Source organism: Octopus bimaculoides, chromosome 23, assembly GCF_046866305.1.
Source record: "Octopus bimaculoides isolate indiv1 chromosome 23, ASM4686630v1, whole genome shotgun sequence".
Taxonomy (NCBI): Eukaryota; Metazoa; Mollusca; class Cephalopoda; order Octopoda; family Octopodidae; genus Octopus; species Octopus bimaculoides.
Window position 1 is genome coordinate 19,394,427 of NC_142950.1, and position 72,089 is coordinate 19,466,515.

Below are 72,089 nucleotides of genomic sequence, written 5' to 3' on the forward strand. Positions count from 1 at the left end.
TGAAGAGAAAGAGTAGATGTTTATTCCATTCCTTTACAACTATTTCATAATCTTGCTAGTTATATAATGTTACATATAAAACAAACATATACAAATATATGTGCATGTGTGCACCCATATATTGAAGGCCACTGATATGAGAACCAACAGACTAACCTTCAAAATGATACATGGTGGTTGAAAAACACCGACTATCACTCGTACAGAGAAGAAGCTGATACTGCATACATCCACAAGCAATAGATATCCTCAATATGTTGCCATTTATGATTTACTCTAAGAGTAACAATATTAATAGAATAGTAATTCAAATGAAGAAACTGTATAATACCGCAAAGTTAAATACAAAAATCAAAGAAAGATGCTGACCTCAGTGGGAATTAAACTGGTGATCCTGGAAAAACATTAGTCAAAGTAGACTTCAGCAAGATTTGAACTCAGAACATGAAGTGTTTCATCCAATATTGAAACTACTCTGCCAATTTATCTCCAGTTGATGCCTCATGTCTAATATTTACTCATTTTTAAACTATTGACAAACGAATTCCTAAAGCTGCCAAGATTATCTATTTTTTCTGACAAGGTTATTTTTTAATGGCTGGATTGGTAAAGAAAGGTGTCCATGAGAAGAGACAGATTTATCACTCGTTGGTGTATTGGAGATATAAACTGAATATTTAAAACAGGGTGGGTGATACATTAGATGGGCAATGGAGCACGAATGGTTTCTCATCTCTTCTACAGGCTTCCACACAGTTTCTGACAAGGGATTTTCACTCACAAGGCTTTGACCAACCCTATGCAGCAGTGGAAAACAGTCGCTAAGGCGTCATGCGGTTGGATTGAACCCAAAACTGGAGTTGCAAAGTAAACTTTTAACCACCACACATCCAATACCTCATCACATTTTTAGATACGAACCTCTTTCTGTCTTACATTGAAGAGGTAGGACAGCAGGCTGACAGAATTGTTAGCAAAATTCTTAGCAGCACTTCTTCCAACTCCATGTTCTGAATTTAAATATCACCAAGGTCAACTTTGTCTTTTATCCTTTCATGGTTAATCAGTCAAGTACTGAAGTCAATGTAATTGACTGGTCCTCCCTCCAGCTAAAGTTGCTGGCCTTGTGCCAGCAACTTAGAAGTTATTGTCACCTTCTAAGGCAGTGAGCTGGCAGAATTGTTGGCATGTTGAATAAAATGTTTAGTGACATTTCTTCTGGATTTTTACATTCTGAGTTCAAATCCTGCTAAGGTCAACTTTGCCTTTTATTCTTCTGGAGTTAAAACAAAGTACCAGTCAAGTACTAAGGTTGGTGCGATTGACCTGCCCCTCTCCTTTCAAATTGCTTACCTTGAGTCAAAATTAGAAAGTATTTCAAGTTTTGATACAAGGACAATAAGTTCAGGGTTGGGGTAAGTTGATTACATCAACCTCAGTGCTCAACCGGTGCTTATTTTATTGGCCACAAAAGGATGAAAGGCAAAGTATGTCTCAGAACATAAAAACACATGAAATGAGCAAAGCATTTTGCCCCAGCATGCTAATGCTTCTGCCAGATCACTGCCTTAAAAGATACAGAATATTACATTGTAGCAGTGTTGTTTTAGTCATTTAAAAGAAGAAAAATTTGAAGTTTACATTTCATTTTATTTCCTGAGATTTCAAAAAGTTTCATTAGTCAACAATGACCGAGTCACTGACAAAATTTTATTGCAACTGTTGAGAAGTTAGTTAATAACCAGTTCTTATAAAACTTCTTGATTTATACATATTAACCTCGATTTCTTTAATGTCAATCAATTAATACGCACACACATTCACACACACAGTAGATTGATATAACTATAAGTTCTATTTTATTTATTTACAATTTGATTTAAATGTGTCACCATACTATTATTTTTTATTAACTGTTTCTTTTTCTTATCTCCTTTGCATGTCATGATACTCTACTCTGTATCAATAAAAGCAATTAGGTACAAGTATTTCACCTTCCAGCACAACAGTTCTTGTAGTTTTCACTGCCAAAACTGTACAACTTACAAAGCTGATTAATTTAATAGATACATCCAGTTTTCCTTGACAATTTTGAGGTTACTTTCTTGAATAATTCTAAATCTACCACCTAATTCACTATTTGGTGATGCATTTTTTTCCCATCATATAGTCAAACCTATAGCTATCATACCATGTACTGATCTTGGCAATCTTATTTCTAACAACCCCATTCCAAAATTTTTTACATTATAGAATGTATGTTCAATCGAAAGGCGAGCTCCATTATTACTTGTTTGAAAGATATATGCAGTCTATTCTAAATATAAGATATTGTCCCACTTTCTTGTGTGAATATTTACAAGTTTCCCTTCGCTCATATCACTGATGGAGTAATCTTTGTAATGTTAAAGATGTAAGATCACCAGTGACTGTGACGATGCACAACATTAGCAGTGACTGACTTTCAGAGTTTTAGTTGCATATTGTTCATATTTAAGAAGGGTGGGTACATATTTTTTTCTTCTTTTCAGTAAGCACTGGTGTGCACCATTGCAACCTACATTATACATGTGAATGTCTCATATGCAATGCTTCCACCCATTTTGTGCATGTGATATCTTATTCAACTAAAAGTTATTTCCCAATAATGAAATATGTTTTTGTAGTTTGTTTGTTTTAAGTAAAAAAGAAAGGAAAAATAGTAATTAACAGAGGATATTTGAGAAAGGTTGTTAAGGGCAGTAAGAGAGAAAGAGGTAGATGGGTGGCTGGGTGGCTGGAAGACAGAATCAGAAGAATGGCAAACTGAATGTCTTGAAGTATTTCATTTCTTTCTTGATTCAAATCTCGCCTTTTATCATGCCACTGGTCAACAAAATAAGTATCAGTTAAGTACTTCTTGTGTTGATTTAATCGACAACAGTCTGGTGAATGAAGTGACATAAATTAGTTCCAACTCTTTAATATTTTGAATGCCACAAAAGCAAGTAATTCTGAGTTGAAATTTCAGATTTAAATCCCAGAGATTAAACCTATATAATCTAGCTTATGTTGATATTTTCTGCCCTAAATCAGCCCTAACTCAGCAGATCTATGACAAAAGACCTTCCAACCATGACCATATCATGTCTAGAACTATATCGTTATCTAATGTATCATTCTATCTATTTAAATGGTAGGGTGTGGATATGAGATATTTAGGGGTGATTCTTATTCAGCCTAATCCCTCACTTCAGACATGTTCAGCTTGGTTAGACCTGCAGTACTGGGAGTCAAACTGTTGCCAGTACAGTTCTTTGGTTGGAACTTAAAAAAAAAAAATAGCAGCCAAATTTTCCTCAAATTATACCCTACCATTATAAAAGGGCAGATTGGACAATATAGTCTTGGATATACAAAATGATGGGATGGTGGCCACAGCCAGAAGACTTTTGATCACAGATCTGCTGGATCAAGTAGTTTGGAAATGGAGAAGGTAAAAGGCAGTGATCAAAGAGAAACAGTCTTGAAAATGGAAAGCTGACGCCATTTACTCAACATCAAAGTTACACTGCCTATCCTGGACACAGCAGGGGATATTTATATGTGAAAGAATAAACTTAAATGATGGAGTTGATAAAGAGAAACAAGAAAAATGATATCAGGATTTAAGGACAAATTCTAAATACTCCACTTCAATGAACTGCAAGGAAACAGGCAACAGGTGGTTGGTAAAAAACTGTTGTCTCAAACCAACGAGGAAGCTCCAAAGTGATTACTCAACTGGTTAGAAATAGCAACCGAATATCCCTCAAAATCCACCCACTATCTTAAAGAAAGTGGGGAAGAAGCGGTGAACAATATGGTTAAAGTTTAAATGCTTTTGATCATACATAAACTTGATCAGAACTGATCTAGAGCTAAAAAAAAAGAACAAAAAAAAAATCAACCACAAAAAGATGCACGAGGCAAGAAAGCCTCGACATCAGTTATGGGCAAACTGCACCTCACCTGACAATGAACCATGTCTTGTGCAGCCCACTTCTCAAAACAGGTTACCCATGCTTGCACTACATCACTGCTTGCTAGAAATAGCAACTAAATTTCCCTCAAATGATGGTCTGCCATTTTTAAAAAGAAGACATGAGATAGTCCTAAATACACAATTAAGAAAGACAATGAATTAAGATGGTCCTAAATATACAATGTTGGAGAAAGAAAAGACAGCATGGTCCCAGTTTGAACTCCTTTCATTGCATATTGCAATAACGAAGCAATGACAAGGCAACTGTGACTGTGGTTATATCTTCAGGGAAGAGAGTGAGAGAGTAGAGTATTATATTCTTTATTTATTGCAGTTCTTGTTTGTTACAAAACATTTTTATTTAGCCAGCATCGACATCTCACTCTTGCTCATCATTATCATGTGCTTCTAGGTGTGTGTTTACATGTATGTATGTATTGTATATACATGTGTGCATGCACATGTGTGTGTGTGTGGTTGTATGTGTGCCTCATGCATGTATGTATGTGCATGCATACTTGTGCATGTGTGTGTGCATGTGTATATGTACATACATGTCATTAGCTTCAAACCAGTAATTACTGAACAAAGCAGAGTGAGTTTTTAAAAATTATGAAAATTTTCTTACAAAACATGAAAATGTCACAAATTAAAAGTCTTGAGTGGATCTTGGTTTCAAATGTTTGGTAGTGAGAAAAGAAATTTTAGGGATAAAATTGAAATAACACCCAAATTTTTTAAACAAAAGATACAAAAAGTGCAAATTCAAAGGAAAAAAATCAAAATACTCATTATTATTATACAATAAAATGTGCTGAAAGAATAAATTTTAAAGTGTAAAAAAAAAAAAAGAAAAAGGAAAGTATTTGACAATTAAGTTTAAATATTGTACAAAATGCACTTGGCAAGTCCTGGTGCAATAAGCATTATATTAAAAAACTCCTGAAAATGTCCGAAGTGGTGTCAAAATATTTTCAAGTAAAAACAAATTACCTCTTCATTGTGACAATAAATTTACATAAACTAGTACGTTTTCCATTGTTTTCAATTCCAGTAATCAGAATTGATTAGTGTTGAGGATATGGCATCGAAATGTGAGCAGCAAAAATTTCAAATTTACTGGAGAAAACGTTCGAAAAAATTAAGATTTTGTAATGAAAAGTTTTCATAAATTAATCTCATGAAATTATTGGGCAGAATTCTTTTAAAGCTTCCTTCTAATCAATAACATTACTTTTGAAGAATAAGAAAACCAAGTCTCAAACTATTACTTGTCAGTTGGTGCATTTTGTATTTTTCCTCCAGATATCTTCAGTGGCAAAAAAGTCACTAATAACGAAAAGTTAAAGAAAGACAAACCATCAGATTTCTTTCATATTCTGTTGAAATCATTTTCAAAAATATAAAAAGATTATTCTGGCAACAGTATTGAAGCTTAACTGAGGAATAGTGATTCAAATACCAATCAGCTAGCTTTAATGCCCTTCCAATTTTCTAATATTGAATTCATGAAGAGAAACCCAGAAGTTTCCAATTGTTTTGGACTATGTTCTCCTTTAAACAACTGGCTCAGTGGTCGTGTTGTACAAACTGGGTAGACAGTCATATCAGACACAGATGGACTCAGGATGTTGGGAAGCTTACTCCATTCAAATATGTTAACATCAAACAAATAGACATGAAAAATATGAGGACTCAAATGGACTGATGCATACAATATTGACCCACAAACTTTAACTGAGCTACGAGGGAAGTTGTTTTGGTTTTGTAAAGGCAAGCAACTAAGTTGGGGTTTGGGTATAGTGATTCCATCGTCTGTCCATCTCTTACTTTCTAGATCATAACAAATACTTTTTGTAACATGACTTTTATAATTAGCATCATCCACTGAATTCCACTCATTTATTCCACCAAGATCATCCAAAAATTGCAGTTTTCGGTTAAAATAAATGGCCTGATTCAACTGGATATCACTCAAGTTAACAAACATATTGGAGAGTAATATATATTCCCCTTTACAAGTATCAATCTGGTATAAGTAAGAAGCAGGAAGACTAGCAGGACACTCTCCTCCATACTCATTAGAATCTGTTACTGGGTTTGTATGAACAAAGTTTTGAGTTATCTGAGCAACAACAAACACGATGTTGTTTTCTACTGGAATTGCATGCAGTTTCACAGAAAAATCTTCCTTCGAGACAACTGTTGTTTCGAAGCTAGATCCACTAAGGTTCTGTACAATATCCAATACTAGTGACCAAGATTTAATAATGTCGTAGACATACAATGAAAATACCAAACCTCTGTTTGAACGGTCCCAACAATTCATAATTACATGAAGTCGCCCTGACTGGCAAAAATAATGGGTTGCTTCTTTGGAAGGATTCACTGCACGTCCTTGTCTCATTACTGTGCGCAAAACTGATGGCATAACTTCAGCAACTTTGGTTGATAAATTTATTAAATTGATGTTATAAATATCTTTTCCAAGGGACACCAAATAGTTGCTGTCAATGATACCAAGTGGTGTCCCATTATGGTTGAGTAAATCGAATGTCCATTTCTTGGTTTCAGCACAATATATATTTGTGCCATGAGAATAATTCTCCTGCACCAAAATACCATAAAAAAGAGGTTGAAGATCAGATTTATCAACTGGTGAAGTTACTTGCTCAATAGGTTCCACAGAACGTCTCCAACTGATTTTCCCTTTGAAATCTGGAAGATATAAGCTAAGTTGTGAAGTTGGGACATTGTAAGCATTTGTCAAACTGTGGACAGAATCCAATATTACTTCTAAAGCCTGGTTGTTGAGATATTTTAACAAAAGTGACTTGGCTATGTCTTTACGAGTATCAAAGTCCCCTGCATTCATCCAGGAAACAATCAAATAACTTACATCTTCATGCCTAGCACTTTTGATCAATTCTTCATTATTTAATACTGTGGTTATACAGTTCGAGGTGAAGTCACCCAAATCAGTTTCGTCAATTATCTCACGACAGAAAATGACTGCTAGTAAGGAACTACATATGATCTCCAGTTCTTTCATTTCATATAAATAGGAAAGCTTCCATGTCCAGAGGATGTTCTGTGGTTGTAGTTGTTCAAGAAGAAACTGTGCACAGTGATGCTTCAAACTGTGAAGCATAAATAGATGGGCTGCACCGAGAACTTGTTCTAGGGTCTTTCGACGTAGCATTACTTTTCCTGTGTACATATAATCAATGACTAGTTTAAGAACAGCAACATCCTCAAAAGAGCTGGAGAAATCAATAGTTTTTGTGGAGCTCTCACGGAAACTTGACTGAAGCATCACTTCAAAATATTCACTCGCTGAACTGAGAACAATACCATGGACAGCTATAACGTCATCGTTAACTTTCAGAACAACATCTGTATAGAATCCAGTTTCGTATAAGTTATGTAATTTGTCGTTTCTTTCTCTCAGACTTGTTTCATCGCAGTACATAATATTGAGGTCGATAGACAGGGACTTGCAAATGCAATTTTGACCTGGAGAGAAAAGAATTCAAAAGCAGGAATAAAAGGTATTTTAAATAAAGCAAGTGAAAAATTACAGTAAATAAAAAGTAATTCTTTCATACAAAGATATCAAATCACATTCTGTTTGATAAAATAAACTATCAGTCTAGTTTTAAGATCAATATAATGGATTTTACCCTCATGCCCAAATTTCTTACTCTATGCTGGGAGTCACATTACTGTGCATAAACTATATCAGTCGAATTTCAGGAACTGTACAGAATACATGTTTCTTTGGGGTTGATTTATTCAACTAAAAATTCTTCAAGGCAGTACCCCAAAATGGCTGCAGTCTACCGACTGAAACAAGTAAAGGATAAAAAAAAATAGTTAAAATTTCAAAAAATATGCATAATTTATTAAAACAATTAGTCCTCCAGTACAAAAAATATGTACAAAATGAACTTGATAGGGAAAGTGTTTAGAGTAGTGGTTTAGCAGAATCATCTTGATCGTTGCCAGGGCCATGGATTGGCTCCCGTGCCGGTGGCATGTAAAAAGCACCCACTACACTTTCAGAGGGTTGGTATTAGGAAGGGCATCTAGCTGTAGAAACTTTGCCTGACCAGATTGAGCCTGGTGTAGCCTTTAGCTCACCAGTCCACAGTCAAACTGTTCAACCCATGCCATGCCCTCACCCAAAATTTCAGGTCTGAACCTATAGTAATCCGTCTTTACATTTTGAGTTCAAATACCACCGAGGTTGACTTTGCCTTTCATCTTTTCAGTGTTGATAGAAATAAGTACAAGTCAAGCACTGGGATTGATGTAATCAACTTGCCACTTCCCCTAAATTTCAGGCCCTTATGTCTTTAGTAGAAAAGAACAAATGAAATCATCATTATTATTATTATTATTATTATTATTATTATTCAAGGCAGTGAGCTGGCAGACTTGTTAGCATGCCAGACAAAATACTTAGCAGTATTTCTTCTGCCACTACATACTGAGTTCAAATTCCACCGAGGTCAACTTTGCCTTTCATCCTTTCGGGGTCAATAAACTAGGTACCAGTGAAACACTGGGGTTGGCTATTCCCCACCCCAAAATTTCATGCCTTGTGCCTATATAGAAACGATTATCATCATCATCATTATTAATCTCCAAAGCTGGAAGCATTTCTAAAGCTCTGTAAGTTAGTGCTTTGTTTTCCTTATTAGAAGTTCAATATAGTTAATTTTATTGTATCTTATTTCCAAGTTAACAAGTATCATATTCATTGTATCAACTATTTGGTCAACTTGCCCTGCAGGGCAGAAAGCTTGGAAAGAAAACTTCTTTTGAGACATAAAAAAACTTCAACATGGCATTAACTTCATCACTGAGCAAAGAAGAGAGGAAGGTAGGAGGAGACTTTGAAAGTGAAATTGTATTTCGCCATCACTTTTTCCTCAAATTTTCCAAAAGATTGTATCAATGATATCAGTAGCAACTACAATAGTAACAACAAAAACAACAACGCAACAGTGATGGCAGCAGCAAGAACAATGACATATCATGTAACGAAGCTTGAAAAATAACCAGCAACAGCAAATCGTGCAATGCAAACACCACTACTACCACACAAATCAGAAGTAATAATAGCAGTGAAAATGATAGTTCAAACAGTATCAACAGCTTTAAACATTCTACACAATGGCAAAAAAAATCACCAATGTATTTGTGTGATGTGATTAGAAAACAAGGGTGAATGTTTAAAAGAGGTAGAAAAGCATGTATACCAACATGAACAAAGAAAGGTCACACCAAATATACCATAAAATCTTTTAGACAAAACGTAAAAGGAAACTATTTTTCATGGGTGCTTGTCTGCAAGAAAGCACAACATTCCTTCCAAAAGCAAACACCCAAATATAACATACATAAAGAAACTGGCATTCTGTTAGTTATGATGATGAGGCTTCCAGTTGGTCTGATCAACAGAACAGTCAACTCATGAAATATAACGTGCAAGTGGCTGAGTGCTCCACAGACACATGTACACATAACATAGCTCTCAGGGAGATTCAGTGTGACACAGAATATGACAAGGCTGGCCCTTTGAAATGCAAGTGGTACTCATTTTTACCAGCTGAGTGAACTGGAGCAACATGAAATAAAGTGTCTTCCTTAAGGACATAACATGCTGCCAGGAATCAAACTCATGACCCTATGTTCATGATGCAAATACCCTGACCACTAAGCCACACACCTTAACTCATAACATATGTACAAAACCCTAAAAAGCAAACACCCAAAAGGAGTAGGAGATTTCTGTTCTTTTATAAATATAAGACAATACGAAGAACTGCTGGCGGAGATACCCACAGTCATCTGAAAGGATGAAACACTTTTCCTGTACAAGAATAAGGTGATACTTTTTTGCCCACTTCTCTCTTGTTGATTATGCTTGCACTCAGAATAGGCAGTGTAAATGTACATAGCCTGAGGTCAGCTTGGAAGCAGGGCCACTTGCTCAACAACCTCAAGTCACTAGATATAGATGTGGTAGCCATCAGCAAGACCAGAGTTTCTGATCCACAAGCCTCCGTGCCCATTCTCAGTGAATATGAGATTTACTTATCTCCAAGTCAACTGGGCTTGGGAGGTGAAACTGCTGTGTTAATTCAGGAAAGTCTGATCTCACAATACAAGCCATCTTCTTGGATCCAGAGGTAAACTGGTGTCCTGCATGTGACCAATAGTAAAGGAGATGCTTTTAGACTAGTAGCTATTTATGCTCCAACAGGGACAAGAAAGCTGCAGTTTTTTAGGCATCGGGTACTTTAGTGCTTGTGATTGACTGGAACACCATATTGGATGCATGTTTGAATTGTGTGGGATTAACTAATAAGAGAGTGGGTGTAGAAGCCTCACACACCTGCTCAAACAGTTTCAGCTGACAGATAATGACTGAATTTCCCAAATGTGCCAGTGTAAACATGAATGAATGGTGCCAGGACATCTAGGTCATACCTAGAAAATATAGTATTCTGTAAGTCAGTAGATAGGGATGGTATAGGTTAACTTCTTAAAATCATTGACAACAGAGACTACAAACTTGTGATCTGTACAGTTGACCTAGAAACACTTTGTAGGCAAGGACCTGGTTAATGGAAGCTGAACATATCACTTTTGATGCACCAACTTCCAGAAACTGGAGAGGTGCTGATGGGGTCAATCATCAGCAACAAATGGTGGTGCTCCCTGAAAAGGGCCATTAGAATAGAATTCATAAAGGTTTCATAAAGGGCATAACGATAGAAAAAAAGAGAATAGAGGGTAAGAAAGAAACTTGGAAGAGGCTCTTAGGGATGACACTGCAGCCAATGTGCTCGCAGCAAGATTGGCCCTCAACCAATCCTTCAATATTGTCAGAGTTGTGCCATGCACTCCAAGACATGAGGGGATGAAAGCTGCTCAATTGGCCCAATTGGCAGAGGCACAATGTGGAAACAAATCCACAATTTGGTCACTGGTAGACCATAATGGGTATATATTCTTCGACCCTAAGCATATGTGAAAGGATTTTCAGTAACACTTCACTCAGTTGTTTGGGAAAAATGGTGAGCCAGGATGCAAGATGGATTTCATTGCCTTACCTCAACAGCCAGCCGTGTCTCTCAGCAAGACAGGCAGAGTGTTGCAAAAAGCCAATAACAGCTATGGAAATACAGGAAGTGTTTTTATATGCCAGACTTGTTTGGAGACCTTTTTGCAGAAATCTATTGGAACTGGCAGCAGAATATGAGGAGTCCCAGTTTTGTGGGTCGAGGAGTGTCACTTTGACCGAACTGCAATCCTGGGTCAAGTGTAGACCAAGGCAGAGTGCTCAGCACCGAGAGTACTGTCAGACACAACTCCCTACCAATTGAGCAATGCAGTTGGTGAAAATCCCACTTTGATGATCTATAAAGGTTTGGTTGAGCAGGAATGACAATGTTTTTGAGAAGATTCTGGGCATCGATGAGAATCAATTGTCTGGTTTGTTTTGGAGAGCTTTGGGTTGAGGCTCAAGTATTATTTGCAGAAATCTCTGTGTGGGAGTGATACTGGTGAGTATTGCTGATTCAGGATAAACTCAACAGGCATGGCAATACCATCAGCTGGGACTGTCAGAGATGCGTGCAGAGCAACGAAATTGTTCTATATGCACTTCTCCATTGCTCAAGCATTGCTGCCTTGTGGGTTTATCTCAAACACCAGTTGTTGCATGTGGGACAGATCTGACTATCAACTGAATCTATTGTGAAGATTGTCCCTTCTTTTAGTTGAAGGTCAGGCAGTTTTTATATGTCTAGTGGCCTAAGCAAAAGTGGTTGCATGGTGGACCAGATCGAAACAACTAAAGTCAGACACTTTCCTCTTTGGCTAAGCCCTCATCAAACTTTTCAGGTTTCATTTGAAAAGAAAAGTGAGGGTGGAGAAGGAAGTGCTGCTTTCCAGTAAAGCTGTTGAAAGGTGGACGAATATGGCAAGGATGGTGCGAGTGAACAAGCCTGCTTCAAGCAATCAAAAGATATGGATGAAGATAGGGCACTTGTTCAAGTGGTCAGGGTAACCATGGTTCTGAGGGGGTTTCCATTAGCAGCTCTCGGAAGCCTTCCTACTCCTGGGAATTTTTTTCTTGCTTGAATTTTTATTTCATTGTTTTTGTTATTCTTTGGTTTACACTTCTCCATATAATGCCTCATCATATATCATATTGTCCTGTACCATCCTTTGTCCTTATGTAAACCCTTAGAAGTAAATAAGTTATTATCATTATTATTGCGGTGAGTTGCCAGAATCATTGGAGCTTAAATTCTTTAGTGGATCAGATCATAACTGTCATTTGTTAATTATGACACATCCTGTAGAGGTGGAGATAATTTTTAAAAAATTAGGCTGTATGACATTTGATGTATCAGTTTTTCGCCTATGCTGTAAAGACTCGTGGCTTAACAGTTAGGGCATTTGGCTCATGATTGTGAGTTCAACTCACAACAGTGTATTGTGTCATTGAGCAAGAAACTTTATGTCATGTTGCTCAAGTCCATTTAGATGGCAAAAACGAGTTGTACCTGTATTTCAAAGAGCAAGCCATGTCTCATACTGTGTCATGCTGATTCTGCCAGCGAACCACATTAAGGGTATGCATGTCTGAGGAGTACTTGACCACTTGCATATTAATTTCCTGATCAGGCTGTTCCACTGGTCAGATCTACTGACAGCCTCGTTGTCATAACTGACAGAGTGCCAGTTATGTATGTATATGTGCATGCTGTAGCTATAATTCAAAGGACTGGCCTTGTTACATTCTGTGTCACACTGAATCTCTTTGAGAACCATGTTAAGGACACATGTCATCTGTGAAGGGTTCAGCCACTTGCAATGTTAATTTCCCAAGCAGGCAGTTCTGTTGATTGGATCAACTGGAACTCTAGTCGTCATAACTGACAGAGTGTCTCAGGTTCACCCATGTTGTTCAAATACATGCTACTGGCCATTTTATTTCTCTTAGCTCATTTCTGTATGTGTTGTGAATTTAAAAACTGATCAACAACCTTATTTGATTTTCAATGGCTATTTGAGTTTCATTAGGTGTGGCTACAAACATTTAACCAATCCGAGAAACAAGCAGTGAAGTCATTCTCTTTATATACATATCAAATCTATTAGGTTCAGGGTGTGTGTATGCTTGTGCAAGTGTGTTTGCGTGTGTGTGTGCGTGCGTGCGTGCGTGTGTGTGAGTATATGTGTGTGAGTGCATGCATGTGAGTGTATGCACATGAGTGTATGCGTGAGTGCATGTGTGTGAGCATGCGTGCGTGTGTGAGCATGCATGCGTGTGTGAGCATGCGTGTCTGTGAATATGCGTACATGTGTGTGCGTGAGGGTATGCGTGCGTGTGTGCATGTGTGAGTATGCGTGCGTGTGTGTGTGTGGGCGTGTGATAGTATGCGTGCGTGTGTGTGCATGTGAGAGTATGCATGCGTGTGTGAGAGTATGCGTGCATGTGTGTGAGAGTATGCGTGCGTGTGAGATTATGCGTACGTGTGTGAGAGTATGTGTGCGTGCATGCGAGTCTGTTAAGAAGGTAGCTAATTAGTAAGGTGTTAAGAACATTGGATAGACTACCTCGCAGAATTTGTCCAACTCTCTACATTTTGAGTTCAAATCCAGCCAAAATCAGCTTTGCTTTCCAGAATCTAAAAAAATAAGTAATAATCCAGGGCCTTGGTTTGTAATTAACTCGTACATCTTGATGTCAGCCAAACAGCTTCCATCAACCCATTTTCACTGACAAGTTATAAGTAAACCCAAATGTGAAAAAAAACCCACTTCTGAAGATACCAAACAATGGAGTCAAACGCAAGTCTTTCATCTTTGTGAAGTGCATTTGATGAATTCATGTTTTTAGAATGTTGTTCATTTTTGGATCTCTAGTGAGCATAGGTAGATTTTGTACAATAGTGTTGTATGCCACATTGTTTCTAGGGTTGAGTTGATATATACAGAAGTGTTTTGAGATGAGGTGTAGTGTTACGTTTTATTGCTCTTTGCGTTTTAACGTCTAATTTCTTAGTATGCTTAATTCTATTGTCTATAAGTGAGGGTGGACATTGTCTTTCAGTTAGTGCTGTTCTAAGGTCTTGAAGATGAAGGTTTCCGAGTATTTCTATCAAACACTATTGTGCAAATCCTTTTTTGCTAAGTTAAAGGGGATATTTCTTTTGATGTGTTTCAGGTGACATGAGCTAAACAGGAGATATTGCTTTGAGTCCATCAGTTTATGATGTCAGTTGTAATTTGGTTGTTGACTTTTTTTTTTTATCATAATATCTAAGAAAGGGAGCTGTTCTTTGCTATATTCCAATGAGAATTGAAAGTTAGGGTTTATATTATTTATTATTGATTTGAATTCCAAAAGTTTATCAATTGTCTCCTTCCAAATGATAAAGCAGTCATCCAGGCATCTTTTCCAGTTCTCTCTTATATAATGATGAAATGGATATCCATATTTTTGCAGTGACACTTCATATATGGTGAATTCAAAATAATCCATTATTAGGTTTAGCAAAAACAGGGGCTGCTTTCGTTCCCATCATAATTCTGCATTTTTGATGATAGTAAGTGTCATCAAATAGGAAATAATTGTTCTGAAGTATAAATTTTAAAGATTCAATAATAAAAACCTGGTTTATACGTTCTGGAAGTAAGTCTTCTGGCACTTGGATATTTATGTATTTGCCTGGTGATTGTTGCTCTTGTGTATTTTAGGTAGGATGTAAAAAAAGGCTAGGTTTACATTTAAAGCTTGTTATATAATCTATTTCTTCTTCTGTCAGGCTTTTTCCATGTAGAAGTATTAAGGATACAAGATTTTTCAATTGTTTTTTGTTGTTTATACTTTACAATTTTTTTGTAGAAGGTATTATTTTCTAGCATGGATAATACTAGGTTTCTGTAATATTCTGTGTCCATCAGGATTACAGCACTTCCTTTGTCAGCTTCTTTAATTGTCAGTTCTTTGTTGTTTTATAGCTCAATTAGATTTTTCCACTCTAGATTGTTGAGGTTTTGAGTAATTTTGGATATGGTTGCAGAAGTCATCTTGTGCTTTATTCCTACCTTTAGGTGGAATATAATTACTTGTTTTTAACCAGTAATTCATCCTCGTCGTTATTGCCTTTAATTTCATTCTGGTTAGATCATGGGGTTCGGGTAAATTTCAATCCTTTAGCTCGTGTACTGATTTTTGTTGCCGATAAACTTATTACTTTAGGTTATATATATATATATATATATAAATATATATATGGGGGGGGGGGGGGGGGTACGTATATAGGCCACCATGAAATATATATATTATAGTGGGGTAGGCCAGTTTATGGGTTTCACACTTATGGCATATCTTCAGACCCCAAACACCGCCGGTCTGATACCTCTTTAAAATATGGAGGGGGAACAGCCTTGATTTTAAAGGTAAAACCCTAAGTGATTATCTCCCTTTGCCATTGTCCATCGATCTTCAGCTATGCTGCCATCTTGCAGTCACCAAAGCACCACGAAGGTAAATGATTGTCTCTCTCTGGCCTTGGCTATTGGTTTCCGGCTGTGGTGCTGCCATGTGGATTCCAAAAGGAATTTTCTAAAATGCAGACATGGTTTGAAAATCTCTGTCCTGAAGTTCAGGATGCCCTCTGGCACGAGTGAGTCTTTAAGGATTCTCATGCATTCAGCAATGCATAACTTGCACCGTTTCATCCCGTTTATGTAGGGGCCCGAGTTCTCAAGTATTTTCCATGCGATCAAGTATGGAATCTCTTTGTCTTGCAATTGCCAGATATGGCTGGCCAGTGATGTCATGTATCTCCTCTCTGGGACTTTGAAGGAGGACAGATGATTGGAGCTACACTGTTTGAGAGAGCCCCCAGTGCACCCCACATACTTTTGTGGGTGCGTGATGTCGGTGTGACTGTTGTTACTACTGTTGCTGCTGCGCTTGTTGCGCTTGTAGGTGCTGCTGTTGGTGATTCTGTTGTTGCTATTGCTGCTACCGTTGACGCTGATGCTGCTGGTGGTGTTGTCACTGCTGGAGTTGGAGCTGCTGCTATTGCCATAAGTGCTGGTGTTAGTGCCAGTCGTATTCTTGTCCCTGCACACGTTGCTTGTGGTGCAGTTGCTGCTGCCGCTGGTGTTGCGGGGTTAAGCAATCTGATCCCATGGGCTCCTTTGACGTATCAATGGGAACCTACGACAGTGCTGATATTTGCAACCTTATCAGGTTATATATCCCAGATGTCCATAGAAAAAGTTTCCCTTTGGCTTCTACAGGGATGACACCCTGACCATCTTTAGCGGGGCAAGCGGCCATACCCTAGACAGATTTAGGAAAGACTTGATCAGCATGCTTGAGACTTTTTAGATGTCACGCTCAACCTGGGCTCCAGTACTTGCTGGCCCTACCACAAACCAAACGAGAGGCTGTCGTACATAAACACAGCCTCCTATCACCCACTTATAATATTCAAGAACCTAGTAGAAGTCGTCAGCCAGAGGATTTCAAGCCTTTCCTCTAACCAAGAGGCCTTTGACACAGCAGCCCGCACTATAATGAGGCCTTAGCTGCCAGTGGGTTTAGAGATCGCATCTCCTACATGCCGGAACCCAACAGCCGCAGAAGGAAGCACCACGGAAATATGATTTGGTTTGCCCCCCTCCCTTAACACAATAAGATCCATAGGTAGACTTTTCCTTAAATTGATCTATAAGCATTTCACTAGCTCTCATAGGTACGGTCCCATATTCAACAGGCACAACATTTGGGCGTTGTTTACCTGTGCGTTCAAGTTTAAGAGCATTCTGGTTAGCACCCCTAAGACACAGGAAGAGGAGGTTTGTTTGTGCAAGATCTGAAACAGCTGCCCAGTAGAAGGCCACTGTGAAACCAAAGGAGCCGTATATTAAGCCGAGGTTCTAACACAACATGCCTTTAACACCAGCAGAAATAATAACAGCCGTAGACATGAGAACAGAGCCAGTAGCACAGCCACCATCGCCACAACTGCCACAATGGATGGCAGCATTGATAACACTGACAGCGGCATCACCACCACCACCCTTGCCAATAGCTTCCCTGACGTCCACAATGCCAGGCCTATTGGCCACTGTAGTAGTAGTAGCAGAGGCAACAGATCCAGTTCCATCACTGGCTATTATGGCAGCAACAGCCGAACTGGCAGTGGCGATAGCACTACCGTAATCACCACCACATCTTCCACCATCACCAGCGACAAAACCAGCAGCCCTGACTCCATCAACAACAACACTAGCGGCAGTGGCAGCAGCGACGATGACAATATCAGCAACAAGAACAACGCCAGCCCCAGCAGCAATGACTGCACCACAGGAAACGCGCACGAGGACGAGAAAATGACCAGCACCAAGACCATCCCAGGGATGCCAACACCAGTACCAACAGCAGCAGCCCCAACTCCAGCAGTGACAACACCACTGGCGACATCAGCAGCAATGGTAACAGCAACAGCAGCAGTAACAACAAGAGGTACAATGACAACAACAACAGGCACAATGGCAACAGTTGCAGCAACAACAGCACCACCATCAGCAGCACCTACACAGCAACAGGTACAACAACAGCAGCAGCAACGGGCACAATGACATCACGTGCCCACAGAAGTATGCGTGGTGCACTGGGAACTCTAACAGTGTATTTCTAATCATCTGTCCCCTTTCAGAGTCCCGGAAAGGAGATATGTGATATCGCTGGCCAGCCATATCTGGCAATTATGAAATGAAAAGGTTCCATACTCTATCGCATGGAAAATACTCGAGAACCCAGGCCCCTACATAAAACAGGACGAAATGGTGCAAGTTATGCATTGCCGAACACACGAGGACCCTTAAAGACTCGCTCATGCCAGAGGGCATCCTAAACTTCAGGATGGAGATTTTTGGACCATACCTGCATTTTAGAAAATTCCTACTGGCCTTTTGGAATCGGTATGGCAGCACCACAGCCAGAAAGCAATAGCCAAAGCTGAAGGGAGACAATCGTTTACCTTTGTGGTGCTTTGGCGATCACAAAATGGCAGCGCAGCCGAAGATCGATGGACAATGGCAAAGGAAGATAATCACCTAGGGTATTACCCTTAAAAACGAGGCTTTTCCCCCTCCATATTTTAAAGAGGTATCAGACCGGCAGTGTTTGGGGTCCGAAGATACACCATAAGGCTAAACCCCTTATGAGCAAGAAACCCAGGGTAACCCCATAAACCGGTCTACCCCACCATAATATTAACAGCTCTACATCCTAGAGTGTGCTTCTCCTCCGGATTTATGTCTTTCTATAAAGGATCGTATATATACACATATAGATGAACAGATCCGTATTTATCTAAACACTTATTTTATAGACATAAGTCTCACTCTCTCTCATATATATACATATATATTTTATTTTTTTGTCACTTGTCTGCGGCCATGCTGGCGCATCATCTTAAGGGGTTTTATTCAAACAAATTGACCCCAGGATCTATTCTTTATAAGCCTAGCACTTATTCTAGTGGTCTCTTTTGCCGAACCATTAAGTTACAGAGACAAGCACATCAACATTGGTTGTCAAATGATGGTGAGGGAGGGACAAACACACAAATATATTATATATATATATATATATATATATATATATATATATATATACACACACACACAATGGGCTTCTTTCAGTTTCCATCTACCAAATCAACTCACAAGGATTTGGTCAGCCCAAGGCTATAGTAGATGACACTTGCCCAAGGTGCCATGCAGTGGGGCTGAACCCAGAACCATGTAGTTGGGAAGCATACTTCTTACAAACACAATCATGCCTAGCTTCTTACTACACAACCAGGCATATATATATATATATATATATATATAGTATATAATAAATGCAAAAACTAATTTGTGTGTCAGTGTGTCACACTTCGACCCCTCTCTTTCACTATTCATTGACACTCCTACTATTGCTCATGTTGGGGTGATAGTAATAGTATGAGCTGTAGTTGTGATAGAGGTGTAGGCAACGGTGATGATGATGGTGGTGGTGGTGGGGAAGGCAGCAAAGTCAAAAGTACTGATGGTGGTGGAGTCAGAAGTCTGAATGGTGTGTGTATGGCAGTTGTGGTGGTGGTGGTGGTGGTTGGGAACAATCAGAAAGAGAAAAAAAAAAGAGGTTAGACAAAAAAAAAATTGTGCTAACCCCTGAATATGAAGACAAAAAATGTTGTTTACCATGCAGCTTTGCAATAAGTTCCAAGTCGACAAATCATATCATTGTTTTGGTGAAAATTATTCATTGCTTGAAAAATATTGGTCAAGTTTAATATAATTTAATATGTACTCAATCCATAAAGTATCATTGTTGGGCCCAAGGCCCACGGAAGAGCCCTCCACAGGAACTAGCTTAGAAGCCGCCCTATCGGACAGCTTGAACGAGAAGTAGACAGTAGCAGCATGGAATCGTTAAGTATATTTGCCACCTAAATGTGGCCGTCCCATAGGGGACGATGCTACTGTTGTTTATAGCCCCAGGAGGACAGAGATGTCCTCCTGGGGCTATAAACAACTGTAGCATCGTCCCCAATGGGACCACCATTTAGGTGCCAAATATATTTCATGATATATATATATACACACACTCATACGTACGTATACCTATTTATGTACATCCATGCATGGGCATACATATGCATATGTAAGTGCATGAATGTGTGTGTGCGCACGTGTATGTTTACAGTTTTTAGATCGATGAAATAATTTTATTGTATATAACGTGTGTGTGTGTGTGTGTGTGTGTGTGTGTGTGTGTGTGTGAAACTGATAAATTTTCCATAAAAAAAACTTAGTTTCATTTAAATACTGTTGGCTCCAGGTCTCTCTGCAGTTTGCCTGCAGTTAAGCCACCGAAGACTGTTACTCACTGCAATTCCCGTTTCTTATTTTACTCTTCTCTCCCTCGTGTCTTTGGAGAAAAGCCTTTAAATGTTATCTGCCTGCATTGGCATCTCACACTGCCACGGTCTCCTACTTTGTCTGTTGTTTTACTATTCTTTCCCAACAGCGTACAGCGTGATCGGCAGGTACACATTAAGCATTTTATCATATTAGAACTGTTCCCAATCTGTGATCCGCAAAGGTAGTACTGGGGGTCTGTGAACATGTTAAGTTGACAGACATTTCAATATCCTGGAGTCCGTGGGAAAACTCTTTTAACTAAAAGGGGTCCTTGGTAGTGAAAAGGTTGGGAACTGTTAGAATATGTTATGCCCGAGTATTAGAGAGATGTTATGCTTGGTCAGTTCATATGGGTTTAACAAATTTATGCAATATTCAGGATTGCCTCCCTTATATTGTTTAGCTTAAGAGTTATTTCCCTTTAGCCACAATTGCTTTCAGCTTTTGCGTGTGTGAAATTGGTTTATTTTATTAGTGAAGTGTTTGGTTAGCCCGAGTCTTTAGCAGGTGACACTTAAAGTGCCGCGCAGTGGGACCTAGCCCAAGACCACATGGTTGGGAAGCAAACATCCTACCACACAACCACGCCTCGTTAATACTTTCTCATGAAAATTTAAATGAAGGCATGTTTGACAGAAGCCTTGCAACATCAGACGAAATTTCTAAATTTCTTTTTTTTAATTATTATTGAGGGTTAAACAATTTTTTTTAGTTGAAGGAGATAACCAAAAGTACCGATATTTCTCGTAAAGTGGGTAGAGGAGATAACTCAATATTTTAATGGGGGTGAGATGACCAAAAAGTTCCGAAGCCCGTCATATATGAATGTGGTGTGTGTGTGTGTGTTTGTGCTTGCCCCACTACCACCATCACTTGACAACTGATGTTGGTGTGTTTAAATTCCCGTAACTTAGCGGTTCAGCAAAAGTACTAGGCTTACAAAGAATAAGTCTTGGGATCAATTTGTTTGACAAAAGCTGTGATCCAGCATGGCCGCAGTCAAGTGACTGAGGAGAATAAAAGAATACGTGTGTGTGTGTGTATGTCACTGCTTGACAACTGGTGTTGGTCTGTTTACATCTCTGTGACTTAGTGGTTCGGTAAAAGAGACTGATAGAATAAATCATTAAAAAAGAATACTGGGATCGATTCACTCAACTAAAAGTTCCTCAAGGCAGTGCTCCAGCATGGCCGCAGTCTAATGACAAACAATATATCACATATCTATTCTGTATATTGATTTCAAATTTGGACACAAGGCCAGCAATTTCAGGGGATGGGTTGTCACCTACAATTCAGCGCATATATGTAATTTATTATTATTTAACTAGCAGGCCCCATGCCATCCAAAATGATGGCCAATTGTAGTATTTTATATATAAATAAGGAGAAAAGATAGAATGTGGATGGTAAATCAAATTAATTCACTTGTCAATGTTATCCAGTGGTTGTCTATTGAGAGGTGACATCAATCATCATCTGTTACTGAAAGAACGCTGGTTCAAATACTTACCTTGTACACACACATGCATACACACATACTCACACAGAGTTGAAACACTGATTTTCCTTCTCAGTGTTGAATGTTCACCATCCCACTTCCATTGCACACATACATACACACACACACACACACACACACAAACATTCACATACCTCCTTTTTACACACACACACACATACTCACACGGAGTTGAAAGGGTGCTTCGATTTTTTTTTTTCACCATTGAATTTCCATCATTCCACTACCAAATTTGCCATCACCCACTTCCTTCCTTGTTCATCTATCACATTTTCTCATTCATATGTTGTGACTGTTGTGACGGAGAAAAATGACAAAATTATTATTACAGATTCTTTTTGTATTTTATATCTTTACATGTTTTTGAATAAATATCTTTTATCTATATATATATATATATATATATATATATATATATATAAATATACAGGGATTAGCAATTGAGTTGCTTCTCCAACATACTGAAAATTTAGAAATAGCAGTCAAAGAACTACTGATTCCAAACTACAAATTTTTCTCTTGGAATCAGTAGTTCTTTGGCTGCTATTTCTAAATTTTCAGTATGTTGGAGAAGCAACTCAATTGCTAATCCCTGTATATTTATGATGATAAATAGTTTTACCGATAAAGGTTTTTTTCATACTGAACTACTTGGCAAAATTGTTATTTATTAATTCTATTATTAATTGACGATTCTCTGCCCTTATTCTTGTATGTATATATATATATATATATATATATATATAAAGAATATATCTTAGCATTTTAAATTCTTTTTGTATTTTTATCTTTACATGTTTTTAAATAACACTGGCCAACAAATTCTAACTTTTTTTCTGCTGACCTAAGTTTGAGACTTGTTTTGAGGTAATTTGGGGTCACTGAGTTTTAAGATGGTAAGTTTTTTCTATCACATCTAGCCTTTTTTTTTTTTCTACAGGCTGGCCCATATTGGCCTCATCCGTAGCTCCATGTTTGAAATGTTTGAATTCCCCTGACTCTTTTTTTATATATGTACCAAGTCAAAGAATGAACATTAGTGACATTGTGAAAAGATCCTACTTGGCTTACTTAAAGATTAAAGTTGGTGATCAGGTTAAATCGTGGGCCCACACAATGTATGTAAACCTTATGTTGAAAATCTACGCCAATAGACAAGGGTACAACTAACATTTGGCATTCCTATGATATAGTGCGAGTCAAAGAACCTTGTAAATGATTGCTACTTTTGTCTCACAAAAACTTGTTATAGCAAGAGAACGTAGCAGAAAATAAGTTACCCAAATCTGGATTTAGCAATTCATTCAGTGCTTCATTCAGATGAATACCGGTACCTGTTTTCAAGGATTTACCTTCACTGCAAGGTGAAAGTGATATATGTGAAGTAAATATAAATCATGAACATGACAGTGATATAGACTTTGTAGAAACATCAATGAAAGAACGTGAAAACTTGAGCCAGGCAAAACTGAATTTAGTTAGAAACCTACGAGTGTCAAAAGAGTTATCAGAACTGTTAGCTTCTAGGCTTAAAGAGAAGAATTTTTTGCAGAAAGGAACAAATGTGACTTTTTATCAGAACAAGAGTTTGATAGGCATTTTCGACTAGCAGGTCATGCTACTCCAGACTGATGATGAGCAAAGACTCAGAAACATGTCTCTGGATGCAGGCTTAGCTGGGTGGAGGTGCTTGTCAACCCCTTTTAAACATAAGGACACAGGAAATGTGTCAAGGCCGACAGGAAGCGGTGCAGCTTCCTAGGTCTAACCAACAGTAGTATTATTCCTTTCATGGGACTGTCACATTAAGTTGACAGCATACAACTACTTGTTTGGTGCACTTCCTATTAGTCAGTCTGTGCACTTAAAAGAGAATTATGATTACGTAAAAGTTGTATTAGATTTACTTTCCTGTGTTTATGGCATAGCCAAGCGAGAGATAAAAGTTGGGAACAGAAACTCCGGCCAGTTAGAAACAATTTGACTGTTGAGGAGAAGAATATCATACACAAACCATTTGTCGAGCGAGAGAAAAATCATCTTTCCACCCCTTCATATTAAACTAGGACTAATGAAGACATTTGTCAAAGCTCTTAATGTGGAAGGTAACTGTTTCAAATTCATATGTACAGCATTTCCTGGCCTAAGTTATAAAATAACGGCTGGTGTTTTTGATGGACCACAAATCAGAAAGTTAATGAAACACCAGAATTTCTCGAGCTTGATGGCTGACATAGAAAAAGGAACATGGGATTCATTTGTGACTGTTGTTAAAGGATTTTGGTGGGAGTGAAAAGCCTGCAAACTACAAGAATTTGGTGGAAACATTGATAGCTTTCATCTTTCAGGCTGCAACATGAGCATAAAGCTTCATTCCTCAATAGCCATCTCGATGAATTTCCTGCTAATCTCAAAGACGTGAGCGATGAGCGTTTTCATCAAACAATCAAAATTATGGAGGAGAGACATCAAGGCCAATGGAACACACACATGACGGCAGACTACTGTTGTAGTATTCAAAGAGACTGTGTAGACATGAAATACTCCACATGCTCTTGCAAGCAGAAATTTGTTCCATGAATATGAAGGTGTATATATGATGGTTTGTGCTTTATCCATCATATTAGAAAATTAACAGAACGTATTTAGTAAAAGGTGATGCTATCTTACATTTCATATTCTATTGACATTTGTAACTTATGGTTTTAAGCTATAAGACTTGATAAACTATCCTGACCAAATAAATTATTTATACAGTACATCATAAAATAGGGATACGCTATAGAATGAAAACCTGATGAGGTAGGGAAAAAATGGATGCCACATTTGAAATCAGCATCTCAAAATTAACTAAATACAATCACAAAACCGAAGTCAGCAAAAAGTTTGTTGACCAGTGTAACTGCAATTTTGCCTTCTTTTTTTCCATCCCCAAAATGACTTTTACCTAAGTTCAATAAAATGCCCTGTGCTGAATTGTCTGCACCCTGAATTATCTTGTGCTGAATTGTCCCGTCACGGCTACATCGACCCCAGTGTTCAACTAGTATCTATTTCATCGACCCCGAAAGGATGAAAGGTAAAGTCAACCTCGACAGAAATTACTCAGAACGTAAAAGCGGACGAAATGCCACTAAACATTTTGCTCGGCATGCTATTCTATATATTGAAATTACAACCTGCATACATTTGCAACTGGGAGGGGAGATAAGTGGTGTTATTTACTTACACAATACATAGAAACAGTCATCTCCCTTGTGGTGCACAACACATACTGGTCAATAATTCACTGAGAAGCTGAGCCTATTATACTACGAAATACGAAACAATACGCAAATTTCTACGTGGTCATTCAATTTGTGAGATGTGGCAACTAAAACATCGTCAAATGAAGGGCACTTTCCACGAGGGACAATATTCTCTCCTTTTCAACGTGGACTAGATCGCTGTTGGAACTAGTTCAATCCACAACTCTAGAAATGCAGAAGGTGCTTGGATTGTTAGTCACAGGAGAAATAATATGAGAGAGAATGTGAGACAACAGCCAAAACATTTTCGATTTTATTTTTGACCAATGTGATCGATATTTAAGATTCCGCCTACTTTCTGTGAGTGCAAGATTTTCTTGAGATTGGGTTGACGAGGTTCTGCTTGTATCAAACATCGATGGGTTACTTAGCCAGGATGAACTCCACATCTCCATCGTCCTCAGCGTCGGAGTGGGGCAAATGAGGTGTCATTATGGTATGTCCCTAGATTTTAGCGGTCTTCAAAGAATGTCCTGTCGAATGAATACAGGTCGCTTTGATTGCCAGAACAAGATAAAACTAACCATTAAACAAACCCTGTTCAGAGGGCTATCCTGTTTGTGGGATTATCTAGAGACGATGAGAAGAGATCCGACGGATTGGCTCTTAACCCATATCGGCCGTCACCATTACACACTTTATTTTTTATTCTATCACACGTGGTAGAGGGGGTTACTACATCCGTAGCTGAACGAAATATCGTAATCAGTCCCTTAATTACATTTTTAAATCTTTGAGACGTTCAGGAGAACTGAATCACTGATAAGGAAGTTTTTCACTTCGCTGGTGTACCGTGTCATCGAAGTATTAGATGATGCTCGGGAGGGTGTTAGGTTGTTCTGCCATCTCACCTTCCCTTGTAGTAATACTGTGAGCGTTTTTTTTTTTTTTGGAGGTGGGGGATCTCAAACATTTTGTTGAAAGGGACACCAGTATAATTGAATGGAGTGTACATGCAGAGTATTTTGCTCTAGACGTGCTAGGTGATCACCTGTGACGCTAAAATCGCAGGGAGTGGCATAAACTACTTACAACCTTAATCCAATCAAAAACATGTAAAAGTTAGCAATAAAATGAAAAAATGAGGTCACTTTGGGAACAAATAAGGTTGAAGAACATGGATGGGGGAGGAAAAAAAGAGATAGGCTCATTCAGTGTTAAGACCTGCCGCATGATATTCTTTTTACTGCGACCATGTAGGAGCATCGCCTTGAAGGGTTTTAGTCGAACAAATCGACTCCAGAACATTTTTTATTAAGTCTGGCACTTATTCTACCGGTCACTTTTGCCAAACTGCTAAGTTGTAAACACTAAGAAATAAATACACCAGCCAGCATCGATTGTCAAGCGGTGGGGTGGGGACAAACACAAAGACATACGTGGGGTGGGACAGATTTTGTCCCCACTACCACCGCTGTTCGTCTGTTTATGTCCCCGTAACTTACTGGTTCGGCAAAAAGAGACCGATACAATAAGTATTAAACATAAAAGTACTAGGGTCAATTTGTTCGACTAAAACCCTTCAAGGCAGTGCCTCAGCCTGACCTTCATTCTTCCGTTTGCGCCTGTCTTAATGTAACTGTCTTTATACACCCATAACACTCCTATATCCGCTATACTAACAGCTGCTCACAACCAACAATGCTTATCAGTTTCACTTTTCCTTAAATACACACCCATGCTGCCACAATGATCACTGACACCCAGTCAAAATCCTTTTCACTTTCTTTATCTCTTACCTCCTCGCCCCCCCCCCACCTGACGTATGTTGTGCGACTTTATCTTTTTTTTTATTATTTCCTATTAGAATTATTGGTAAAATTCTAGTTTAACCACTCCTATAACCCTTCATAACATTTTTTATTTGGAATTTTCAAAAAAAAAAAAAAATGTTTGCGAATTTGTGTTCTACACGTGGCAATTCATACGATTATACAAAAGATGATTTTGTGCTGTGTGGTTTAAGGGTGATTTAGCTGTTATTTTTAGCAAATCTTACGATCACCTGATACCTTCCTCGTTTCTTTGTCACTGACATATCTTTTTCAGTATTTTTCTCCCCATAAACATATTTAATGGAACGATGCACTCGAGAGTGGTCCACTGCTGGGATTTAAGCAAAAAGAAAATTGCCAATCAACAGACAGCATGGCATTAGCAGCTTGTTACCATGACAACCACACGCTGTGTTGTGGTTCACGGTTGTTTTTGTTGTTGTTGTCTATGTTGATTTATCACAATTCTTCACACGAGATTCATTTCACCCGCGTATTTTGTTTTAACTTTTCTGTGTGTTAGTATTTTACATATTTTTCTGCGCTTCTGTATTTTAGTACTTTTTGGTTATCTCACCCCATTAAAAAAAAAAGTCCATTAAAAAATGGGGTTATTTCCCCACTAAAAAATTGGGTTATCTTCCATATATAGAAAAACCTCACTTTTTTCAAATGTCAACGGTCATTTTATGAGTTTTTCAGTTGGAAGTCAAAATAGATGGCGGTGTAGAATCGTGGATGCAGACAAGAACAAGGAGTGAGAAAATTGGTTTGCTAATTCACGTTTATCTTTATGTAAAGCAACACTTCATATATTGCTGGGTACACATGGCAAGTTTCAAATTTTGTAAACGTGAGCTTGAAATGAAAGCCAATTGCGTTGTTGACTGGAATAACAGAGAAATTTGTGTTGCACATATTTTGGTTAAGCCAAGAATGATAGGAGGATCCAACATGACTGTTGAAATCGACGAAAATATGTTCACTAAAAGAAAAAAATTTCGTCGGACTTCAACTACTTCAACGATGGAGTTTTGGAAGTATTTTGTAGAGAAACAAAAGAGTGTTTCATGTTTATTGTCCCTGACAGGTCTGCGACAACACTTCTAATAACAGAAGATAATATAAGACCGGGTACTGCCATCATAAGTGACGAATGGTCAGCATATAAAAATATAATATTGGTCATTTTCAACATCTCACTGTGAATCATTCTCTACACTTTGTCAATCCTATTAATGGATCTCACACCCAAAATATTGAAAGACTTTAGAAGAGTGCTAAAGAAAAAAAATAAAGATGTTTTAATGGGGGTGAAATAACCAAAAAGCGCCGTATTTTTCTGTGTTAGTATTTTTACATATTTTTTATTTCATTTTTTTTGGGGGGGGGGGGGGTACTTATTGACTCAGATAGCTGGATTTATGATTTCACTAGGTTAACTCTCTGTTCATAAAAATTTTAATTAGGAGTATTTCTTAAACCGTTAGCTTCACATTTCAACAGCTTGACTGAAATTTAGTCCACGTAACAGGAACTGAGAGGAATATCGTGGAACAGAGAAACTGTGGGTGATACAGATAATTTGACATAATTTTTTAATTCTGAATGCAAAAACATATACAATATTCTTTTGCTTGGGACAAATTCTTTGTTGACCAGTGTTATTCTTATCGTAGTTTACAAATCCAAGCATGAAAATGTTACTCACCTTTGGAGTTTTGGAGGCAGACACCCCCTTTTCGCACACACACAATGATGCACACAAATACATGACAGGTATACATAATACTGAAATACGCATAAAGTAAAGGCATGCAGACAAGTATAGTAATGTAACAAAACCATACAATCAATGAAGAGACAAAAAAAAAAAAGTAAAATGATACATGTTGATTTTATTAGGTATTTCTGCTTATTTAGAAACCTACAATGAACAGGTCAGATGCTAAACTATAAATTTCACAGGGTATAACCTTAAAGTTGACACTGCTCCGCTAAACGCAGAAAATTTCCGTCTCGCTATTGGCTAAAAATATAGTTTTTTCGATTTTTAAACCTTTTTTCTCCACAACATCAAACCTTCAAAGCAATGAGACTGGAAGGCTACATTATTATAGCCGATTTTCAGATTTTTTACTGTCTTTTAAAAAATGCATATTTTGCGAATGAGAAAAACTAGATCCTTTACTCTATCGGTGTTTTTTTTGCCAAACCGCTAAGTTACGGGGACGTAAACACAGCAACACAGATATATATATATATATATATACACATACGATGGGCTTTTTTCAGTTTCCGTCTACCAAATCCATTGACAAAACTGATCGGCCCCAAGCTATAGTAGAGGACACTTGCTCAAGGTACCGCGCAGTTGGACTGAACCCGAAACTATGTGGTTGGGAAGCAAACTTCTTACCACATAACCACGCCTGCATCCTGAACTTTTTTTTTTTTACTTACAAATTGTATCAAATGTTCAGTTTAGCCGGTCTCTTTCTATAAAAGCTTCTTTGGTGTGAATGGAATTATAAAAAATTACGAATGCGTTAACCCGAACTCTGCATTTTAATTGCTAAATTATAATTAACGCCCTACTGTAATTGTGGTGAGTTCAAATCTCATCGAGGTCAACGTTGAGCTCCATCCACTTGGTGTCGAAAAGAAAAAAAACGTGTCAAAGCTTATGTCGGTGGATTGGCGGAATTGTAAGAACATTAAACCAGATACCTTGCACTATTCATCCTGGTTAATATTCATTATTGCTGGGAAACGTCACATTTTGTCTGAAGACAGGCTTATCTCATTCTCTCCTGCTATATTGTTATACAAATAGGTCGCACATATAACAGACTTCAACCGACAAGAGTTTGTCATCAATCTTAAATAAGAAATAACAGGGTTTTTTTTTTCTAGGTCGTCTGCAAAAGTAAACGAAAATAGCCTTGATGTGGAAGATTTATTACTAGAAGAAATTCAACTCAAAATATGAAGATTTCGATATCACAAAATATAAAGACGACAAGCTGGCAGAATCGTTAGCAGGCCGGGCAAAATACTTCGCGGCATTTCGACCGTGTTCCTGTTCTGGGTTCAAATGCCACCGGGGTCGACTTCTCCTTTCATCTTTTCGGGGTCGATAAATTAAGTACCAGTTGAGCACTGGTGGTTGATGTAATCGACTTGTCCCCTCCCTGAAATTGCTAGCCTTGTGCCAAAATATGAAACCAGTATTGCAAAATATTTTTATGGCAATAGATGACAGAATTGATAGTACGTCAGACAAACGATTAACGGCATTTCTTACGGCTCGTTATATTCCGAGTTAAATTTCCGTCGGGTTCGACTCTGTCTTTCGTCCTTTCGTGATCGGTAAAATAAGCACAAGCACTGGAGTCGATGTAATCGACTCGGCCCCTTTCCCTCGTGATTGCTGTCTTTGTGTCAACATTTGAAATAAAATACCATACAATATTATAAGGGCAATAAATGGCGGAATCAGTAAAACGCTTGATAAATGCCTTGCAGTGGTAGATCAAATCTCGCCAGAGTTTATGTTTGCCTTTTACGTCATTCCAAAATGGGTAAAATAAGTACGAGACGAGTAATAGGTCGATTACAATGGCTACACCCATCTAGCAAAATGTGTGTGGGCTTTGTTCCAAATTTAGAAATCATTTTAATAGGATAATTTAGTTTTAGTGAAGACAACGTTCAAACAGATAATGTTATTCGTAAGACAATACCCATTATATATAATTTATATATCAATTAAAACATAACTGCAATTTTGTTTTGTGCGTATAATAGCAGCCTCCTTTAACTATATCTAGACATTGTCTAAACAAATCGCATCAATATACCACTAAATTTCCATGAATAAGAACCTTAAAACATACCTTCGAAACAGGGTTTGTCTATTTAGTTAATGCGAAAGATTTTAGTTCACTGAATGTCAATAAATCCAAACACGGTGTGGGTAGTGGGAGAAGTTTATGTTGCGATATAAAAGTACTGCCACATAATGAGTGCCGTCAGATCGTGCCAACACTCGCGATAACCAAACTTTGGATTTGTTAATTCCATTGTGAGCCCTGAAGACTCTCGCAAGTTTCCTAGGATTTCGGATCCCAGTTAACTACTATTTTTTTCTTTTTTTTTTTGCCGAACTACCAAGTTGTCAAGCGATGTTGTGAGACAAACAGACACAAAGGCAGACAGACAGACATACATGGTCGGTCTGTGAGGTTAACCTGGGTTTCACGTCCATAAAGCGCTTAGCTTTACAGCTTTTCTTCAGACCCTACGCCTATGCCCTCTCTAGAAAATGGAGGAGAAAAAGACCTTGTTACTCTGTGTCAACGATCCTGTTATCGTGTGGATCCCGGACGCCAACAGGAATTTCCTGAAGTGCAAGCAGGGTTCGGAGACTTCTGTCATTGGAGTTAAGGATGTTCCCCAGGTCGAGGGAATCCTTTAAGATAGGGTAGAGATCTTAACTAAAAGGAACGCCTTTATTACTATCAAAGATCATAAACAAAACTTTGCCTCGAACCCCAAATGCCGCCTGATCAACCCAGTCAAATCCGAGATCGGTCTGGCGAGCAAACACATACTGAAGAACATCAACAATGACATAAGGAGAGCCACAAACCTCTTCCTATGGCGTAGCACCAACGAGGTGATTGCATGGTTTAATACCAACAGGGGGAGAGGCAGAGCAAGGTTCACCCAGTTTGACATAGTCAATTTTTTGCCCGTCTATATCAAATGGGTTACTAGTCAAGGCACTTTCCTTCGCTAGGGGCTTTACTGACAATAACAATTGGGACGCAGATGTCATTATGCATGTCAGGGAAACAGTGCTGCTCAATAAAGGTTCAACCTGGGCCAAGCAATCCGGCCCTGTGGGCTCTTTTGATGACAGCGCTGATGTATGCGATCTCTTCGGGTTGTATATCTTCGATACCCTTAAGAAATTTCCCTCTGTCCTCTTTGGTCTTTACAAATATATCATCCTGGCCATCTCTAGAGGAGCCAACGGGAACACCCTAGACAAGCTTAGGAAAGATCTAATTAACACTTATGGCTCCATAGGACTGAAAATTGCTATCGAGACCAATCTCACCACCGCGGATTTCTTAGATGTCACGCTCGATTTGGGCTTCGTTACATTCAGGCCCTACCGCAAGCCAAATGAGAGGCTGACATACAACACAGCTTCCTGTCACCCACCTATCGTGTTCAAAAACCTGGTGAAGGGTGTCAGCAAAAGGATCACGAACCTTTCCTCTAGCCAAAAGATTTTTGATGCAGTAACCCCCTAGTTAGAACGAAGCACTAGCTGCTAGTGGATTCAAGGACCACATCTCCTACATGCTGGGCCCCAGCACCCGCAGAAGGAAGTGCCACAGAAATATCATTTGGTTCCCCCCCCCCCCCACTTCTTCCTCAACGTAAAAACGTGTGTAGGTAGAATATTCCTTAGACCAGTTGATAAATTCACACTTCACAAAAGATCTCTTAGCTGCGCCTCCAATATTAAGAGCATTCTAGTTAACACCCCTAGGTCACGAGCGGAGGTGGGATGCTCATGCAGGGACCACAACAGATGCCCAGTAGGAGGCCATTGCGAAATGAAGGGAGTCGTCTATGAGGCTGAGGTGACAGCACTAGCATAGCTAGAATGTGTGCCGCCCAGGGCGGACCACCCGTACCGCTCCCCACTAGCGTAGCTAGTGGGTGATAACCGATCCCAGTGACAGCAGAAACAGCAGCAGCTTTCCCAATGACTACTACAGTAGCATCCATGACAGTACCAATAGCAACAACGCCAACCGGAACAGGAATAGCAGCACCACAATCGCCAATATCAATAACAACTGCGACGGTATGACCCACTACGATAGCGCCGCCAACAGCTCTAACAACACCACCAACAACACAGCACCACCACCGTTGATGTCCCCTTCGCCAGTGTTAACAGCACCGACCGCAGCGTCAGCATCAACATCGCCAACACCCACACACGAAGATATATCGGATGTTCTGGTAACGCGTTCAAGCAGTGCCTCTCCAACCACAGATCCTCTTTCAGGATCCTGGAAAGGAGATACGCTACGTCCTTAGCCAACCATATTTGGCGGCTGAAGGACGACGGAACTCCACATGTAATATCATGAAAGATCCTTGAAAATCCAGGTCCCTACTTAAATGGGACCAAACGCTGTAAACTGTGCGTAGCCAAACAGACGAGAATATTAAACGTCTCCCTCGATCCAGGAAACATCCTTAACTCCAGGACAAAAGTCTTCGGACCCTACTTGCACTTCAAGAAATTCTTGTTGGTGTCCTGAGTTATACACAATAACAAGGTCAATTACGAGTAGGGGAGGCAATCCCCTATTGTTGACAGTAACGAGGTCTTTTACTTTATGTACGTGAAACCCAGGGTGACCTCACAGACCGGCCATATCTATCTTTATATAATCCACTGTTCTATAACTTAGAGTGTGCTTCTTTTTCGGATTTATCATTAATCGACGATATATATATATATATATATATATATATATATATAGGATCTATTCAATTTGACGGCCAGATTTAGAAAATTTTTTAAAACTAAAGACAGCCAAAACGGGGTGGGGTGAGGTAGAAATCTCGGGATCCATTTTAAAACGGGGGCACCAGTATTTTCTTAACGAAACACTTTGAAACTTGGGACACTGGTAGAATGTGTCATATAAAACATCTTTTACTCTTAGTCTTCTTAACAAAAAAAAAAAAGGAATTCGCAAGTTATTCCATGTTAAAGTTGTATTTCTGTAATTTCAACCAATCACTGACGTCTATTCAGCTGAATAGAGTTACTGCTGGGCGGTCATAAAAATGTTATTCCCTGTGACATATTTCATCCGGTTTAATCGTAATTTATACGCATATATTGTTTATATAATAAATTACGCTGTGCGTATCTATGTGTGTAACAATTTTAAAGTTCGGATTCTAGAGTTAGGGTTAGTTTTACGGTTACGGTTAACAGTCTAGTTAGGGTTAGGGGATTAATACGATATACACCGTTACAGCGCTAACTGTTTTCAACTGAATAGACGTCAGTGATTAGTAGAAATTATCGAAATAAGACAATTTTTTACATGAAATAAATTCGAATACAAAATTTTTTTTCTGTTCTATAACACAAAATAGATAAATATACGAAGTTTGAAAGTCTTTCGGTACCAAAAACACTACATAAAACATAAATGAAAACTGGTGCCCCCGTTTTAAAATAGATCCAAACCTCGGAAATGTTACCCACCCCTACACCCATTGATCTTTTCACCCGCACGATTTTCACTAGGGACCATAATTTTGTTATTTAGCCTCAAATACACGTCATTGATTGGTTAAAATTACCCAAATACAACTTTAACACGAAATAACTTAAAATACAAAATGTCAAAAACGATAAGAGTAAACCCTGTTCTATGTGATACATTCTACCAGTATCCGAAGTTTCAAGGTGTTTAGTTTTAAAAAATTAATTAAGAAATCTGGCCGTCAAATTGAATAGATTATATATATATATATATATATAGTTTATATAAGGGCATTAACTATATAGTAATGCCTCACGCTTAGAGGGACTAAATAAGTCAAAAACTACCAAAAAATAAGCAACTTATTTACTTATATGTTGCTTATTTTTTGGTAGTTTTTGACTTATTTAGTCCCTCTAAGCGTGAGGCATTACTATATAGTTAATGCCCTTATATAAACTATATATATTTATGGGGAAAAAATGATGAGTTTTTTTCATGCTGACTACTTGATAAATTCTTATAAAGATTTTATCCTATATTATATATATATATATATATATATATTCGACAGGGTATTTTCAGTTTCCGTCAACCAAATCTACTCAGAAGACTTTGGTCGGCCAGAGGCTATAGTTGAAGACACTTACCCAAGGTGCTACGCAGTGGTACTGGACCCGAATCCTGTGAAAAAGCAAGCTTCTTACCACAGTCACGTTTAAGTGAATTGACCGAAAGTAACGACAGTGACATCCCATAATTTCAAAGAGACCATGCTGAAATCCTAAAATTTAATTAACAGAATCCCTTATTACACTGCGTCCACAGACGACTACTTGTGTAGTGCCTTCTAGTGGTATCTTACTTCAGAAATAGCAGCTGAGGTAGACCGTTGCAACCTCCTATTCCAAGCATAAATATTATAGTTTTCACCTTATGTAAAATAAATGTAAGGTTTTTCTATTATATAAAATATATGTACATTCTAAACATTGGTTAAGTCACATAAATTATAGCATGCTGCTGTTGTCACTTCCGGTCAATTTCATTTTTTTAAGCCCTTAACTACATGTTAAATCCCTGATCCTTACGCCTTTCACAATTTATCACTTTCTGTTCTTGAAAAGCAGACTTAACCCAGTACATCGCCACTTTCTGGCCCTTATCGGAGTAAATTCTAGTTCAAACATTCAGGATTTAGGGATTACTTCCTATATTTCTCCCTTGTCTAAGGCAGACAGTAGCGTAAACTTGACGTCGGTGTGATTTAAATCGGTTAGCAGGAGCGGTCACAGAAAAATGGCGGCGTCGCACATACCAAACAATTGTTAACTAATTTCTCTTATATTACGCGGAATATTTCATTAGTTATAATATATGTAATTATATTTTACATTCATTAGTTTCATGTTTCAGTAACAATGCCATTATGTATGAACCTTACAGCAAGTGATATAAGTGTGACGTGATGGAACTCCATGGGATCGTCCAGTATCAAGAGGTTATGACGTCAGGGTTTGATTTGGTTTTTCAGATGTCAGCGGCCACCAACACATCACGGAAGACTGAACAGAGTTCAAAAACACGGGTTGTTGATCAAATAAAATAATATCTCCAGAAAGTTTTTCCAAAGCCATGCGATTAACAAAAAAAAAAAAAAAGAAGTGATTCAACTTACTTCGCACAAGTGAACTAAAGAGTTTTAAAACTTGTTGAAAATTAGCTAATTTTGAAAAACGTGTTCGGGGAAAGCTGTTGTTCTTCCTCTATTAACTACATCAATTAAAGTAGGGATTCCGAACCATTTTGATCCTATGTATCCTTTGAAAAATTCATTAAAATTTTATTTATTTTGGTAAAAATACCAATTACTGGTGAAAGATTTGGCGAATGTTCCTCTTCCGGCTTTTAGACGTTGGTTAGTGCGTTTTTTACAAATTTATTACCACAGAAGAAAAAATTATCGTCTGTGCAATGAACCTCTTGATCAGAAATTTTGAAATTTGATCTAAATTTGGCAAAGCTTGCTTCCCAACCACATGGTTTCGGGTTCAGTCCCATTGCGTGGCACCTTGGGCAAGTATCTTCTACTATAGCCTCGGGCCGACCAGAGCTTTGTAAGTGGAAAGCCTGTCGTATACGTGTGTCCACCACCATTTGACAACCGATCGTAGCGGTTAAGCAAAAGAAACCGGTAGAATAAGTACCAGGCTTTAAAAAAAAGTACTAGGGTCGATTGGACCAAAAGTTCTTCGAAGCTGTGACCCAGCATGGCCGCTGTCTAATGACTGTAACAAGTACAAGATTAAATGATATACATTGTTGACTTGGTGCATCATTTTATTGTCCCTAGAAGGATGAAAGGCAAAACGAGACGTCGATGTGATTCAAACAGAAAATTCAGGAATCGTTAGCTAAATGCTGTCTTCTTATAAATCATTTAAAATTATAAAAGTCGAAAGGAAAGAGTTTAATGGATTTGAATCGACTGCAATATACTGGCCGAAAGCGTTGAGAAAGCCTCTGTGTGCAACTACTCGATGTGCAAGAAATAGCAACCAAATTTCTCGAATTTCACACCCTATTACTGTCTTTAAAAAATAAATGACACTTTGGATAACATAGCTGTAGATATAGTAAAAGAAGGGGAAATCTGGGAAATTGCTTAAAAATGCGGGAAGAAGAGATGCTTTCAACATTGATCTGTTCACTCTCAGAGCAGACCTTGAACTAAAAAAAAATATTTTTAAGGTATTTTATTGATCGTCGGTAAAACGAAGGAGACTTCGTCGAGAATTGAACCCCAACGTGACGCATGGCAATTTAAAACTCCTTTTCATTGCCTTTTTTATTAGTCATCACGATTAGGGGTGATCCAAATTTAACCTCAACGATTTACGATATTTTTATTCATATTTCATTCTGGCACGGAATCCCCCTACTATTGCAGAGGTTACGTTCCAACCACCCAACCCCGCGATAGGTGAAAATCTGCGAAGTAGAAACAGTACTATACTGTATATTTTTTTTAACTATTTTTATAATTTGTATATATTTATTTTATTATAAATGCAAAACAACACCACGGAGGAATCGACGTAAACTTAAATAATAAACCGCAATAGGGCGAGGGATTACTGTACTTGCACAAACGTGCCCCTGCCCGACTTTGCTCCCGCAACTTTTAGAAAAGGGAGTACTTTTTAATGAAATATTCTACAAATACTTTCCAGATAGAGCAGATTAAAATTACTTTGGAATTTAAGGTGGAAAAAATGGTGGGCAGGCACACGTACGTACATAATGACACACATCAAATATATCTATAAAATGAAACTTGGAATTTTGAAAAAAGATGTGCTGAGTGTCCATATGTTTGTGTGCACCGACCATTTCTGTCACCACCCACCACTACAAGGCACATTGAGCAAGGGTCTTCTACTATAGCCCTTGGCCAACCAAATACATGTGAGTGAATTTGGTAGACAAAAACCGAAAGAAGCCCGATATATATATATATATATATATATATATATATATATATATATATATATATATATCGTTTTGGCATTGCGAGACTAATAACCTGGTGTAGAACTCAATATGCTTCAGAACGAAGTGTTAGTTGAGTATAGTAATGAGAAAATGAGATGATAAAGGAATAAACGATCATCTTATAGCAGAAACAGATGTAAGCTAATGAAGTTCATAAGATAATCGTTTATTCCTTTGTCATCTCATTTTCTTTTATATATATAAAGTCAAAATAAGCAACAAGGATATCCAAAGTTAATGCAGTACAATCGTTTCATGCGACTCCATTTAATTAAGCAATGTGAACATTACATCAAATGTAAAATGCAGAGCAATCTTCAACTGCACAAACATATAGAAATTACATTTCAACAGAAGGACATTTTTATAACTACATTAAAACTCTCCAAGTAGAAAGGAAGAATACAAAAAACCATTTTGACTTAGCCAGACCATACAGGCCAGTAAATAATTCCAAGCAGATTTTTAACTGTCACTGATTTTATTTGTTTCGTTTTGTTTCTGATTTATGGATCACCTTATTTTGAAACTGTATGGATAATACCATATTTAATTCTGGTACCTAAACTTAAGTACAATATTCACCTTAAATCTAAATTTATATATATATATATATATATATATATATATATATATATCGTTTGTAAAAAATATAAATCCGAAAAAAGAAGCACACTCTAAGATGTAGATAGTATATATCAAAAATGGGAAGGCCGGTTTATAAGATTACCTAAGATTTTCCGTCCATAAAAGACCAACAGGTTTTGGGGATCTGACAATACGCTATAAAGCTATTGGCCAACATGTTTTTGGGATCTGACGATACGCCATAAAGCTAAACTCTTTATGGTCGGGGAAACCTAAGGTAATCCTATAAATCAGCCTTCCCCATTTTTAATATATATATATATATATATATATATATACACGCGCGCATGCGCACGTTTGTTTGATCCACTGCTTTACAAACGGTGTTGGTCAGTTTACGTCCCTCTAACTAAACGGTTCGGCAAAATAGACCGATAAAATAAACACCAAACATAAAAGAAATAAGTTCTGGGGTCGATGTATTCCACTAAACTCTAAATCGGTGTCCCAGCATAGCTGCAGTCCAGTGAATGAAACGAAACAAGATTAGATTCTGACATAATCATCATCTACACCACCTGAAAGATATTTGTAGAAAATTTCATTAAAAAATATCTATTAAATATCTGCCTTTGTTAAAGTTGTGAGGAAACAAAGTTGGGACATACACAGGGCCGGTTACTAGGAAGTGCGAGGCTCTCCACAAAAGTTGAAGATTGATGTTTCTTGCAATACCCCGGTCCCAGCCAGAAAACGCTGAGGGCTTAAGCTCCACCAATTAGCCACAATGATATACTAAAATGTGAACGCTCATATGAAAGTTTTAATGTTCTGACATACTGTTGGTGAATAGGCCTTCTCAAAACAAACTTTACTGACTTTTTTTTTATCTGAAAAGTCTTTCAAAATTATTTCAAAAGAAATGGTTTTTGTAATGTCATTTTCTGCAGATAGCATCGCCAAATTATTTAGTCTCTCTTGCGAAATTGTTAACGTAGGTATGTTTTAATCAGTTTTAGTTTTGAATCACCTGATGCAACTGTTACGGGTATTGTTGAGTAAGTCCTAAAAGCAATAAAAAACGTTTGGAAATGTTTAATACAACATAGCGTCCTCTACTAGAATGTGTACTCGGGGCCCACTCTTAGTACGGGGACCAATTTGAACAAATTTGTTTAATTAGCTTAAAACCGACTCCGAGTATACGCAATTATGTTGGTATACCTTTCACCCCTCTTACCCTAAAAAAAAGTCGAATTAAATCGTAAAAGTAATTTTTGATACAACTCACCAGTTGTTGAACTCCATCGATTTAAATTTTCCAGGGAATTTCTTTCGCATCTGAAAACTATAGACATTTTTTGCTTCGTTTTACAAATTCAAAAGTCTCAATAGTAAAAATAATTAGACAAAAATTCTTTCTAAGAACTCGACTATTTCTGTTGCTTTTAATTTATAGCAATATTTTTACAGTTTTATGCAAATTATTTGTTTAATGGTTTTGCCCGGATGGAAAAAAACGTGGACAGGCGAAGAAGTAGCTATGTAGTCATAAGTTTGCTTCTCAACAACATGGTTCCGGGTTCAGTCCCACTGCGTGACACCTTGGGCAAGTATCCTCTGCTATAACCTCGGGTCAAACAAAGGCTTTGTAAGTGGTGGATGTGGTAGGCAGAAACTGAAAGAGGCCTGTTGTGTGTATGTTGTGCGCCCGTCTTTATTTGTCCCCATCACCGCTTGACAACCGGTATTGGTGTGTTTACGTCTCCGTAACTTAGCGGTTCAACAAAAGTGACTGATAGAATAAGTACTAGGATTTACAAAAAATAATAAGTACTGGGGTCGAATCGTTCGACTAAAATTCTTCGAGGCGGTACCCCAGCATGGCAGCAGCTGAACCTCTTTCAAATCCCTGTTTTGTTTTTTTTTATTTAAAAAAAATTTCAGAAAGGAGACGTTAAATAAAGTAGTTCTTTTTGTTTGTTTTTCAGAAATCCATAAACAGACAGGAGGAGGAGGATTAACCCTGAACGAACAGAAATAGATCATATGATAATGGGCATTCTAGCCGTGACGCTCCTGTCTACATTTAGAAGTATCTAGGTCTGCTTTATCTACTGTCCCTTACCACCCCTACTTCTTTAAAATAAAATATTAAGATAACGGTTCCCTCATTTTCGACAGGAGGGAACAGACAGGAGGAGGAGGATTGGATTCTAATCAATCAGGAATGACCGGGAGCTAAACAACAGCACAAATTCGAAAATGAGGGAACCGTTATCTTAATATTTTATTTTAAAGAAGTAGGGGTGGTAAGGGACAGTAGATAAAGCAGACCTAGATACTTCTAAATGTAGACAGGAGCGTCACGGCTAGAATGCCCATTATCATATGATCTATCTCTGTTCGTTCAGGGTTAACCAAGTGATGGAGGTGGAGACTAAATAATGATAACAACTACAAGAAATCGTGAAAAGTTGTACAAAATCCTGTTTTCCAGAAGCCCAGATTCTTCTTTAACATTCTTGATCCCAACATGCCCGAGGCCAACTTCTGGTTCTGACACAAATTTCCCGTTTTAAAGTGATCTAAATTAAAACCTTCTATCAAAAATTCACAATAATTTATATTCCAAACACCAGCTTAATAATAATGACAAAATTATTTTATTAACGTTTTCTTTATTTTCCAAATCTATTGAAACAAAGGCAGTGTATTTCAACAGAAACATAGTAACAAATGAGTTAAAGTAATCTAAATTAAAACTTTTTTTTTCATGTAAAATTTCATGTTAATCCATGTTCCAAGCACCAGCTTAATAATGACAAGGTTTCTGTAATATATTCTTTAATATTTTCAAAATTACTTGTAACAAAAATAGTGTATTTCAACACAAGTATGATAACAAAAGGGTTAAACATGTAAAAATGATCAGACTTTGTTCGTTTCGAAGAAAAATTTGAAATAGAACATGATTTAGTCTTAGTCGAAATTTCTAAAAAGTGAGTAATAAATAATTTGTAGGCGCTGGCCTGGGTGTGTGGTTAGAAAGTTCACTTAGCAACCATGTGGTTTAAGTTCAAGCCTACTCCGCGGAACTTAAGGCCTACAAAACCCTTGGTGTGGGCTAGATAAACGGAAACTGAGGGGACAAACAAGGACAGACAAAGGGATTAAGTCGATTATATATCGACCCCAGTGCGTAACTGGTACTTATTTAATCGACCCCGAAAGGATGAAGGGCAAAGTCGACCTCAGCAGAATTTGAACTCAAAACGTAATGACAGACGAAATATCACTAAGCATTTCGCCCGGCGTACTAACGTTTCTGCCAACTCGCCGCCTTGGAAACTGTGCATATATTATGTGCGTCCAGAAGGATGAAATGTAAAGGTAGCCTCGGCGGGATTTGAATTCAGAAGCCGGCGTAAAATACCATAAACTCTTTGCCTCGTAATTTCTATTCTAAAATATATACAGGTACAAAATCAGGAAACTTTGGTTCCAGAGCCTTTCCGGATTTTTGGGTTTTTTTTTCTTAACCAGTGGTGAACACACTCTAAATTAAAGACATTTAATTTACTTAGAAATGCATTAGTGTAAATGATACATTAGTATAAATACTATTGTGCTTTGCAAGGTACTAGTAAACTAGTCTGGCGGCCACGGGAATCTGGTGTTCTTGCTTATAAGTTAGCGCGGACTATTAGAGGTTCCGAATCATCAGCGTCAAGAAAGTCGATGTTGTATGTGTACTGGTTTGCAAATGTATTAATTGGATTTCTCTGTGTAAAGAAATGATAATGGACCTCGGTCAAACTTTCCGACTAAGTATGAATGTTCATTTGTTGAATCATCTAAACCGCTAAGCTCAGTGGACGACTTGGACCAGCTGGTGTAGTTGCGGACTCATTGAACAAGGATGTTTGACGCTGCCAATATTTGTGCAGGAAGACAAAGGTTCGGGTCTTTAGGTCTCTGATCCTCCCTGTCCTGATCTATAGTTGTGAGACTTGGACACTGTCCGATGTCCTTAGGAGCCAATACAATTCCTTTGGTATCAGGACGATTCACAGGATTTTGTAGTCATTAGTCGTGGTTTGTATCCGACCAACAAGTGTACTCAGAAACAGGAACGCATCCTGTTACTTGTATGATTCGCGAGCGCCAACTTAGGCTGATTGGCTATGTTGCTTGATTTTCCCTATAAGACCCTGTTTTCCATGTTCTCTTCACTGAGGATCCGGTTGGATTGACAGCTCATGCTGGTCGACCACATATCACATGGTTACAGTAGATGAGGAGGTATCTCGCGGTGATGGGGACTAACTGGGACTCAATGGGTCTCCCAGGAGGAAACAGGAATATACCGACAAATTGTGAAGGCAGCAACGCACTGCAACAGCGCATGCCCCCAAACCTAACCGGGTTTCTTAGCAAAGAAAAGGGTAACATTTTATTCAAGTACTATAAACAATTAAAATAATTAAACAAAATTGTTTTAATTCAGTTATTAACTGACAGTACATGACTCGTACACAATTTCTATATGATGGCATTACACATATGCCAAAGAGAATAAAAGCGGCCTTTTATTCAATTTTTTTAAAGTAAAGTAAAACGAAAAAAATCAATAAATATATCAGTTTGTGCCGGTCGCCATCGAGATTTCAGGTGTTCTAGGACCTTGTACTACCGATTTCCTCTGCAAAATAGAGATAACACAATTTGACATGAACTGTATTTAAAGACTGTAGTAGTAATAATAATAATAATAGTTCAAATTTTGCCACAAGGGTAGAAATTTTGGGGAGAGGATGAGTCGATTACATCGACTCCAGTGTTCAACTGGTACTTATTTTATCGACCTCGGCCGAATTTGAAATCAGAACGTAGCGACTGCCACAATACTGCGAAGCATTCCGCCCGGCGTGCTAACGATTCTGCCAGCTCGCTGCCTTAATAATAATCCTTTCTACTATAGGCACAAGGCCTGGATTTTGTGAGGAGGGGGATAGTCGATCACATCGACCCCAGTAGTCAACTGATACTTAATTTATTGATCCCGAAAGGATGAAAGGCAACGTCGACCTCGGCCGAATTTGAACTCAGAACGCAGCGACGGGCGAAATACCGCTAAGCATTTCGTCCGGCGCATTAAATATTCTGCCAGCTTGCCGCCTAATAATAATAATAATTTGATAAGTTCCCTGGGGTAGCAGCTGTAGAATTCTTATCATTGTTCAGTCCGTGGCGAGTCCTGAGAGATCAGGTCTGTATACACCATTAGGTGTATACCCGCTTCCGTACATTAAGTTTCTTGAAGAAACAACGGAACGCAGATTCTGAACTATCAACACAATATTTATTTACAGAGGAAATAGGCAGCACTTCGCCCTTTGGTTGCTGAGACGCCGTCAATGATGTTGAGTGGTTATTTATCTCACTCCAGAGTTGGAATGTTGGAAAGAGCTGTCTCCAGAGTTGGAAGGTTGGAGAAAGACTGCTTGTACGTCTAGGCCCTTCGTCGGCCGGTGAGAAAAGAGAATGAATAAGGGCGCGAAGCTTGGATATCGAATGACCACGCATGCGCACGAGACTCTTCCTGTATTCCTTCCGGAACTAGTCCCTGCGCATGCGTGGATAAGCTTTCCGGAATGTCTGCTATTAAGGCGTCACTACATGGCTACCCCGCGAGTGCCGAAAGCACGAAAATAGAAAATTTGGAGGGACGCCTGAGGCAAGATGGCCACCGAAACCACCCACAAGATGTGGCACAAACACACACAAAGAAAAATCAAAGAAATGAATGTACACTTGTGAGATACATGCATGCAATGTACAAATGAATTGACAATGACAAAACAACCGTGATGACAACTGTCCAGGAAACTGGAATCACGCGATGTAAAAGTCTGATTTTTTTGTTTTTTCTGAAAGGAAAGAAAATATGAGTGCACAAGTGTGTGTGTGAGAGAAAACACAGAACATAGTAAAAGTGTCTGTAACAGACTGTGAAAAGTCTTAAAACACTGAGATGGAGAAAACCAGTTCGTATTAAAATTCTACAAGGAGATAGAATGTCCATACGCAGGAAGTTGCGGTCAAGGAGCAGAGCTGTAGTTGAGCGTCGATGCTGGGACCTGTTTACCTGGTACGGAATATTCTGGCTGGTTAGTTCTGGTTTGGTGATCGTGAGTGGAAACATCCACTCTAACAGGGTCGAGATAAAACCGCGCTTGTTGATGTTGGTTGCTTGTGTATGTGTAGAAGTCATGTTGACGATGTTGGCTGTACGTAGAGTCGTATTGCTGCTGGCGACGTCGGGGGCGATGCTTGTAGTTCGTAGTGGTTGTTGATGTCGTCGCTGTAAACTGGCTGTAGCTGTAGCTGTGTTCTGTATGTGTGTGGTGGTAATGATGTTCACAGTGGTGTGTGGTGTTTGAAAAAACGGGCACGTCGTACACGAAAGTTGAGGGTTTGCCAAGGTACGCTTTTTCAGACGGTCGACAGACACAACCTCTGTACGACCATTAGCGTCGACCTTGAAGAAATTCACCCAAGACTGCGGGTTGGGCGAGGCGTGTAAGGCAGCCTTAAATTGCCTATGAAAACGCTCAACCATCCCATTAGAGGCGGGATGGTAGTTGTTGGTGCCTATCAGAAGAGAGAAATTTGACAGGGCGTCTATTTGAGAGGTACCGTTGGTGGCATTGCTGGAAAATGCTGTCATGAATTCGGAGCTGCGAGCGAAAATGACCAAAAGATCCTGTGCAAATGAAGATAAGCCAGAACTCTTCCATTCTCCGGCCGAGAGAAACGGAGAGGTGACGAAATAAGCTGAACTGGGAACAAGTAAGCATCAACAAATGTTATGTACTCACTGAAATGTAACTGTGCATTTTACTGCTATTTTCAGCAAGTAGAGGACGCTGTGTACGAATGAATTGACGTCTCGTGAAACATGTAGGAACTGCTCAAAAAGTTGTTAGGATGAAATAACCGTGAAGTTTTTTGTGTGAAAAACCACAAAGGTCTCAGCCGTAAAGAAGTCTTCGGTTATAGGCTCTGGAAGTCATTGACAAAATGAAAAACTTTAACGTAGAAAAAATTTTCTTAGCTTTTCGCTTGTGATGGATGAGAATGTAGAGGCAATCCTGAAGTTGAACATCGCGAAACATACGAATTCAATGGCTGTTGAAACGAGGTCTGTAGATCTTTTAGCTCGGGGTACCAATTGTAGTATTATTGGTCGGAAGTTCAGATTTTCGCGGCTGCAATTGTTCTTTATTCGGGGACACCAATTGTAGGGAAGTGCCGTGTGATGACCAAGAGAAAGTCCTGCAGCTGTGGAATAAGCTGATGCGAGTGATTGTGTGCATTCTCTATCTGTGACGAGCATGTTGAGAGACAGTTGACGGCTCGTGTAGTATTATCGGTTGGTAGTTCAGATTTTCGGCTGCTGTCGTTCTTTATTCGGGGTCACCAATTGTAGGAAAGTGCCGGGCTGCGTTTGTTCTTGCGTCGGGGGCACCAATTGTAGGAAAGTGCCGGGCTGCGTTTGTTCTTGAGTCGGGGGCACCAATTGTAGGAAACTGGTTATACATCATTAGGTGTATACCCGCTTCCGTACATTAAGTTTCTTGAAGAAACAACGGAACGCAGATTCTGAACTATCAACACAACAATATTTATTTACAGAGGAAATAGGCAGCACTTCGCCCTTTGGTTGCTGAGACGCCGTCAATGATGTTGAGTGGTTATTTGTCTCGCTCCAGAGTTGGAATGTTGGAAAGAGCTGTCTCCAGAGTTGGAAGGTTGGAGAAAGACTGCTTGTACGTCTGGGCCCTTCGTCGGCCGGCGAGAAAAGAGAATGAATAAGGGCGCGAAGCTTGGATATCAAATGACCACGCATGCGCACGAGACTCTTCCTGTATTCCTTCCGGAACTAGTCCCTGCGCATGCGTGGATAAGCTTTCCGGAATGTCTGCTATTAAGGCGTCACTACAGGTCTATGAATGAAGTATTCCGCTCATTACCAATTCACCTTATATGTTTTTTTAAAGAAAGGCTGGGTGTGATTTGAGGGTGAATTGGCTATCATTATTAGAAGTCTAACGACCGTGTTGGAGCTTCCGTTGGCTATAATATACAACAATTTGTACACCTACACAAGAGTGCCCCTCCACTGACTTCGGTTCCTCATAACTTTCAGAAAAATGGTATTTTTTAATGGCTTTCTACAAATACTTTTCTGATGGCGTAGATTACGAATTTATCGGAATTTCATGTAAAAAAAAAATATTGGTGAGCGTCCATACATATGTATTTGAGTGTGTTAGTATGTATCTACAAAACCAAACTTGATATTTTGAAAAATTATATGTACGCGCGCTCACCAGTTTTTTGCTTTTTTTTTTACCTCATTAAATTCTGATATCATCGTATGTGTGGGAGACACACTTCAGTTGGTATGTTGATGTTTGCTTCCATTCCGTTGTCCACTTTTTCCCCATCAGACCAACTGAAGAAGAGGCAGCCATGTTACTGATTGAATGAAATAATTCAGGGACTTGCTGTTTAGCCCCAAGTCATCAATACTAACCAAAGAGACCAACGATGACGGAAGACATTGCAGCTGTGATAATCCCGACTTTTCGGGAATATCTGGGTCTAAGTTATCTAATGCATTCTTTGATTTTGTTTTTTATCTTTTAATAAGATTTGGTGGTTGTTCCTGGTAGATTTGACGGTTATATTATAAGCTTCCTTGCTTTATCGGCATCAGGTGATGCCCGTGAGGGCGCTTGGCTTTCCCAACGCCTTAGCTTCGCCATCGTCTGTGTTAATGCTGCGAGCGTGTTGGCTTGCTTCAGTAGGTTCCGTTGAACCTTGTGGTGTGCGACCAGTTACTCGTGATAAAAAGAAAAACTTCCCCACAAATGATTTCAATACAGTTTTAACAGAAAGGTTTGGAAGAATTAGATGAAAGTTCTCCGGTAATTTTCTTTCATGTAAATAAATGCTTATGTTAATTTTAAAATTTGCCAGCAAAATCTTGTAAAATGACTATACAAATACCCACCCAATTCCGGTTTTGTTTCCCCATAACTTTAAATGAAATTTTCTACAAATACCTCTCAGAGGTGTATATTATAATCATATCAGAATTGAACGTAAGTAAAGCAAGGAAAACTGATGGTCGTACACATATACCTCCTAACAAACACACACACATACACAGACACACAAACACATGCACACGTGCACACATACATATATGAATGAGGAAAAGAAGAAAATGGAGAAATTGACGAATAGACATCAGTTTATTCAAAGATATTCAAATCAATATAATATGAAATTCCTATCCCTACAGCCATTTCCATATCTAGTTAATTCAATTAGAGAAATTGAATTGAATTAAATCAATTCAGAATTTTCATATTGAAACTGGTTAATTGGGTATTTCATCAGTGAAGAATTTCCCAGAAAGTAGATACATTCCAGCATGTTGGTTGAGCCCTTGACAGACTCAGATGTGAGCGTTTTGGTAATGTACGTATTTAAAAAACCGTTATGAGTATATTATATGTGTGTGTGTGTGCGTGTGATATAGTAGTGTGCATGCGTTTGTAATACATAATAGTTGTTAATGATGGTGGTGTCGCAGATAGAGGGAACTAGGTGTTATATATATATAATAGAACGACCGTTAGATATATAAAGAGAGTAAGTTTATTAACATAGTGAAACTGTAGTGTCTGTGTGTGCGTGCATGCGGCATATATAAATAACACAGTAGATATGTCAGGCCTTCGTGTACAAGAGTATGTATACAACAATATGAATAACGGATCGTCGTATAAGCAATAGTGTGTGTACAATATGTGAGAGTACAATATGTGTGTGTGTGAGAGAGAGGGGAACACAGAATATAGAAAGAGTGTCTGTAACATAGACTACAAAAGTCTCAAACACTGAGATAGAGAAAACCAGTTCGTTTAAGAGTTACACAAGATATAGAATGTTCATACGCAGGAAGTTGTGGCCAAGAGAGCAGAGCTGTGGTATCACAATATGTGTGTTGAGCATCGATGCTGTGACCGGTTACCTGGTCGGAATATTCTTGCAGGTTAGTTCTGATGTTGTTCGTGATCCACTCATACAGTGTCGAGATAAACCGCGTTTGTTGATATTGGTGTGTACTCTGGTAGTGCGGTTGCTGGTGACGACATTGGTAGACAGTACATTTGGTGGTGAAGACGTCGTCGCTGGAAACTGCCTGGAACTATGTTCTGTATGTGTGTGGTCAGCGACCAGACCTGTGAGAGATCTGAAATCGAAGACGACTGGCGGGTTCAAACAGGCTTATTTATAGATGTACAGGGGGCTCCAGGGAACAGGCAGAAATCACTCTCTCACGTGACCTTATTAGAAGGCCACTATTGGACGGTATGCACCCTGGCGCGAAGCAGAACTGGGGACAATTGCCGCGCAAATGAGAACCAATCAGGGTAGTGGACACAAGGGTCCAAGGCAGCCGAAGGCTAGATGTTAGCCGTTTCGTTATCATTTATGATTGAATGCCCGAGAGAGAGGTTTCACTACATATATATATAGAGAGAGAGTGAAAGAGAGAAAGAAAGTGAGGAAGAGATGGCCACCATCAAATGACTGAAACAAGTAAAAGAATAAAAGAATACCAGAAGAACATTCCATGCCATTAAACCATGAAAGTCTTTTGAATATGTAAGATGTATTTTAAGGCTAAATAGTAATTCTGTTTACGTTTGCGTAACTGAGATATTTTGGTTGGATTATACAGTTCTCGGTTTTACACTTCTTTCCATATTCTGTAACTGTCACAATATAGAAACGTTTCTCACGGCACCAGCACACAATTTACAGATGCTTACATTTTGTTATGTTTTCCGTGAATTTTTTGGCTGTGTGGTAAGTAGCTTGCTTACCAACCACATGGTTCTGGGTTCAATCCCACTGCATAGCACCTTGAGCAAGTGTCTTCTATTATAGCCTCAGCCCAACAAAAGCCTATTGAGTGGATTTGGTAGACAGAAACTGAAAAAAAGCCCGTCGTATATATGTATATATATATGTATGTGTGTGTTTGTGTGTCTATGTTTGTCCCCCCAGCATTGCTTGACAACCGATGCTGGTGTGTTTACGTCCCTGTAACTTAGCGGTTCGGAAAAAGAGACTGGGGGTCGATTTGCTCGACTAAAGGCGGTGCTCCAGCATGGCTGAAACAAGTAAAAGAGTAAAAGAGGCCCAGCTAGTTATTATTATTATAAATAATTGATTATATGTTAAAACTACTTGAAATTTGAATCTGTTGATACTTCACATTTTATTACACTAGCATCTGCAAATATAAGCATTAAATAATGCTTAGTAGATATAATATTGATATAAAAACATTAATTAAATGGTAAAAATGTATATTAAGTTTTTCTGCACACTCAACAGTATCACTGCGGTTTGCTATAAATTTAATTAAGCATGTTTCTCATAAATATGTCATTGATATTTTATAATATAATTATTAAACTAAGTTAGAGGTAAAATGTATTGATTTTATAGTAGTTGTGGCTTTAGTACCTTTAGTTTTTTAAATAATTTTTTTTTTATCAATTGTATTTGGCAATGTTTAAGTTTTCTTTGTTTACATAGTTGTATTGACCATAACCTCTGTGCACAAATATGAATGACACTATAATATGATAATTAATTAGCAGTTTCTTGACATGTCATATTATTTGTTGGCTACCATATTCAAACAAACGTATGCACTATTACATGAAGAATGTATTACAAACGCATGCACACGACTATATCATACATATTTGTTTACATATATATATATATATATATATATATATATATATATACTCATAATGGTTTTTTTAAATACATATATTACCAAAACGCTCACATCTGAGTCTGTCAAGGGCTCAACCAACATGTTGGAATGTGACTACTTTCTGGGAAATTCTCCAATGATGAAATATCCAATTAACCAGTTTCAATGGGGCAAAGAATAACACCATCTTGTCTCTTCCCATCACTTCTGGACAATCCCGCAGGCTCCTGAACTGAGAGGATATTAACCCGAGCTAGACCCCGCTTAATGATTAAGATTAGCTTGCTGTGATGAGCGAAACGACCAGCATTTAGGCAGCAAAACAAGCCACGATGGCCTGTGGAGTTGAGGAGCCTACTAAAGCGACGTCTCAGTCCTCCACTTACGTCGGTGCCCACTCTGAGTACAATGGAGATGCTGAGCTCATCCAGACTGAGTAGATCACCAATGTTGATGCCTCATCATGATGGAGTCTATATGGGAAGGAAGTGGTCTTCCTATAATGACAGATAATATATCAATTTTGGATAAAAAAGTATCCAATGTAGAAGATACTTATGTGGAGTCTGGTTTAGACTCTGTAAAAGAGAATGTTCAAAATAAAAAAGCCTTAAATGATATCGAAAAGAGTGAATTCGGTGATTGTAAATTGTGTGTAACTTGTGAGGATGAGGATAAGCTGTAAGCAGAGTTACCACTTTCAGCATTAAATGAGAAACTACAGAACAATGATGTGTATAAGACAGAATGTAGATCTGAAGGTAACAGTGGTAATACAGCCTTAAATCAAGATAGGCAAAGCTCCAACGTGGGTAATAAAGCTATAAAGCCTCCAGTTATGAATGAAAGTAACAACAGTGTACATACTGGTGACAGAAACAAGCCTGTACAGCAACGATCTAACCCTTTCAATAATGAATTTATCTTTGAAGGAGACCATTTCTCTGAAGTAGAATCAACAAGTTCTTCCGACAGTCATGTGTGGTCATTTATTCAGGATGGTGCAATACCTTCCAGAGACAATCTAGAAGTTTCTTTTGATGAACTTGGATTGGCAGAAGATCATTTTATGCATCCAGAGGGACATTTCGGACGAAGAGGAATTACATATGGCCATTGAAAACTGTAAAGAGTTGATCCGACAGTGTGATCCATCAGATCCAGCAAGTGCTAACTGTCAACAGAAACTAATTCAGTTGCGCATGCACTACCAAGAGCTGAAGGAAGGACCTGTTGAAACTGACACCCAAATCAAAGTTGTCATGTCTCACAAATTCAAAGATACGTGTCGGTGCCAATAGTCATTCACTGTGAGAAACGTAAAGGTGTTATTTGGGGGTTGATAGGAATCAATACATGGTACAAATGTCAAGAATGTGGGTATCGATGTCACCAAAAGTGCCTTGACTCTGTGATGAGGAATGTGTCCAAGTGCAAAGATTGCCCAGGGTCAAAGCATCATCACCGATATTTGTCCTGAACGAGGCCTTAGTCTTCAGAAATTTCGATGTGTTGATTGTCGTGAATTTCAAAGTAACCAAGGCTGGTCTAAACCCCGTCTTTGTGATTATTCTGGCCTTTACTATTGTGAGCTGTGTCACTGGGGTGATGAGATGGTCATTCCTGCCAGAGTTGTCTCCAACTAGGACTTTGAACCACAGAAAGTAAGCCATGCCAGTCGACAGTTCGTGAAATTAATGTTGCAAAAGCCTGTCTTAGATCTTGAAAAACACTGTCACTTATGCTTAATATGTCAGAAGAATTACATCAAATTCTTAAACTTCGAAAAGACATCCTTATTATGAAACGATATTTTGTCCTTTGCCAAGTTGCCCGTGAAAATAAGTTGTTGTTATTGCTGCAGAAACGACAACATTCCAATATGTTTTCATTACAAGACCTCATAGGTGCTGATTCTCAAATATTGCTGCCTTAACTAACAGATATTGTAAATAGTTTTTTGAAACACATAAAGAAAGCCTGCCAGCTATGTCGTGCAAAAGGATATACCTGTGAAATCTGTCACAGCAGTGAGGTTCTCTTCCCATTTGACATATACACAAAGTCTTGTGAAACTTGCTCTCAAGTCTTCCACAGGAAATGCTTTACAAAACTTGAAAGCTGTCCACGATGTGCTCACCGACTTACATTGACTTCATGCTGCTTTGCTATTGAATAGGGCAATTGGTTTATACATATGTGAATGTATGCACATAGATGAAACACACAAGCACAAGTATTCACCCCTTCCTCCACACACACACACATGCACGTGTGTGTGTGTGTATATGTGTGTGTGTGTGTATCATCATCATCATCATCATCCTTGTTTAACGTCTGCTTTCCATGCTAGCATGGGTTGGACGATTTGACTGAGGACTGGTGAATCAGATGGCTACACCAGGCTCCAATCTGATTTGGCAGAGTTTTTACAGCTGGATGCCCTTCCTAGCGCCAACCACTCCGAAAGTGTAGTGGGTGCTGGGTATGTGTACATTCATACATATAGATGTGTTAGGTATATTATGTAACTATCCCATCCATATTGTTTGCATATACTTAAAGTGAATGCTGATTGAGTAAGTCGACAGGTGTTAAATGATTATGCAGATTTGTAGCAAATAAAAATTTAAAAAAAGGAAAAAGCATTATGTGATGAAAATCTGAGTCTTGAGTGTCACAGCATATCTAATTTCTATTTTACTAAATAGAAAAGCCAAAAAAACTAAATATCAAAATGTGTTCTATGTAACTAAAAATGGCCAAAAGAATGAAAGCTGTTGGAAGAGAACTATTATTTCTGCTATGAATGGTTACTGGCTGTGGACTAAATAATGGTTGCTTTCCAGAATCTTGCTTGATTCATGTAATTATTTTATAGAAGTTAATTGAATGGTTATAAAAAATAAGAAAACAAAACAAAACATAACAAAGAAACAAATAATTGCTTAAAAGTTGATTAAATAAATTGACATTTAAAAAAAGAAAATAGGCGCAGGAGTAGCTGTGTGGTAAGTAGTTTGCTTACCAACCACATAGTCCCGGGTTCAATCCCACTGCATGGCAACTTGGGCAAGTGTCTTCTACTATAGCTTCGGGCTGACCAAAGCCTTGTGAGTGGATTTGGTAGACGGAAACTGAAAGAAGCCTGTCGTATATATGTATATATATATATATACGTATGTGTGTGTGTATATGTTTGTGTGTCTGTGTTTGTCCCCCCAACATCGCTTGACAACTAATGGTGGTGTGTTTACATCCCTGTAACTTAGTGGTTCAGCAAAAGAGACTGATAGAATAAGTACTAGGCTTACAAAGAATAAGTCATGGGGGTCGATTTGCTCAACTAAAGGCTGCAGTCAAATGACTGAAACAAGTAAAAGAGTAAAAGAGTTAATTCAATTTCTCTAATTGAATTAATTGGATATGTAAATGGCTGTAGGGATAGGAATTTCATATTATATTGATTTGAATATTTTTGAATAAACTGATGTCTATATGTCAATTTCTCCATTTTCTTCTTTTTCTCATTCATAAATATTCTAAATACCCATATCCATCAATGCAAAACTAAAAACTAATGTGTTTAGTTTTTCATTGAACACTGGTTATAAACCGGAGAACTAGGATGCAAACATCCCTTAAAGGATTGTAGGTCCTTGAAAGGATTAAATATATATATATACAAAATGAAACTTGAAAGTTTGAAACAAAAAATTTGTTGTGTGTCAGCATCTATATGAACATGTCCACTTCTTCTTTCCTCATTAAATTTTGATATAATTATAACCTGAAAGTTAATTGTTGAAAATTTCATTAGAAAATATCCACTATGAGGAAATAAATCCGGTATGGTTGAGACACACTTAAGGGATCATGTCAAATTTCGTCTGACCATTTGAAGTTTTAACTGAGTTGTGTCTCTGGCCCTCTTAATACAAATTCTTGCTTCACATGAATCGTATATAAAAAAGTGGAAATAATATAATAAAAGAGCTTTCAATTAACAGTGACACTATTCTTCAGCTAAATAAAATTATACAGTGAACCAGATTAACACATCACAAAGTATGTTGTCTGAAGAAAAGCATACATAGTTAGATTTTCAACTCAGTTGAACATGGTTAAATGTGCTTCAACAGGAACAAAAATAATGTGGCATGGCTTCCTAAAAACAAACTCTCCCCTCTGAAACCTTATGCTATTTATTAACAAAATTGGGGTTCAGATGACCATTTTTAATTTGCTGCTTTTGCTTGTCAATTACACAACACAATTGGATACGAGCGAAGTATCCCACATAAAACTAGACCAATCCAAATGCCTAATACTCGACAAAGTATTTCAGCATCACATGACTGGTCACATGACCAATCATTAGCGACTTATGTGTGGAGCCCTTCTGGGAGTACTTAAGTCAAAACATGCAATTATGAAATTAGTCTTACTACAAGGTATTTCAAATTTTCTCCTGGTTATTTTCAGAAATATGTAGTTTTGCATGCTGATGAAAAAAATCACATTCATTTTTTTTTTTCTCTAGAAGTTAATAATCAAGTTACACTAGAGCAGAAAATTTGAAATGGCTCAAATTACTGGAAGTTATTTAACAAAATCCCACTTGTGTGAATATGCTGCTTTATCAACCAAGATTTAACCCATGAGAAACAAAGAAAGACTCTATATGGCATATAGGAGAATTGGAATTTCATAGCAGATTTGCTGTGATATTTTCACTGCATAAACAACATACAATGCTCTTTTCCAATAACAAATATCACTTTTATTGATCCAGAAAAATGTAAGGTCAAACAGCATCAATGACAATGACAGCTATATAAGACCATGACTTACATGAAATAAATAAACCAGAAAGTATAAATAAGAAATAAGTTTGTATAAATGCAGATAAGAAAAAGGCCTTTTTTATATACCAAACTATATTTGTAACTCTAGAGTTTTATTTGTTTGACAAGAGATTTCCTTGATCTGAAGGGATAAAATTTGAAATATGTCACAGAAGTCATGAAATAGAATTTTACACACACACACACACACACACGCATGCATGCATGCACACACGCATGCATGCAAGCATGCACACACACACACACTCACACACACACAAATTCATTTTTGTTTTTATTTTCTTGTAATAGTATACTATAAAGTGTTAAAACACTCATACATCTACAGCAACCTGATCATTGACCATATATGCATGTGTCAGTGACTCCAGGTCATGAAATGTGACAAGATGTTTTGGCAGTTCTTTTTTAGTTTTCTTTTTAGTTTGTGACCAGATGGTGAGAAAATCTATAGTTGCCAGTAGAAAATTCTGGATTGAAAAACAGTCTTGTTCTCTGCTGGAAAAATTGGAAAATGGTGAAATAAGTTATGTTTTGGCCAGGAAACCCTGGGTAACTGTATTTTACAAGACTTGTTGTTTTCATTATCGCACACGTGCGCGTGTACACACACACACACACACAGACAGGCACACACACACATGCACACACACCTGCACACACACATGAACACATACACACACACTCACTCACACATGCACATCCATCTACTACAACAGAATTAATACCAGCACTGGTGCCACATACAAAGCACTCAACACACTCTGTCGAGTGGTTGACATTACAAAGGGTATCCAACCATAGAAACCATGCCAGAACAGACAATGGGGTCTGGTGAGGACCCTAGCCATACCAGCACCAGTCACACCATCTAACCCATACCAGCGTGGAAAATGGACATTAAATGGTAATGATTTCAGCCCTTTAGTTACTTATGTAACTTTCTTCTAATTAAAATAGAATGTGTGTGGATTATTATTATTCAAATTTTGCCTTTCGTCCTTTTAGGGTCGATAAAATAATCTACTAACCCTTCCCCCATAACTGCTGGCCTTGTGCCTAAATTTGAAATTATTATTGTTGTTGTTGTTATTTGTATAAGAATAAGCATAGTCATGTGGTTAAGAAACTAGTAGAACTGAACCAGAAATCACATGCTTTGGAACATGGTTTGGGCTCCAGTCTCCACTGCGCAACAAATTAGGCCAACAGATACTACTGATGAAATAAGTACAGGCTTTAAAAAATTTACTGCGGTCAATTTGATCAACTAAACCCTTCAAAGCATTGTCCCAGCATGACTATAAGGCGCAGGAATGGCTGTGTGGTAGGTAGCCTGCTTACCAACCACATGGTTCTAGATTCATTCCCACTGCATGGCACGTTGGGCAAGTGTCTTCTACTATAGCCTCGGGCCGACCAAAACCTTGTGAGTGGATTTGGTAGACGGATATTGAAAGAAGCCAGTCGTATATATATGTATGTATATTTGTATGTGTGTGTATATGTTTGTGTGTCTGTGTTTGTCCCTCCAACATCGCTTGACAACCAATGGTGGTATGTTTGTGTCCCCGTAACTTAGCCGTTCGGCAAAAGAGACTGATAGAATAAGTCCTAAGGTCAATTTGCTCGACTAAAGGTGGTGCTCCAGCATGGCCACAGTCAAATGACTGAAACAAGTAAAAGAGTATATATATATGTGTATATATATATATATATATATATATATATATATATATATATATATATATATATATATATATATATATATATATATATCTGTGTGCGAGTGTGTGTGTGTGTGTGTGTGTTAGCAAAGGTGCATGGCCTTGTGGTTAAGGTGTTGGGTTTATGATTCCAGGACTGTCTGACTGGTACACTGTGTCCTTGAGCAAGGCATTTTATTTCACATTCCACCAGTCCAATTAGCTGGAAAATGTGTCCCAGCTTATTGTTGATACCATTCTCTCTCCTCCTTGTTGTCATATCTCTGACATTCCAGACATCCCATGTCCTCAGAACTACATTAGTTGACTTCTTTCAGTTTGGAAAAAACCACTCCTTCAGTTTCATTCTAAAAATTGGCCACAACACAACCAATGCATATCCAACAGATCAAGTCAAAGCTTATTTTACCTGAGAAATAATAAGGGAGGTGGTAGTCATGGTGGTTTCTACAATAGGTACAAGGCCTGAAATTTTGTGGGGTGGGGTAGTCAATTACATCAACACCAGTGCTTAACTGGTATTTGTTTTATCAAACCTGAATGGCAGGGGAAAAAGTCAAGTCAATATTGGCAGCATTTGAACTCAGAATATAAAGAGCCAGAAGGATTGCACTAAGCATTTTGTCATTAAGAACTGTTTCAAATTTTGTCACAGGCAAGCAGTTTTGAGGAGAGGGGCAAGCCAATTACATTGACTTCATTACTTGACTGGAACTTTATTTTACTGACCCTGAAAGGCGAAGTTGACCTTGCCAGCATTTTAACCCAAAATATAAAGAGCCATGAGGAATGTCACTGTTTTGTGCAACACACTGATGATTCTGCCAGCTCACCACCTTTGTTTCAAATTTTGGCACAAGGGTAGACATTTTAGGAAATGTGGGTTAGTCAATTACATCAACTTAAGTCTGACCTTAAAATGATGAAAGGCAGAGTTGATTTCAGTGGGATTTGAGCTCAGTATGTTAGGAGTCAGAGGGAATGCTACTAAGCAGTTTGTCTGATGCTGCAACAATTCTGCTAGGTCACTGCTTTTTATAATAATGGATTCAAATGTTGGACCAAGGCCACCAAATTCTCCTTGTCTTTATTTTCCTCCTTAAACATAGCCAAAGAGGAAAATTCCTGTCTTTTTTTTTTAAATAACAGCACTTATACTCCACTTGTATGGAAGTCCTTACAGAGGAAGGAGATACTACATTCTAATTTTAAGTATCTATTAGTTTCACTTATCCCATTTTTCCTTTTTTGATATCTATTTTCCTGTGTCCTTGTCCAATAAATCCTCTCTATGAGTTTACTTCTTGTTCACTTCAAAATATGAATCCAATAATCACTATATTTTCTGGCATGCCATTCAACATAAGATACAGTTTAAACATGTACTACAAACATTCAAACATCATCACTATCTTTCTAAATCCTACTACATTTCACATGGAATTTTTGGTTCTCCTGTTCTTTATTGGGTCTAAAAAATTCAATCTGTATTCTGGAAAATACAGTAAAACAAATGTTGAGAGAAAAATTTACTCCTGGTACTGTCTGCATGAAGAAACAATAGTTAGGCTAGTGCTGATCTATAGTAAATATCAAAAGACTACCTAGAAAAAAATTGTGGTGAGGTTAACAAAACAATGCAGCTTAAAATTCATGAATTAAGCAAAGATTGGACCAGTTACTTGCTTGAATAATGGAGTTTTTGAACCAGTGAAGGTGGGAGTTCTTCCTAATTCACATTTTTGATAATCATAATCAGTGCCACCAATTTATTCTTTTACTTGTTTCAGTCATTAGACTCTGGCCATCCTGGGGCACCACCTTGAAAAATTTAAGTTGAATGAATCAACTCCAGTACTTATTTTTCCAAGCCTGGTACTTATTCTATCAATCTCTTTTGCTGAGCCACTAAGTTACAGGGGCATAAACACACCAACACCAGTTATCAAGTGGTGGCATGGGACAAACACAGACACAAAGATACGCATGCACACACACACGAGAAAACTGAAAGAACCTACCATGTGTGTGGGTGTGTGAGTGTGTGTATGTGATAGGCTTTGGTTAGCCTGAGGCTATAGTAAGAGGGGTCCCAAAAAAACAAAACATGGTACAAGACTTCTGATGATTTATTTTTCAACATAGTCCCCCTCAATGGCTGAACACTTTCTCCAGCGGTGCTGAAGTGCCATTATCCCAGCGTAGAAGAACCCTTTGGTGAGCATTCTCGGCCTTTTTTCTTTGATTGCTTCTCAGAGGCATTTCAAGTTGAGAATAATACAGCCCTCTCATGGTGTGACCCTTTTCAAGGTAATCGATCAACAAGACACCTTGAGAACCCCAAAAAACAGATGCCATGACCTTGCCAGCTAAAGGAATAACTCTGGCCTTCTTTGGGGTAGGAGAGGATGTGTGCTTCCACTGCTCTGATTGTTCTTTGGTTTCAGGCTGGTAGTGATGGACCCAACTTTCGTCCATAGAAATCAAACGAGCAAGAAAGTTCTCTTCATCAGCTTCAAACAGTTCCAGATTGCTCGTGGACAAAGTGTACCTGGTGCGTTTCTTTTCAGGAGTCAAAAGGTGAGGGACCCACCTTGCAGAAACTTTTGAGAACCCAAGTTCTCTTGTCACAATGTTGTCTGCTCTTTCAGTTGAGATGCCCAGTCTCTTGGCTATCTGATGACATATTTGGCGATTTTGCATTATCATACCAAGAGCAAGGTCAAGGTTGTCCTTGGTGGTTGCAGTTGGAGGTCTCCCTTGTCTGGGATTATCTTCCACACTCTCCCTGCAATGCTTGAATTCATTTACCCAGCATTTGACTTTCATATGAAGGAGCATTGTCTGTTAAGGTTCTCACCATATCTTCATGGATTTCTGATGGAGTCATGCCTTTCAAATGAAGGTACTTTATGACAGCACGATACTCAGTTTTCTCCATTTTCTTTGTAATCTGGACACTTGTTTATTCAAAAATCTGCAACAAGAAAAATTAAAATATCAGAATCATAGAAATGAGCAAGAATACTCCAAAAAGACTGTACTTATCAGAAAAAAATTGTTTCAACTATCTAGCAGTACCCTTTCTAGGTTAAGCTCAAAACCTTTCATACACCCCTCATAGAAGACACTTGCCCAAGGTGCCACACAATGAGATTAAACTCAGAACAATGTGATCGGGAAGCAAACTTCATTCCATACAGCCATGCCTGCGTGTGTGCACATGCAGACATATTTAGTGATTGAAGGGGATCAATTTAAAGATTGAGTCATATCAAAGTGAAACATACCAAACTTGATGGCTAGACAGCATGACACAACAGCTAGACAATCCATTCCATTTGTGAAGTGTTCATCAATGAAAGAAAGTTTACCTGTGTACTAAAGTTTACTTAGAAATAGATTTTATATTTTACTCTGCTTGTTGTTCCCTTAGCAAAGTTTATTTTTCATGAAATAGTTTTAGGTCCAGTTCAATGTTCTTTTTTTTTTTCAATCCTATCTATTGAGAGTTTGGTTTTTAATTGTTTTGTTGGTTTGATTATGTTACTCATTAGTATCCGTCTATCTCACAGAACTAAGTGCTTGCAGGAATAGGCATGTTCATATGGGGCATGCTTTCAACAGATCCTGACTAATTCTTCGTGCTGAAATTTCATTCCCTCATTAACATTGGGGTTTCAAGGATTTCCATTTCAGTTTCCTTCCATGTGGCCTTCCTGAAATTCAAGTTCATGCGGGGTGAGTCATGTTTGATGTTATTTGTGTATGTTGCCCTCATTGACAATTGTATAATGCTGTGGTTGGAAATAGCTGTGAGAATGACCTGATCATTGTGAAAGAAGTCTGTATTGGTGGTAAAGACTAGGTCAAGTATGTTATTTCCCCTAGCTGGATGGGTAATGATTTGTTGCATGAGAAAGTCTTTAGTGGTATCGAGAAGAGCATTCATATCTCTCTAGTTCAGTTGTTTAATTTCAGGTTGGATATAGCCCTCAGCCCAGCTGGGGGCTAGGAAAATTAAAGTCCCCTGCTAAAAGCACATTGATCTGTGAGCTGGGCTCATTTGGGTTTTGACTTATTAGCAACAAAGTATCTTTGAAGTGATCTCCATGGTTAGCTGCATCAGGAAGACAGTAGGTAATGGCTATGATCAAATTGAGGTCAATCACATGCATTATTAGTGTTGGAGTGGGAGAGGAGGACATTTATTGCCAGGTCTTCTTGGATGAAGATCGCTATTTCTCCTTGTTTCCATATTGTGTAGTCAATCACATGCATTATTAGTGTTGGAGTGGGAGAGGAGGACATTTGTTGCCAGGTCTTCTTGGATGACGATCGCTATTTCGCCTTGTTTCCATATTGTGTAGTCAGTTCTGAGTAGTTTATAACCTGACCTATGTACTTCTGCATCCAATATGTCTGGAATCAGTTACGTTTCACTTAGTGCTACACATATTGTCTTTCCTCAATGTACAAGGTCTCTAAGATATGATATTTTTGTTTGGTTTGTGAAGTGTGAAAGACCTTGTACAGTCAACATTATTATTAAGTTAAGATTGTAGGTTAATGACAGCAATGGTATGGTTGTGCACTGAGGTAGTAGCATTGGCTGGTGCTGTACAAGAGCTAGAAGTTTTTTTTAAATTTCATTTGTCAGATTCATCATTGCTAAAAAAGAATTTTCTTTTTTTTTTTTTTGGCGGTGGGGTGGTTGTCGAGAGTTGGTATGGTTGCACTGTTGAATATGGTTAGAGTCATTCACAGCTGCTGATTTTACTATTGTATCCAGTAGATATCTTGGGTAACTTCTGGGTTTCGATGAAAGTCTGAACCAACACCATCACTGTAAGGGATGTTTCTACTGTGAATTTAGTGGTGGCTTGGTGTCATGCTTTTATTAATGCATGGAATCCCTGGAAGATGAGACATAATCTTTTGTGTTGGGGATAGAAAATGATTTTAGGATTCCAGATTACATGTGTCAAAGCTATTAAATGTAATTTAGCATTTGGTGGTGGTTGTGGTGATGGTGGTGCTGTAAGATGTGTGGTTTTCGCATTGACTGGTATTGCTTGTATGAATGTGTGTCTTGTCTCTGTGGTGTTATGAGCCAGGCTGTGTTGTAGGGCCGGACTGGAAGTGAGGGAGTATGCATGTCCTGTCGGAAGTGGGGCCTGTGGGTCCCACCGGAAGGGTCGTAATGGGCATGCAGGGTCAGCAAGGCATGCGGGGTCAGCGAGGCATGAGCAGTCAGTTGGCGGTGGACAGCGTACCTACCAGAGCAGACCTATTAGATGTTATGGTGACAGACAGAGCACGTGGATGTAGTGAGTAGCCTTTCCCAGATTGACAAGTAAGACTACCACAATTCTCTCCTTGTTTCCATCTTTTCCTCCTTCACATCACAAGCTGTTTTGGATAAAAAAAAAAAATTATGGGTATGGCTCGTGTTTCAAACAAGACAGTTAGGCCATTTTGCAGCAAGGGAGACGTCATTGCTTGGTTGAAAAAAATTAAGTTGGTGGCAAGACTCCATGGTATAGACGACCTAGCAAGTTTCATACCATCGTACCTTAATGGATCAGTGTTGGTGCTATACCTGTATAGGAAAGTTGGTTATACATCATTAGATGTATACCTGACTTTCCTATATAAAATTAAGAATATATAACGGAACGCTGAACTCCAGACTATCAACTTAAACAACATTTTATTTAGGTGGTAAATATATACATCCTTAGCTCTTGTTGTTACAGCTTCTGATTGTGTGAGCATAGTTGTTGGGACGTTGTTATGTAGATGTAAGCGAGCTGTCGAGTGTAAGTCCGAAAGATGGAGAGTGACAGCTAAACACGTAAAGAGACTGTCTCCAGAGTTGGGTGTTAGAGACACTGCTTGACACGTCCATGCTCTATTGCTGGCCAGCAAGAAAGAGAATGAATTGAGCGGGAACGCTTGCTTGTTTAATTCCACGCATGCGTGAGACTACGCATGCGCACGGCGTTACTACAGGGCTCCCTTGCCAGTGCGAGAAACGCACGATAATATTAAATCTGTTAGAACGCCTGAGGCAGGATGGCCACTGAAAACCACCCACAAGATGTAGCACAAAACACACACAAAGAAAAATTAAAGAAATGAAATGTACACTCGTGTGATACATGCATGCAATGTACAAATGAAATGATAATGACAAAACAACCGTGATGACAACTGTCCAGGAATACTGGAATCACGCGATGTAAAAGTCTGAGAGTTTGTTTTCCCTGAAAGGAAAGAAAATGTATGAGTGCACAAGTGTGTGTGTGAGAAAAAACACAGAACATGCAATGTATAAATGAAATGACAATGACAAAACAACCGTGATGACAACTGTCCAGGAAACTGGAATCACGCGATGTAAAAGTCTGATTGTTTGTTTTCCCTGAAAGGAAAGAAAATGTATGAGTGCACAAGTGTGTGTGTGAGAAAAAACATAGAACACAGTAAAAGTGTCTGTAGAGAAAAAATCCAGTTCGTACAAGAGTTACACAAGTTGATTTTGAATGGCCGTACTCAGGAAGTTGTGGTCAAGGAGCAGAGCTATAGATGAACATCAGATGCTAGTTGTGACCGTTTACCTGGTACGGAATATTCTATGAAAGTTACACAAGGAAAATTTGGTCTGTTGATCGTGAGTGGAAACAGCCACTCTAACAGAGTCGACAAAACCGAGTGTGTTGATATGGTGTGTCCCTGGTGGTGGGGTTGTTGGCGCACGACATTGTGGTAGACAGTACATTGATGAAGACGTCGGCGCAGGAACTGCTATAGCTGTGTTCTGTATGTGTGGTGGTAATGATGTTGACAGTGGTAATGATCTGTTGAAACTTGGCGACGTCGGGGGGAATGCTTGTAGTTGGTAGTAGTAATTGTTGTCGTCACGGTGGTAATCTTGGTTGAACAAAGCTGGTGGCGAAAAGGCTGTTTGGTGATGAGTGTTTGAAGGGGTGCGCTTTTACAGACGATCGACAGACAGATCTCTGTACGTCCATTAGCGAAAACCTCGAAGAAATATTTTCTTAACCCAAGATGAAAGAACGACCGTGCGAACTCAAAAAGGAGAAATGGTGACGAATGGAAAAACAGAGGACTCCTTTTATTTAAACGTGTCACACGGTCGAACACCAAAATATATATCAAAAATGATATACAAGTAAGTATGTTATACTACGGTAACATAGATTTCGTAAATACCAGTAATGAGACGATAGAAAAGACAACCATATGAAATGAATAACAAGAGTTATTGTGTGGCATAAAAGATGTATGTATATGTGAGAGTGTGAATGCGACATATAAGAACATGATAAAAAGCAGGCCGTCTATATATATGTGAGATATCACTGCAGAAAGAAAGTCAGAACACGTGAGAGTTTTATACCAAGTTCTTTGAGTACACAATTGGAAAGTCGCAGGCTGTAATTCTTGTCTGTTTATCGTGAGTGGAAAAATCCACTCTAACAGAGGCGAGAAAAAAAAACCGCGCTTGTTGGTGTTGGTAATACGTAGTTCAGTCTCCATGGCCGTATTTGTTCTTTAGTCGGAGTTCACCAGTTATAGGTTGGTAGTCCAGAGTCCATGCTGCGTTTGTTTCTTCGTCGAATCACCACTTTATAAGAAAGTGGGTTATTGCAGCTCAGTGGGCTGCGTGATCGAATCACGTCGGGGGTCACCAGTATAGGAAAGTTGGTTATACATCATTAGATGTATACCTGACTTTCCTATATAAAATTAAGAATATATAACGGAACGCTGAACTCCAGACTATCAACTTAAACAACATTTTATTTAGGTGGTAAATATATACATCCTTAGCTCTTGTTGTTACAGCTTCTGATTGTGTGAGCATAGTTGTTGGGACGTTGTTATGTAGATGTAAGCGAGCTGTCGAGTGTAAGTCCGAAAGATGGAGAGTGACAGCTAAACACGTAAAGAGACTGTCTCCAGAGTTGGGTGTTAGAGACACTGCTTGACACGTCCATGCTCTATTGCTGGCCAGCAAGAAAGAGAATGAATTGAGCGGGAACGCTTGCTTGTTTAATTCCACGCATGCGTGAGACTACGCATGCGCACGGCATTACTACACCTGGAAATAGAGGAGAAGGACCAGTTAAAAGCAGAAAAAATAGAAGTCTGGCTGATGGAGGCTTTTACAGAAGGGCCATTTATGGCATGTGGTCGACTGGGGAAAGTGAAGTGGGCGGGTGAACAGGTCGATGTGTTTGCCAACAAAATCAGGAGATTGGCCAGACTTGTTGGATACAAAGATGATGCATTGGAACAAACAGTTAAATTAGCATTTGTGACAGGATTTCCTGACCACGTGTCAGTCGAACTGCAAAAGCTGTATTCACTCCATGGCAATGGGAGAAGTAATATCTTAGGCCAGAGTCCTTGCCTCGTGTTGCAGGATGACACCTTTAGCAGCGACTGCAACGAGAAGGGGGAAAACAAAAAGTGGTGGAGAGGGATTGAACAAGGAATGTGTGCTACCCTTCAAACGGCAGTGTTTTCAGTGTCAGGGTTTGCACATGGTGAGAGACTGCAAGGAACCCAGGCCTGGAGTAATTTGCTATCGATGCAGAGAAACAGGCCGCATCACCAGTGAATGCATTCAGGGAAATGGTCTAAGGGAGACTACTAGAGGCGCGTATATGGTCGTTGCCAGTAGTAGAAGTCATGGTGAATGGAAAGGTGTCACAAGCCCTCAGGGACACGGGCTGCTCAACAACCCTAATGACTCCGGAGGTGGTAGAAGAATGGAGTGGAGTGAGTAGTGTAAGAGCTGTTGACAGTACGGAAGTTGAATGTAGAGGAAGTAGCGATGTGAAGATGGTGGTACGAGGAACGATATTGAGGTTGCATGCAATTGTGATCGACCGTGAGGTGGACGGAATCGACGCCATTGTCCATTTGGGAGGTGTCACGGTCAATGAAGCCGGTGTAACATTTGGTGATGTGAGGGCACTATGCACCATGAGTCCACGACAGGAGAGTGGTGAGAGTTGCAAAGAAAAATATGCTGCACCCACCATTACAGACAAGGATTTTCAGGCTGTGTTTGATGGCCGGCAGTGGACAGTGGAATGGTACTGGAAGGGAGATCCTCCGACGTTGAAAAACGCAGTAGGCTGTTATCAGCATACTCTGAAAGGGGATGCCAGAAGTGAGCTTGAGGGAGAGGTGGATCAAGGAAGGTATTCTGATTCATTGGAAGGAGGAAGTAGAGAGTGGAGTGCTACCACTGATGGCAGTGGTGCAGCCAACAAAGCATAAAGTCAGGCCAGTATTGGATTTCCAAGAGCTAAACAACCACGTATTTTGCCATACGGCGGCAAAGCCACAGACATTTGCAGCCAAACCTTGAGAGAGTGGAGGCAGATGACAGGGGCCTCCCCAATTGTTGACTTGAAGTCAGCATACCTGCAGCTGCATGTAGCTGAGTGATTGTGGAGATATCAGCTAGTAACGTACAAGGGTTGGACATACTGCCTGATCTTGTTGGGATTCAGGCTGAATTCAACACCGAAGATTATGGTGACAATTCTCAAAACCATCCTGGGAAAGGCAGACAAAGTGAAAAGAGCCTCCAATTCCTATATTGATGACATCCTGGTGGACAAGAGCATAGTGTTGGCAAAGGAGGTCATAAGCCACCTGAATAGTTTTGGGCTAACTTCCAAACCACCGGAGGCGATGGAAGGAGGAGCTGACCCCATCCTGTTTTATGGGGTCAGTTTCAATTTATAGATTAGTTTTATTAAATCCTTGTATATCTAAGGCCGAGAGAACAGAGGGCAGTGTCTGTTAGGGGTAGGGCTGAGGGAGTCGACAGAAATCATAGTGGGAATAGTCATAAAAATCAAGATTTATTTGACTCCCTCAGCCCTACCCCTAATAGACACTGCCCCCTGTTCTCTCGGTCTTAGATATACAAGGATTTGATAAAACTAGTCCATAAATTAAAACTGATCCCATAAAACAGTGACAAGCAAAATCTGTAACAAGTCTTTCTTCCTGATACCTTAGTATCTTCTAAGTGGAAGTGAAGGCAGTATGTTCTTTGTCTATCTCCTTAATTTCTTAGAGATTTTAGGTAAAATTATATTAATGTGTCCATCTGTTTTAATTTAATTAACTTTTATGTCTTTGTGCAGCTGAGGATTGCTCTGCATTTAAATTGATGTAATGGTTGCATTGTTCAATTAAATGGAGTTGAGTGAAACGATCATACTGCATTACCTCTGGATATCCTTGTTGCTTATTTTGATATATATATATATGTGTGTGTGTGTGTGTGTGTGTTTATGTATGCATGTATATAAAATGAATATCAAATAAAAAATGCCCTGTACACAATGTGCATTTTTCATTTTATTTATTTTTAATCGAATGCCATGCAGCCTTGACCACAGTAAGTTCTTACATCTATCTATCTATATATATTTATGTGGAGAATGGAACAACAAATACAAGAAGAAGCAATTCTGTTGGGCAAGTTAGCCGTTGTTTTATTATGTGGAGGTTATGTAATGAGTCATTGTGGAGGTTGAGGTTACGTAATGAGCCATATACATACATACATACATACATACATACATACATACATATATTTATTTATATTAATTAAGTAACAAGAAGACGGATTTAGTATTAAACTTTATTCTGTATAACGTTCGTTTCAACCCGTCCTGCTATTGTCCCTTATGTGTAGGACTCTGTTCAACATGTTATGTTGCATCCATTTTGCAGTTTGGTTCTCATCAGATATATCCATACATAAAGTTGTGTCTCACTAAAGATCTTGAGTATCGGCTGCCGTGTTATATGCCCGTCTAGTTAGGGAATGAATAAAATGCAAAGAAGACTGCAGAAGCACAAAAATTCAAAGTTCAAATATGAATGTGGAAATCCTGTGTTCCTGTATTGATGAAATGACCTAATCAGCTTTCGCTTTCATAACTGCTTAGAGGAAAAGAAAGTAGAAGAAAAGAAAGAAGAAAAAATAGGAAAACAAATATTTAGTCAAGCAATTTTGTGTACATACACACACACATTCATACATACACTCACACACATACACCCACTCGTACACTTGTCTATATGCGCATATATATATTTAGACACATGCACACAGATACACATATACGTACACACGCTCACACCTACATATATCTTGCTACATACGCAGACACATGCACGTGCCTACATATACATGTGTGACACCCACACATACACATACAATGCAAATACCAACCACATAACGCATCCTAGTAACAATGACTTGAACAATAATACCAATCAACCGAGAAAAAACAACAACAACAATTCAAACAACAACAATTCAAACAACAACACAAACACACCCAGAAATAATAAAAGAATAATAGGCTAACCACAAGCACGAATGTAAATAGAACCGATTGGACTGGTACTGGTTGCACACACGCAAACAAAAAAAAACTGACTAACTGTGCTCATGCAGGGACCGATTGAAATGTCCCTTGGACAACCAATGCAAGACCCAAAATGTGGTGTACAAGTACACCATAAATACTAGAGGAGTTCCCTATGTATATATATATCGGTGCATCGGCCGATATTTTCAAAAATTAGTATCGCAACCACATCGCCAGCTTTCGAAAAATCCTTAAACAGCATGCAACATCACTGGCATATTACTCTGAAAACTCAAAGAAGGAAAAGCAAAATACGACCTGACCTAGTCAAGAATTAGACACGCATATCCCTTACGTCTAACAAGGATCAAATATGATTTAACCGAACAGAAAAACACCGCACTGTACCTAGTAACACACTATCTCGGAAATGTCAGCTATGTTCCGAGGAGTCACTGTCAATACTGTTAACAAAGGATCGGATTATAAACAGATTTACAGAACAACTACCCAGATGCATGCATACAGTTAAACACACGTTCACACACTACAATGTAAACCACACCTAACCGATACAAACCATAACACTAACAACTCGGATTAATCCCCCACTCCTGAGTTAAAACTATGGAACCAAGCAAGAACCACATGCGAACGCTACATGTATTTAGACGTGTAACCTTACAATGCAGCTGCGAATAAGTAAAATTCCCACAAATACTGGCAGGTTTGAGGGAAGGGCAAGGAAGTGGAGATGCCGAGATCAAAACGGGAACACAGGCTTGTGTATATGTGTATGTGTATAAGTACATATATATGTGCGTATGTGTGTGCGCGTGTAAAGATATACATATATATGAGTGTGCCCATATATGGGTGTATGTGTGCATGTATGTGCATATCTGGGTGTCGCACATGTATATGTAGGCGTGTGCGTGTAATTGCATATATGTGTGTGGCCGTGTGTGTAGCAAGGTGTATGTACGTGCGAGCATTTGTACGTATATGCATGCCCATGTGTATGTGTCTAATATATATATATATATATATATATATATATATACACACATATAGACAAGTGTGTGAGTGCGTATGTGTGTGAAAGTGTATGTATGAACGTGTGTATGTGTATGTGTGTGTATGTATATGTGCGTGTGTGTGTACTTATGCGTGTGCATTTATATGTCTGTACACAAAACTGCTTGACTAAGTATTTGTTTTCCTTTTTTTCTTCTCCTTTTCCTCCTCCTCCTCCTCCTCCTCCTACCCCTTCTTCTTCTTCTTCTTCTTCTTCTTCTTCTTCTGCTTTCTTTTCCTCTAAGCAGTTATGAAAGCGAAAGCTGATTAAGTAATTTTAACTACACAGGAACGCAAGATTTCCACATTCATATTTGAATTTTGAATTTTTACATTTCTGCATTCTTGTTTGCATTTTATTCCTTCCCTAACTTGACGGGCCTATAACAACATGGCAGCCGACACTCTAGATCTTTAATGAGACACAACTTTATGTATGGATATACCTGATGAGACCCAGACTGCAAAATGGATGCAACACAACATGTTGAACAAAGTCCCACACATAAGGGACAATAGCAGGGCGGGTCAAAACAAACGTTGTACAGAATAAAATTTAATACTAAATCCATCTTCTCATTACTTAATGCTGTAGTGAAATCCAGACATCCCTATGGGATAGCAAGTAAACTGTCCTAAACCTTATAAAAGCGCATGAGTACTGACAATACGAGGTACAGTGCGGTGTTTTTCTGTTCGGTTAAATCATATTTGATCCTTGTTAGACGTAAGTCGTATTGTTAATTATTTGTTGAAGGTCTCCTGTAAGGGTGAAACTATTTGTTGAATTGTTGAATTACTGTTGTTGTTTTTTGCCTATGGGCATGCGATTTTGTATTTTTTTCCTTCCCCATTTATGGGTGAAGTTGAGAAAAAAGGAAGAATGGAGTACGAACCACTTCCAGCACATGCTGGCAGTTGTGCGTCAGTAACTGGAAAGGGTTTAACTACTGATGCGTTGGAGGCTCGAGAAGTGAAGATTGAGCCAAAGAAGCTGAAAGAATACAACAGGTTATTTGAGAAAGAAGGAACCAGTTTAAGGCTGACTCTGCCGGAAGATTTAACAGCCAGCATAACAAAGCGAACAGTGGTCTACAGAACACTATCTATGTCAACAAGAAAAATAGAAATAGCCACAGTGGAAGCCATAGTAGAATGTTTGAAGGAATTAAAAAACCTCACATTCTACACGAGAGGAAGAAAATATGGCACAGTGGAGGTGAGGTTCGCTAATGAACAGAAAGCGATAAATCACTCCACTGTGGTGCTAAGGACGCAAGAGTGGGTACTTCTGCCAACTTACTGTGGCAAAAGAGTGGCTAGAGTAAGGATAGGCAGAGTAACCCCGGAGAATAGACAGGCGTAGCTGGTGGCAGCCATTATGCATAATATGGAGGAAGACGTGAAAATTTTACAAGTAACGAGGATGATTAAAGTAAACTGATGGGGATATGGCCTTGAAATGGCCATATAAGTCAGTCTAAAAGACTTACACGATATAACGGAAGAAGTGATATTACCGGACGACGTGAGATTAAGAGTAGTGGTGGAGGGAAGACCACCAACCTGTTATCAATGTGGAGAGAGGGGACACATGAGAGCAAAGTATTCCCAGAAACACAATGAAGATGAAGGGGAGCAACAGCAGCAGAGTGCCGAACAGGAACAGAGTGTCGAAGTGGCGATACTAGAAGTTGAGAAGGACATAGAGGAAGCAGAAGATGCATTCACCAAGATGAACAGTAAAAAGAGAAAAGAATGTGTAAACTCACCGCCGAAGAGTCCGAAAAAAGAAAAGAAAAGGAGAAATGGATATGATAGAGAGCTGGCGACAAAGAAGTACACCAGCATCACCAACAAAAGGTGAAAAGGAGGAAGAAATAGGCATTATAGAGAGCCGGCAGAAAAAAAGTACAACAGCATCACCAACAAAAGTACAAAAAAGGAGGAAGAAATGGACATTAGAGAGAGCTGACAGCAAGGATGTGCAATAGAATTACCAACAAAAGGACAAAAAAGAGAAACTTGCCATGACAACCCAGGTGTACAACAGAAACTAGCAGTTGAGAAGCCGAAGAAGAACGAGTGGTATATAGTAACACGCAAAAAGTACAGCCATAGAGAGGAGAATTACAAAATTCAAATCGGTAATAGGGTAAGATTACCAGTAGAGCTATATACAGAAAATGTAAAAGGAATTGTGATAGACCGAGAGAGGTACGGAAAACTGAGGGATTTGTTCGGAGACGACATAAACCCATTGGAAGTAAAGGTGGAGTTAGATTAACTACCGCCTGTTATGGATTACAAAGATTTTGAACCATTCATGAACTTCTAAAAAGTAAGACCTTAAAATTTAATAGACTATAAATACGATGCTAAAAGAAAAAGGAAAAAAAAAGAGGAAGAAAAAAATATTAAAAATTGTGTGTTAAAACATTTAAGTGGTACTGCTTGAGAGAGGGGTTCAATGTAGCCATTTCATCACCATTAATTTTATTCATCCTTCATTCGCTCGTTTTATGTTTTTTGTCTCCACTGTGGTGTTCTGTTTGTCCTTGTGCTGTTCCCTCTGTGTCATGGCCTGTGTGCCAAATAAAAGAGATAGTACAGTGGTGTGTGCAGTCGCATTTGTGAAGGCGGTCGTAGAAGTCGTTGAGAAGTGATAGAAGTTTGTTACTGATTTAGTTTTTGTAGTGTTATAACACTGTTATATTGTAGTCTATATCCAAACACAAGGATATAATAGTGGCGATGAGACATTCGAAGCTCACTGTGGACGTTCTTAGCATGGAAGTCCTATTACCTTCTGCGGTATAGTTGCATTGGCAACTACAAGAACAACAGAAACAGCAACAACAGGTACAACAGCAACTACAACAACAACAACAGCAAAACCAACAATTGTTGGAATTGTTGTTGCAGTCCAAAAACATTTCAGGTTCGTTTCGGCAGACGGGGCTGCTAATTTAATTGAAGAATGCCAA

At 38.6% G+C, this 72,089-nt stretch overlaps 1 protein-coding gene and 1 pseudogene across 2 annotated transcripts; one reads left to right on the forward strand and one right to left on the reverse strand.

Moving 5' to 3' along the window:
* Positions 1 to 1,629: 1,629 nt before the first annotated feature.
* Positions 1,630 to 39,588, reverse strand: LOC106884270 (uncharacterized). Of its 2 annotated transcripts, XM_089340041.1 has the most exons (3): positions 39,394 to 39,553; positions 21,720 to 21,846; positions 1,630 to 7,519 (listed from the first exon to the last, which is right to left on the reverse strand). In XM_089340041.1, exons 2-3 carry the CDS (start codon positions 21,757 to 21,759, stop codon positions 5,469 to 5,471), a joined length of 2,091 nt encoding a protein of 696 aa, XP_089196167.1. In that variant the 5' UTR covers positions 21,760 to 21,846; positions 39,394 to 39,553; the 3' UTR covers positions 1,630 to 5,468. The 2 variants fall into 2 exon arrangements, with proteins under 2 accessions (XP_089196167.1, XP_052832009.1); XM_052976049.2 differs by lacking the exon at positions 21,720 to 21,846 and having other exon boundaries at positions 39,394 to 39,588.
* A 10,851-nt stretch (positions 39,589 to 50,439) lies between these two features.
* LOC106884269 (differentially expressed in FDCP 8 pseudogene) lies at positions 50,440 to 52,165 on the forward strand (annotated as a pseudogene).
* Positions 52,166 to 72,089: the final 19,924 nt, after the last annotated feature.

Bases quoted from the DNA above. Each gene is read 5' to 3' on its own strand.
- LOC106884270 (XM_052976049.2), bottom strand. From the start codon at position 39,460: ATGTCTATAGTTTTCAGATGCGAAAGAAATTCCCTGGAAAATTTAAAT. The intron at 7,520-39,393 runs GTGAGTTGTATC...TTTTCTCTCCAG, and splicing joins TCGATGGAGTTCAACAACTG to GTCAAAATTGCATTTGCAAG.